This window comes from Diadema antillarum, unplaced genomic scaffold, assembly GCF_040938485.1.
Source record: "Diadema antillarum isolate AM-2024a unplaced genomic scaffold, OU_Dant_1.0 scf00000006, whole genome shotgun sequence".
Classification (NCBI taxonomy): Eukaryota; Metazoa; Echinodermata; class Echinoidea; order Diadematoida; family Diadematidae; genus Diadema; species Diadema antillarum.
This window is the reverse complement of record NW_027270895.1, coordinates 4688634-4750000: the sequence shown is the minus strand read 5'-3', so window position 1 is coordinate 4750000 and position 61367 is coordinate 4688634. Positions and strand designations below refer to the sequence as shown.

The window sequence follows — 61367 nt, the reverse complement described above, 5'->3', positions numbered from 1 at the left end:
ACCAACAAACTGGATGATTGCTATCTTTTATCTTCAGACTACGTGGAACATTTCATATCTTGTAGACTGGCTATGGAGCTAGACCAGATCAGGAAACCTGGTGGACTTTAATGTCTTGGATTAAGACCACTTATAGCGCTTCAGTCTTGCGGCATTGGTGAATACGGACCTACATTGTCATTATAGTAATGCCGTATACTTTGTTGGTCTCAGCTCATGGATTTGCATATATCACATCTCCAGCGTGCGCCACTTCCACTTGCAGAACAGCGACAACGATGAATGGTGGTTATTCTGACTCTGCGTGGTTAAAGCGATAACCAAAAACGAACAACAGAGCGCGCTATTTAGTGTAGGAGCGTGACTGCGGACCCCAGCCTATCCACGTGGTCCTTCGGGTGTCACACCTGCATAATAAAGTGAATTTGCTCAAGCCCCATCACTTTGTCGTATCATTGATACTAAAATAGAAAATGCTTCGCCGGTAAGGGGTCCCGGAACAGGGACGCCGATGGAGACATTTTCGATGACAGTGTCCCAAATGTCCCAAAATTTACTGATAAGCAAGTACCACTTCCGGGGTTAATTCCGGAGTTAATTTCGGTGACAAGGCAAAAGAAAAAAAAAAAGCTTAACATAAGACCCTACATTTTTCTGCTGCTACTTCCGAGGTTAACCGTCTGACAAGCAAGGAAAAAAAAAAGCTTACCATACATTTTTCCTCTTTCGGGGTTAGCGGGCCGGCTGACAAGTAAACAAACAAAACAAAAAACAAAACAAAACAAAAAGTCTTCACACTTTTGGATGCCACTTCACTACCAAAATTGGCTGACAAACTTCACAGTTTTGTATGCCGCTCCTCTAACAACAACGGCTACCAAAAGTCAAACCCTCATGTTTTCTGCAAAAATTGTGGGGGCCAAAGTGGTAAGACGCTATGTATTCCTATGTATTATGCGAAAAAGCGCCCCCCCCCCCCCCACCCCCGGTTGCGCCACCACAGGCCTGTGAAGATTAATCAAATGTAGTTGTTGAGGGTAAATACTGCTACAAACAATCATGACAAAATAAACCTTATATATTGAGTCTCCCCAGAAAGTTTTTATTTTAAATCGAGGGAGTACATAATTTTGTTCCAACGTAGATTCAGAAAGCCGGTGAAATCTATCTTTAAAGACCTCTAAGCTAAGTTTGATTAAACCCTTAACCCTTCATGCTCTTACACATTTTAGGACTGAAGTGAACTCTTTCGTGTATTTCACACAATGGTTCAGATATTTTATCTTAACATGTGTGTCTACGGTGAATTGTTTACAGATGTGAATCCTTCCGCGTGTCAATAAGTTGCGACTTTACCTTTTATGTTCAGTCGCAACAGAACATTTTTTTTTTCTTCAAGAGATAGGGAGTGCAGTTTGAAACTACATGACAATGTTTTGACATCAAGACAATGAAGACGTCATAATGAATGCATTCATTCGCTAATGCGTCACACCTTTTGTCTGTTCGTTTTTGTTTTTGTTTTTGTCATACATTTTAAAACAAAAAAGTAGTCTCTATGTCTTTATCTTCATCGTCTTTCTTCTTCCTTGTCCTTCTTCTTCTTCTTCTTCTTCTTCTCCTCCTTCTCCATTCTTCTCCTAGATTAAGTCTTCTCATCATCAGTTTGAAAGCATCTAAAAAATGTAGTTTTGGGGCCATCGAAATTCAGTCTTTATTTGCGGTCCCTCGCACGCCCCACTCTTTTTAGTTCAACGTTATTTGAACATTCGGCAGGACACAAAATGAAATACGAGTTTCATTGAAAAAAAAATCATGTTGGCCCCACAACAATGCAGGACTCTTGGGTAGAAATCATAATGATTAGGAAATAAATTCTTACCATAATCACGATTGTCTTGAATTATTCTATGGCTGACTCAATGTCTTCAGGGGCGGATCTAGCTTTTTATAAAGGGGGTGGGGGTTGGGGCGGTATGCGAGGGAGCGTAGCGAGCAAGGGGGGGGGGTGTGGGAGGGGGTGGCCCCCCTGCCACAGTAGGGAGAATTTTTGAAAATCTGTGTGTGAAAATGGCGTTTTCTTGCATCTAAAACACCAATATTTTTGGTATAGAGGTCATTGCCAAATTACCCCCCCCCATGAAAATTTGTAAAATTTAGTTGCATTTTCCTGCAATGTAAGGCCAGTTGACAACACAGATACAAAGAATTGGGGACCTTGGAATAAGCACTGTCAGCCTAAAAAAAGAAAGAAATGATAATAATAATAATAAAAAAATAATTAAATAAATACATAAATAGAAAAAAATGAAATTACAAGTTTTAAAAAAAACAAGATAAAAAAAATGGTCCCCGGATATATAATTATATATATATATATTTTTTTTTTTGGGGGGGGGGGGTTGCAAAGAAAGAAAGAAAGTGCACAGACACACAAGAACACAAATACTTTCGAGGCCACTTTTGTCTATCATTGAGTACAAGTACAGTGTGTGTTACACCGACGAAGGTGTAACCTTAGAAAAAGGCCAAGAAGATACGAAAGTAGATATTGCACAGAATGTACACTATCTAAAATTCGATTCTCATGTTTTCGATCTTCAAATCTGACTCAGCCATCATAAATAGAAACGCAAAGATAAGAAGGACTGTATCAGCACGTGTGGTTTCCAGGGAAAACATTTTAAAGGGATCGTATAGTTTTGATTGAGACCTAATTTCAGGTTTCTAACATTTTTTGGTGAGATAATGAGAAACCTCTTATGAAATATGAAAGAGCATGTAATTCTATGATGAATTCAACGTTTATTTGATGAAAACTGGTTTTGAAATGGCTGAGATATCGAAAAAAGAGCGATTCTAATGAAGTGTGGGACCCACACTTTATTGCGATCGCTTTGTTTTACTTTGTTTTTGGATGTTTCAGTCATTCCAAATCCGATTTTCATCGAATAAACTTTGAATTCCTCTTATAGAATGGTATGCTCTGTACTATATCATAAGTGTTTTCTTGGTATCTCGCAAAAAGTTAAAAGCCCAATTCTCATCTCCACCAATACTGTACTATCCCTTTAAATTCTTTCATTCATGTTCTGCCCTTTCTTTCTTTTTTTCTTTTTCGTTTCCTGTCACTGAGTCAAAGTTGTCGATCAACAGATTGTTTTTCCACATTCTTTCTGTTATAGATTTTTGTCATTGTAGCTTTTTTTTCCAATGTCATCAAGCCACATGGCCATTCTGGCAAACGTTCATAAACTTTCACCGTTAGGCGGGAATGCTTCTAATGTCTGTAGATCAAGTCAGATCAAAACTCCAGCGATGACGTACAAAAAATGAAATTGAGTCACAACCGAAAATACGTTGAAAGTGAATTGCTGTATTTCAAAACACCCGGGGCCCGTTTCATAAAACTTGTCATCAGTGAAAAGTTGTCATAGATGTGACAAGCTACTGAAATCCTTGCATCTGATTGGCTGAGAGATAATTTGTCATAGAAATGTGGCAGTTGTCACTGATAACAAGTTTTATGGGTCTAGACTTCTCCACTTTTAGGGTTGTTCGACTATTTATCTATCATTTGCGAAATATGCTCTTCCTTCCCCCCCCCCTCTCTCTCCCTCTCTCTCTCTCACTGTCAGTCTCTCTCCACTCTGTGCGTTTATGTATTCATTTGTGTGTGTATATACATATTTTGTATATATATATATACATATATATATATATATATATATACATATAATATGTATACACACTCACACATATATATATATATAATATATATATATATATATATATATATATATATATATAAGACCAGAGTATGTATGTTTGTATGTATGTGTGTATGTGTGCATGTATGCATGTATGTATTTATGTATGTGCTTATGTGCCTGCATGATTGTATGTATCCATGCATTTATCTGTCAATCTGAAACCGTTATCTCGTATTTTAACTTTGCATATAATTTTGTTTATCTTTATATCTTTTACTCGCATTAGAGAATTGTAATATAGACCCGATCTCTTCCCACAGGTTAATGAAAGTAAAGGTACGATAGAAACAAATAGTACATTGTAGTGCAGTTTTGACATAAAGTAATCATATCTTATGATTGGTAAGTGAAGGTCAGAGTAGCGGGATCCTGTAACTTGTATATTCAGGTAAATCTTAACTTCAAAATTCCAAAACAGCAGCTGTGACCGGATGATATTGCCATGATTGCGTTAGATGGTTGTAATCAATTCGACGAAACTTGGCTACTGGCCAGTTTCGAACAATCATTTCCTTTTCTGCAGCTGTTATTATTGTTATTGATGATATTATGGAGATGGTCTATTTGCTAAGTACTTATTCTATCCTGTATGTCTGTCTATTATTCCTAAAAAGTAGCAGAATTTTGACACGAGCTGCGTTTTTTTTATCGAAAAAGTCATCGATTTAACTACCGATAATTACCTACATAAAAAAAAAGAATATATAATATATAATATATATATATATATATATATATATATATATATATATATATATTATATATATAGTGCATGAGGCTGAATGCACTATAACAATATAAGCACCGACAAATTCTGAATTTGCCCCGAAGGCCAGTTATATTCAATGAGGCCGCAGGCCGAATTGAATATAATTGCCTGAGGGCAAATTCAGAATTTGGAGGTGTTTGGTACTTGTTATAGTGCAATAAGATGTCATGCACTATGTGATATATAAAATAGCATACATACCCAGGCAAGATAAGCCTAGATCATTAATTTCTAACAGTTACACGTGTCTACACAAGCAATAATACCAGTTTCTTTGAACCTGTGTTAACAAAATCCTGAAGATCCAAATTCAACTATAGAGTCTAGGGTCTACGTGGTTATATCTAACGTTTTCTAGGCCCTACGATAGGTTAGGTCTAGGGGCCCTGGCCTAACGTTTTTATACTAGATCTACGTGCACTGTACTGTACGTCACTTACGAGCGACAGAGCTAGTTAACACTTGACCCTACAATAGGTCTACCATGGATCTAACAGTAACACTAACAGTAACACGTTAGACGCCCTACTTACTGCACTGTGGGTCCAGGACCAGGACGAGATGATGTTTTGTAGGATTAGGGATCTACTGGATTTAAACACAAGGCTCGTGCCAGGCCCCATTGCTGCACATGCGGATTCCGAGAGTGTGTTGTGAATGTCGTAGTAAAGTTCATAGCGTAGCGTGATCAAAGAGCGCTTAGCGTACTCGTATACTGTACACACCACACGCTGCCCATTTCCACGGCGCACTTCCGCGTAGAATGTACGGAGAAAGCGGCACAAATCTTGGGTTGACTTGCTCAGTATTGAATTGAATTGAATTGAACAGGTTTTATTAAAAATCATGTCTGGCAGCCAAAGGCTGAATTGCACATGTTTTACAATCATAGTTATAAAAACAGACAGATTATTTCGGTGCTCTGTACAAACAATGATATAACGACATGACATAAAAAAGAACAAATATTACAGTGGTCACATGTGGTAAATCACAAGAAGTGATCAATCTATGAGGGTACCAGCCCAATCAATTCTGAAATTGCTTTTACAAAAACGAAAAGAAAAAGGAGATAAAAAATATCCTGTCAACATGGCAACACTGCTCAACACTGAATAAAAACAATCATTACTATTACAACTGATAATGAAATCAGTGAGGGTACCAGCCCATCAATACTCGGATTACTTTTCAAAAAGAAAAGAAAAACGAAAAAAGAAAAATGAGGAAAAGGGGAAAAAATTTCACTGTCAACATATCATTACACAACTAGTCATTAAAAAAATTCCATTACTATTTCATCTACATATATTAATTTTGATTTTAAAAAAATCACACCTACACATCACATTAATCCCGTGTGCCAAATTTCAATAAAATAAACAATATTTCTTTCTTTTCTTTTAAACAATTATCATCATAACAGCTCATCCTTCAGCATAAATAAAACACATCTTTTAGGCCTACATATCAAAAAACTACATCCATCAGAAAAAAGAAACTATATCTCAAATCAAAACCTGAAATGAAAAAGAGATCAACTCAATCCACACTCATTGTTTTTCTTTATTGAAAAAAAAAAATGCGGTTACCATAACAAAACAATATTCGAAATTAAAAAAAAGGAAAAACGAAATCTACCCGTCTCTGCTATAACAATCATAAAAATTATGGCTCAAAAACTGATAAAATCAGTTAAATCCTCACTATTACTTCATATGTACCAAATATGCGGTCATTTACTCAAATCCGCAATATATTTTTCTATTACAAATAATACCATATCAAAAACAACACAGGCAAATAGACTGATGAACAAACAGCCGGAAAACATCATACTTGAAATGCTACTTATACAAATGCATAAAAACTTCTAATCTTTATTATTCAGTAGATTAATGAAATATGGAATTGCACTGTCCTGAAACCGTTTTGTTTTACATTTGTATTGCTGGTACCTTGTGTTCGAACGCAATGTGTATTGATGCCCTTGGTGTTTAGCAGGTAGCCAGTGGGATACGAGCGGGTTTTTAACCATCCGACAAGCAAATTCTAGACTCAGCTGTCTTCTCCTTTCAGCTAAAGTGTCCAACTTGCAGGTTTCAAGAGCTGTAATGTACGATGTGTAATTTTTGCCTAATATTATTCTGCAGGCTCTTTTCTGAATCATTTCCAACTGACTTTCAAGTTTCTTTGTGAGGGAGCCACTGAACACTGGGCAGCCATACTCAAGAACAGGACGTATGTATCCTGAGTATACAGTAACTAAATCAGCTGTGGGGAGGTGGAAACGTTTGAGGGAGCGAAGCATGTATAACTTTTTGTTGCACTTTTTTAGGACCTCCGTAACATGACCATCCCATTTCAAGTTTGATTGAATCACAACGCCTAATATCCTTGTCTGGGTGACAGTACCTAGTTCAACGTCTGCAATGAACAAAGCATTATGCAGAGGAGGGTTTTTACAGAAAGTTATTGTCATTGATACACACTTTGAGGGGTTCAATTTCATATTGTTGTGTCTGGTCCACTGGTTAATTTCATCCAAAGCATGCTGCATGTTGGATGGTTGAGTCATTTTCCTACTCTCAATCAAAGTCATATCATCCACATACTTTAAATGCTGGACTGGAACATTTGAACATACATCACTGGTCATTATCAGAAATAAAATTGGCCCAAGTTTAGTGCCCTGGGGGACACCTGCATTTATGTTTTTCCAGTCCGATAGCTTTCCATGGTACTTAACACACTGAGAACGAAATTCAAGAAAACTCACGATCCAAGAAACAAGGCAGGGTCTTACACTCATGTCAAGTAACTTCTGTACGAGGATGTTATGGTCTATGTTATCGAATGCTTTAGAAAAATCGGTCAAAACAATCGTTGATATCGCCTTTGAGTTTTCAGCATTTGTCAGTATTTGGTGAAGCAACTGGATGAGGTAGTGATTTGTTGACAGGCCTTTCCGATTTCCGTACTGGTTGGGATCAATATGCTGAGCTATGTCTTCAACTAACCATTTAGCAATGAACGATTCCGCAGTTTTTGCAAAGTAACTCGTGAGAGCTATCGGGCGCAAATCCTGTACGGTGGGGGATACACACTTGGGGATCGGAACTATTTCAGCATATTTCCACTGATGTGGTACTACACCCTTTCGGAAAGAAGCATTCAAAATATCAGCAAGGGGAGAAGCTAATTCACAAGCGAATTCTCTCAGGATCCGTACAGGTAGGTCTCCTGTAATGCTCGCCTTTCCCTGGTTTAATGTGCTCAAGATTTTATACACCTCCCAAGGCCGTACTATAGGACACTGCTGTTGGGCTGGAAGGAAGGCTGGTAACCTGCTTCTGTCCAGTGAAGGTAAGTCAGCTGCTATCGAACAGAAATATTCATTGATATAATTGGCAATTGACACGTCATCAGCTGTATCATTGTCTGGAATGTGGATGGTAGTATCATCTTGTGCACCATGTGTGATGAGTTTTATTTGTCTATACCATGATGCAGGATCTCTTGCCTTCAGATCGCGAATTCTGGTGTTGTAATAACGATTTTTTGCTTTTGTTATTTCTCGTAGTGTTTTGTTTCTTAGATAGCGCCACAGAGATAATTGTTTACTAGCAAAAGCTATCTGCCTGCGACGTATAAGAGTTTTGACTTTAACGGTAACCCATGGTTTATCTGATTTGTGCAGCCGGATGGTCTTTGTTGGAAGGTAAGTGTCAAGACGAGAGCGAATGTTTTCCAAGAGCACATCACACTTTTTGGAAGGATCATCGATCTGCGCAAGTTCTTCCCAAGTATGGTGAGTAATCCAATCTCCAAAAGACCTCAATCCACTATCTTTTAGGGGACGTACGACTCTTTTCTTTGTTGTATTTTGTGGACGTGATCGGTTGGCTGGGATCCAAAGAACACAATTATGATCGCTGGCAGCAATAGGAGAGATAACTTGAACATGAGAGTAAAAATTGGCATGATTAGTCACTATCTTATCCAAAACATTGTTTCCTCTGGTGGGTTCCATCACTATTTGGGTAAATTTGTTATTAGCGAGAATCATTTCAAGATTCAAATCGTTGAAATCCCCCATGAATGATATTCCCGCTTCAGGATACTGTAACATCAGTGCATCACTTGTAGATGTCAAATGATCAATATATTGTTCAGCATATGGGTGGCGAGGGGGGTAGTACACGACACAGACGATGAGACTAGATAACTGCCGAGGTAAACGTGGCGGTCTCAGATGTAACCAAAGAGTTTCAATGTTATCTGGTATTTTGACAGACAGAAGAGTTGGTTTAAGATGGTGCTTAGCGTACATTGCTACTCCACCTCCAGGTCGTCCACTCCGGTGATTAGAGAAGAGAGAGCAGTCAGGTAAGGAATATTGCTCCAGAGGTGTCAGTGGGTCAAACCATGTCTCTGTCAGGGCGATAACATCTGCATTATTATATGTGGCCACAATCGTGAGATCATCAAACTTATTATGTAGAGACCGCACATTTGACAGTAACACTGTAGGCAGATCATATCCTTTTACACAAAACTGATGATGAGAGTGGTGAGTATCAATGTTAGTGAGGAATTGTTTCCTTTTGCGGTATTGTTGAGGGGGATAGCTCTTTCCTCCTCTCGGTCTATGGATCACTGGAATCTTTTGGCCAACATCGAGACTTGTGCACGAGATTTCAGGGGAGGAGGACATTTTTGTTGATTTACCACCACGCTTCCCCCTGTGTGATTTAGGTTTAGAATTGATTCCTAGATCTGTTATGACCTTCCATGTTTGAGGCGATACCTTCATATCTCTACATTGATCTCGTTTGCTACGTAGGTACTCACATGAATATTTCAGTCTATCCTTGGATGTTTCAGGCAAAGGACCGGGGTTGGGATTAACATCGCCACACTGGAGAAGTAATGAGCGGAAAGTGGCGGTAGAGTTGGCGGTGTAGAGGACCCTTTTCCCCACATATTTGCTGGGAACAAGTATACATGTCCGTTTGTGTAGTAATGCATCCAAGGGTTTGTAGAGAGTCACAGAAATCCTTGTTGTATTCACACAAATTCCTATGGAGAGAAGGGGCAACAGGAACAATAGCGCTGCTTTCATTGTTGGGTAAGTTTCTCATTCAAGTTGACACTGAAAATCCTCACTCACGATTGTGGGCTCCAACAGGTGCAAACGGGATTCAAAAGGGGGTGCTTGATGAGTCCCCGGGCTCATTGACCTTCTTCTGAGCTGCTCTCGGTTGATTGAACATGCCGGTATACAGCAAGATGTCTGCCAGTCCTTCTGCAGTTACAAGAGTGAGGAAATTTCCTCCACATTTACAGATACGTTACTGGAGTTGATGCTTTCAAAATTGTCCAGCAAATGCTCCAAACATTCTTCTGATGGATTGTAACAAATGCAGACTGTAACCAACAGCTAGTATGGAGAAAATGACATAGAAATCAGAGCACCAAAATGAGTGTGTCAGCCGTGGAGGCGAGCACAAAATCCGTCGGATTGATTCCTTTTTCAGAACAGCAGGAGTCCAAAATTCGTAAGGCGTATTTGATGGCATCCTTTGTGTCCTTATTGTCTAAGATACTGTTTATATAGATCAGTCTCTCTAAAAGTAGCGAACCTGTTCATTTCAGCTTCCATGTTTAAATCTACCGCTGAAAGTCTAATCCCACACAGATAAGTTGCTGGCATAGCAAGCTTGCGAGAATTGAGAATAACGATAATATCGAGCAAAGCATATCGCGGTTGTGGCGCAATCGCGTTGATAAGGTGCGGGATTCAAGTACTCGATGATTAAAATGAGGGAGCAAAAACCGATATCAAATCGATAGTGGGTTATCGTCTGCAATCGTTATATTTTACGTGCACTATAACTTTTGTCATGCACTGCCGGCCTGTATCATAAGTATGTATGCTATTATATATATATATATATATATATATATATATATATATATATATATAATATATATATGTATATATATATATATAATGATGGATAGGCGAATGCAATAGATACGAAAAAGTGATGCCATGCTGCGTATAAGTGAATTTCAATGAATGGAGCAATGTTGTACGATCATGAAAATAGAGGTTTCATTGAAATTTGATATAGGCAGATAGGTCTATAAGTCTATCAAGTCTATAGAATGCTATGGCAGACGCGGAAAGGTGTAGAATTTTCAACTTATCTCGTTAGTTCTCAAAACAGAAAAATCGGACACAATCGCATGATTTAAATGAATGGGACTACAGATCTTCCATTCCTTTCGAAAACCTGAAATTGGGGGATATTTTGTTTGCAGGTGATTTCTACCGAAACCAGTGAGTGGTAAAAACATGCGGAAACTTAAATGCGTTGACTTCCTATTATATATCATTACCCAAATCTAAATGGAATTTCTAGGACTCTCTTTGTTTGCTTGAACTTTTTACGTAAACAAGTCACCTTGAAAACCAGGTGATGATTCAGTCATACATTTATTTAACAACAATAAAGCAAACAGTAGCAGTTGTGGAGAAAGTGAAAAGGTTAACCTGACGGAAGGTGAGCTATGGTGAAGGTTAAATTGTTGCCTCCATTCATTCTCTGACTCGCAATTTGCAGCTGTGTGTGAGTATGATACTGTGTATTTTAGCATGTGTGTGTGTGTGTGTGTGTGCGGAGTGTGTTGTAAAATTGTGCATTTTGTTTGTCTATGTGTGCGTGTGCGCGTGTGTGATTATCATGCACGATAAGGTAACCTGGAATTTCTTTTGTCACCATAGGAAAGTATGCATTGTTTCTTTTCATTCTTTCATATATTTTGTATTAAACTTATGATTTGTATTTCTTACAAATTGTTCATAATATGATTTATTGAATGCACACTTTTTACGTGTCTTTGTAGTACCGTTTGTTGGATGGAAATAAAGCACAATTGAATTGAATTGACTTCAGTTGAATTGAATTGACTTGAATTGAATTGAATTGAATTGAATTGAATTGAATTGAATTGAATTGAATGAATTAAATCAAATATAAAGTGATAGCTTGAGACAGTATTATTACTCACATCAATCATATGGGTTTTATTTGTCGCAGTTCGTGAATTGGAATTATGAGTAATACATTTTTTTTTCTCAGAATTATTTCAGGATTATTGCCAATGCAAGCAGGAGATGGTCCTTAATTCAAAAGACTATACCACTAAGGCTTTCCCGGTAGAGGCAATATTCTTCGAGAAGACAGGCAGAAGAGTGTGGTCATCGCTTTGGCAATGAAATGGACAAATAGATAGATGTCAACACTTTGATGCTATTCGCATCCCAAATGATGTTCACAAGCTGGCTTGGTGGATGTGGTAACAATAATCTGCGCGAACAGCAAGCTATCGTAGAACCAGCTTCCCGCGCCGGAAATCTGGCCCAACAATGACACATAACAGTACTATTGGCATGACAGACTGCGGGTGAGACAGGGGCGGAACCGGTTCCCTCGTTTACCAAGGGGTGCAGGTGTATATCGCATATGCAGAATATGAAAATAGTTGACACGAGCGGTATGATCTATTCTTAACTGCAAAACCATCTGTTCTATGACGGGAAGATACAAATGTGTACTTTCTAGCGAACCTTACCTCCAATGAAATATTCGCGACAAAATATTCAACGCAGATTACTGAACTCATGGGAGGACTTTTCAACCCCCTGTCATCCCAGTTTGCAAGTTTGCACCGTTGACTCAGTGATGGTAATCATTACATCGGGTTTGAAAAACTATTCTGTCAGTAACAGCTCAAACACCACACAACCACTTCGGCCGGAATACTTGAACGAGAAGAGTTGAATGTTCAACCGTGGTGGTAATTGTCCAAGGCTGCACTATTCTCAGACAAGACCCCAGAGCGCCCATCGACTATAAGACGTACTAAGGGAGGAATCACACTAGATGCTTGGCATCTTGGAATAAGGCAACCTGTGCATTATTATTTACGTTTTTTTCATACTTGCTGGAATTACCGACGAAAGATGCGGTGGTACATCATCTTGCATGTTTTGGTCCTGCACCTCTGGCGATGCAGCAGTGAGAACGTTGGAGGTAAAGAAGTGAAATTCATTCCCACAATCCTGACTCCTTTAGTTATTAAGGTCTAATGCCTATAGAGTTAGAGTACTGGATTAATTTCTCTGTCCGCTCACTCATAATCATTCTGCAGAAAAATTTTGAGTCTTCGTTGATTCATTGGTTTTTGCCGCATGATTAAGAAAAAAAAAAGGTAGATTATCGCTGTCACCGTTGGTAACAAAAAACAGATATGAATACGTTTTATGTAATGGGTCAAGGCACGTAAGCCTTTCAGGACCAGCGAAATCCTATTTGCGCATGTGCAAGCACAATACCTGGACGTAGAGCATTTTTGTCAATTCCAAACAGATTATCTATTGTCTATAGTTACGTAAGAAAAAATATCAATTCCGACCGAAGAAAAGAAGGTCATATGATTAAAGGAAATAGTAAATACCACTGCCAAAAAAGGACTAACACTTGGACTTGTATCTTTTAAAATCATTCTTCATGTTCAATGTAGATTGTTTGAATGTTGTCAGCAGTTTGTGATGTTGATGAGCCCACAGCTGTCTACTCGGAAACGAAAGAGGTCCTATATTCACGAGTACAGATCAAACAATGGTGTCGGAACTTTCAAAATCTCGTGCAAAAAAATAAGAATATGAAGTAGACGCAAAGCAAATAGAAAGCAAGACCTCTTCAGCTGGTTTTTATGACAGAGTAACAACCATTGATACGTAGATTGATGGCCGGTAGATGGCACTCCATGGACTAACTGTAGGGATTTTTTTTTTTTAAATCTTTTCAGCGTACATAATAACTCAATATAGTTAAAAAATGAAATGTTATTTCCAATAGCACACTTGTCGATACAAGTTCAAGAAAAACAAAACGTTTGGATACCGTTTTCCAGGTCTCTAAACTCTGCTCAGCAAAGATGATTCAATATTCTCTTTTTGAGGCATTTGATGAATACCTGTAGAACCATTTAGATGTTTATTTGTTTTCACATTCCACGTTTCAACAAATAAACCATAAACATAACCAAAAAAAAAAGAGAGAAACGCATGAGTGAATTGTCAAGTACAGCATTTAAGACATATATATACATGTGAAATATTAGGAATCTTCATAGAAGCATTGCTTGTATGCTGATATGAGATAAATTCTTACTTGATATTTATAATTGAAAGGAATGACAATTTATGAATTAGGGAAATATATACGTCGAAGAATTTAAAAAAAAAGAAGAAGAAAAGAAAAAAAGAAAACAAGGTCCGCGGCACAAAACTTCTATAGAGATGGTGTTAAAGATCCTAATTTTCAGTTTGTATATGCCTCGATCCCTGAAAAAAAAAACAATCGAGAGGGATTGAAAATCTGTTTTTATAGAATATTAGAATCACAGACACTTTTTGGAGTGGCTAAGCCCTTTTCTACATTTACTGATGAAAATAATGATAATTATAACATGAATTGGATTAGCAATTGTAGAATCTATTACCTTGAGCTGACACTAAACTAAAAACCATGCCACCCACCCCCGCCCCCTTGAAATTGTCAGGATTTGAAGTAAAATTTCATTATCTTTTTCCACTTTGACACTACCATTTCAAAATCGACGGATTTTTAAAATTGCCGGTTTTTTTTTTATATGATCGCTTTGATTGCATTGCACGACGACAATCATAATGCATAACTTTTGATATTTTAATTATAGCAGCCTGCGCACTCCAAAATAATAAACAAGCAATGCTCCATCAGATTAGAACAAAGAAAAAGGAAAGCCGCATAATCGTCAAGAAAACGTGTATATCCTCAAAATATTCGTATTTTCAAATATCTTGTATCGTGTAAAAGTGTACACATTGTCAGCTGATTGTGTGGGACCATTTTGTTTACCGAGTAATAATAATGTTCTCACCTTGCTTCTGATAAACTGTTAAACTATATCTGCTTTCCAGGTTCCAGCATTTACACGTTTATCACTGTAATTGTGGATAAAACTGGATAACAAACCAATCGAGAAACAGGTATCTACCGGCAGAGCATGCCACGGAACAGATATGCTTTTTGTACAGTGTGGGAAAACAAGGGAAATCAAGCGACAATTTAATCATTCAAATCTGATCAATTATATTTTTGGATTGTAGATTAGATATTTAGATTTAGGCCTAGATTAAATATTTGGATGTAGATAGGATTTCAGACGTGTATCAGATTTTGAACTGTATATGAAACTTTTAGATGTACATTGTATGTTTGATTTTTATATGTAAATACCACCTTTAGATGTTCAACTGGTTTTAAAAAAGGAAGAAAATAAAACTCTCGTCCTGCTTGCAGCTAATCCGATGTGTATCATGACATCACATCATTGCACTAATTCCAGTATTAATAACAAGTTCACCTTGTTCATTTGTGAGAATATATATCACGTATGTCATTTGCTTCCTCCTACCAAAGGAAGTTAGAGATCATAAAGAAAGACAAATAAACAAAAAACTGATTATCGTGACCGATTAACCCTAGAATGACATCATAAACACAGCCAATGTGTCATGCTTCTGAAACCAGAATCGGCCTAACTCACCGAGAACGAGAGGAAGGGAGTAGAGAGATTTAAAAAAAAAATGAGAGAGAGAGGGAAGAGATGGAGGGAGAAAAAGAAGGCCCAGAATCACTGTGATATACTACTATAGTACCATATACCAACTCGGCCACTGGTGCCTTGGTGTACATCAAAAGAGAGAAGAAAGGTTTTTACTTTCGAATCGAATCAGCCAACACGGATCACAACCTAGAACGTGGAGGACAAGGTCCAACCGGAAGACCGCAATACGTCATCCCTGCTTAGGACGGGATGATTATTATGTGCTCTCTTTTTTCTTTCCCTTTCTTAGTGCGGGCAAAGTATGATTATTTTGATATGATGACTCACTTTTTGAGCGATTCATGCTGAAACAACAGTGGAGTAGGTCAATAATCGTAGTGGTAGTAATAATGATGATAATAATATTGATGCTAATGCTAAAGGTATAGTGATCACTGGTGATAAAAATGATAATCATTATCATCAGCATGTTAATCAAATAGTGGTTGTACTTATATTTTGTCTCATATTATAACATTAGAGACAGGAAACTGGGTACTCATCCCGGTCGAAGAAAATGAAAGCGTCTCTTCGTCGCCTCTTATGTGTGTTCATAGCTCATTCGTTCACAGCTCAATCTGTCTATGAGTATGTGATACTGCTCAGACCGAATGGTCCCAGTAGAAGTGGCCACTTCAATCTTTCGAATCTAGTTCGTGGATCATACAAAATTCGATTGCGAAAATGGGCGTGACACATTATGCTATACCGTTATTTCATTCATTAGTTCATTCATTTTCCATTTTCAACAGAAACATAGAAATATTCTACAGAAATTGAATACATAGATTTCATCATGATACAAAATAAAGGATAAGTTTACAATATATTGGAAGTATACTAACCAGAAACAAACACCCTGAACAAATCCCTACACCAAGTCGCTGTCATCATTGGTCATGGCTGCGACTTAGTGTAGGGATACTCACTGAATGCCATCGATGATTTCGCAGACATCGATGGCATGCAGTTATGAACGCACGCAAACACTCTCTTGTGCAATGTACGCCCATTTGCATGTTTTTTTTATTAGTCCATGGATAAAAGTCATACCGTGACGTTGACTTAAACTATCTATGTGCGTGTGGACCCAATGTAAAGCATTTTTCTTTAGCTTGTTGTGCATATCGTAAATTGTGTATCAACGTTCGTGTGACCATTTTGCGACCCCCAAAATTAGATTCATTTCATAAACTGGTAACATAATGAATTGTAGAGGTAAGTAATTCAGACCTTTCCTCAGAATAGTAGAACTGGGAACTTCTTTGTGATGGAGGTCGAAACAATACTTAAAGGGTGTGTACAGTTCTGGTTGAGGTGAGGAGTTAGATTTTAACATTTTGTGATATATTCAGAAACCACTCTACGAGACGTCAAGGAACATGCAATTCTGAGGGATATCAAAAGTTTATTCTCTGAAAATCGGTTTTGAAATGGCTGAGATATCTAAAAACAAGGTGAAATAAAGAGATTCTAATAAAAGGCGTGGCCTGTCACCTTTTATTATTATCACTTTTTTGATATCTCAGCCATATGAAAACCAATTTTCATCAAATAAACTTTGAATCCTTCTTATGATTACGGGGTCATCCCACTAGACCGACACCCATCACGAGTCATACAGCCCACGAGTTCGACATTGAAAACAGGTTCATGAGTCATACAACTCACGAGAAGTCATACAGCCCATGAGTTCGACACTGTATAGGCAAATAAAGCCCATGAGTTCGACACTAGGTAAAAACAGCCCACGAGTTCGACAGATACAACACGGCCTTGTTGGCTTAGTGTCGAACTCATGGGCTGTATGACTTGTAAGCTGTATGACTCGTGGGTGTCGGTCTCGTGACGTGCACCCAAAATTACATGCTCTTTCATATTTCATACGAGGTTTCTCATTATCTCACTTAGCAATGTTCAAAACATGAGTCCCCACCTCAACCAGTAGGGCCTACTGCACAGTCTCCTTAAGATTTTCAATGACTTTATTCGGACCCCGAAAAAACTCCAATAGTCATGACCATAATTTTCGCTGCAAAAGGAGCATTCTGTTTTTTATTCTCCAGTGACAGGGAGTTAGATTTCCAAAAAAAAAAAAGTCTGGCAGTGTCTGAGGTGTATTGTTATAAGATTTTATACACGATGTTGCGACTAGCATTCTTCAACCATGTAAAATTTCGTGACGTTTGCAGGAAGGATTATGCCCTTTAAAGTCCCGGTGTTGTTATTGTTGTTTTTTTCTATTAAAAAATAATGAAACCAGACAGACTCCAGGAGTACCTAAAAAAAAATAAGGAGTTGACCTACACGTTTCAAAAAGCGAAGTGTCTCTTTAGCTCGTAATGGACACTTTATATAATGTATTGACTTTAGTGGCTCTTTTTTAAATCCGAATACGAAGTCACTCACAGGTCTTAATTTGCAAGTTAAAAAAAAAAGAGTATGACAAGGAAGACTGTATGCAGAACTCCATCAGGATATGACACATAGTGGTCCAAGTACTTCCGGTGAGACTCAATCGGAAGAAGTTCTATGAAAGACAGAAGAAGGACATGAATTGCCCAAACCTCTCATTGCAACCGCTGTACGAAATTAGGACAGAGTTGTAATTTGCAATCCTTGGAAGGTAATTTCGTCAGTATGATTTTGCGAGGGCGTTCGAGTCAAGTTTTCTGTTTTATCAAATTAATCTCTTCTGCTCTCCCGTCTTTCATGAGTAAAGTAAGGACGAGACTAAACAACCAATGTCTCGTCAGCTGGTCGTTGTACCGTAATGATCGCTAAATCTAAACGCCGACGCTTGCGTTCAGCATTGTCTTTCCGAATGTTGGGCGATGAATGTAATTCGTATGGGAATTTATTAACTGTCACATGTACAGTTGTATGTATTTCCCCGTAGTTTGCAGTACATGTAGGTAGAACGTTGATATCGTTGTTATTTCTTTTATACCATGATTGTCTTCTTAATTCATGACTAAATACGGTCACATATTGCGATTCCCTTTTTATATTTTTACGCATGGCCCTGTCCTGGATGGTCTCGATGACGCTGTAAGACGCACCAAAGAATCCATAGAAGGGGACATTCTTTGGTTTCTTAAGTTCGTGTATTGAGGTTCAGCTCCCTGTGCACTCAAATACCCTGATTCCTCCTGACGGTCATGTAGTGCGTACATTACTCAATTTTGACTCTTGCGGAGCTCAAGATTCCACACGTGCACTGATATACGTCTATTTTCTCCACGCGGCCGGTACTAAGGACACTTATCATTCTATTTCCATCATGTCCATAGCAAAGAAAACATAGATGTCTGAATGGCTTCCCCTTGTTGGTCATTTCATCACTCAAGCTACATGCATTTCTATGTGATTGTGTCGACAATGTTGTGTACGCCCCTGAAGAGAAATAGGCATATTTATTTTATCCTTTTTCAAAATTTGTTATCGTCATTAGATATCAAGCATTATTTCACTCATCATTTTCGTCAAGATTGTACATTGTACTACTACTAGGCTTAATGCTAGTACTACCAAAGTTGACTACTACTTCTACTACTACTACGACTAGTTAATACCGCTACTACTGCTACTACCACCACTACCATTACCACTGACACTACTACTGCTATCATTTTTACTACTTCTTTTTCCACTTCTACAACTTAAAGTAATGAAATGATTATGTTAGTTTAAAGTGATAAAAGAAGCGGTAGTTTTACAAGAGCGATGAAATGCGATAATTATACCTTCTGTGAAGGGAGGGGGGATCTTCTGTTCGGCCTACGATTTCCTTTTGTCTCTATTTCATCCCACTGCTTTTGACTCCAAAAAGTCTATGACGTCAATAATGAATTAAATAACAAAAGGCCAGACTAAAATTGTGCAAGAATTTACAACAACAACATAAATAAATAAATAAAAATCATAAATTTCTGGCATAGCAGTATTCAAATCTTACCTTGCTGTCTTTCCTCTTCTCCCACAGACATACGGCTGCTGAATGGCGACCACATCTACGAAGGCCGCGTGGAGGTATTCCTGGGCTCCCGCGGGTGGTACGGGACGTGCGACGAGGCTTGGAGCATGGACGAGGCTACCGTGGTGTGCCGCCAATTGGGCTATCCCGGCGCCATCATGGGCGTCCAGAACGCCGGCCGCACCCGGGGTATCCCCCTGGCAAGGACGTGGCACTGTACAGGGGGTAAGCTTCCAGTCATAGTTTTTATCACTGGCAATAGACAAATTTTGTGAGGCTTTGAAAGTTCCTGGGTTTTTCCGTTACAAATCTTACCAATGGCAATCTCGAAAGTGTTTTTTTTTTTCAAAGCCTTGCCCAACCCAAAGTAAAACTAATGTTTTTATCTGTTTCATTTCCATCTGAGAAGATGGCTGGATAGCCAATATTATTGCAAAAGCTGGTCTTACATGGAGTCCAGTTGGAACTACTTCACAGGGTTAAATACCCTGCTCTTGCAACATGCATTACAGTATATTTAAACAAAGGATTCTTCTTGCAACTGTATGTAAAGTAACACGCACCAGTAAAAAAGTAGTTATTCACTGTTGTTAGCTTATGTGCCATGCACGACGAAACATGGGTGCATTTCCATGCGTTGTCAAACTATTAAGACCGCCTCCTAGAAAAGACCACCTCCTCAGAAAGACCGGCTCTTAGTACCACCGACATTATAAACAATTTCCTTTCTGGTCCTACGTTTCAATGTTTGGATCTGATGGCTTTTGTTTATCTGGTTTTTGTATCAGTCTTTTCTATGTCGGACAAATCTCGGGCAAGATCATGTTTGAAAAGAAAGACTTGTGTTTCAAAAGTATGAATGAACATAATTGAATTAACTGAATGCTTACTGATTGTTAAAAAAAAGAGAATAATTCATTTTATCTCAACGAGCGTTTACATACATGACATTGCCACAATCATAACTAGCAGGTGTTGTTCTACAACTAATAATACTGTTGTTGCTTCTGTAGGTTTTACTGTTGTTATTGTTGTTACCTTTACCCTTCTCTTGATCATTGAACTGTATTCTTAGACGAGGAGACACTGCTGGGATGTCCATTTGTGCCCACGTACATCTGTCTACAGGCTGCTGGGGTTATTTGTCACGGTAAGAACCAGTGATTAATCAAAGTGAAAACGGCTGAAATGAGAATATTAGATGTCTCATTGCGTGCATGCAACACTGGTGTTATAATCCGATTCACTAACAAAAAAGAAGAAACACACACACACGCTGTAAATATGCATTAAAGATATGACATCGTCTCATGAGTTGACATGAGTTCAGTTCGATTCAATTCCATTTAAATCTATTATCCCTTTTCGACAAAAAGAAACTGTTTGTCAGCTGTTTGTAGAATGTAAACGTAAATGCATGGAATATAGTTTGAAAAAAAAAGAATAAAACAGAGTATACCAAAAAAAAAACAGCGAAGAGGTTTCCATAACTGCTTTATTCTGTTTGAACGTATACATTGTACCGTACCGCCCGATATTCTAAACACACACACGCTGTAAATATGCATTAAAGATATGACATCGTCTCATGAGTGGACATGAGTTCAGTTCGATTCAATTCAATTTAAATCTATTATCCCTTTTCGACAAAAAGAAACTGTTTGTCAGCTGTTTGTAGAATGTAAAGGTAAATGCATGGAATATAGTTTGAAAAAAAAAAGAATAAAACAGAGTATACAAAAAAACAGCGAAGAGGTTTCCATAACTGCTTTATTCTGTTTGAACGTTTACATTGTACCGTACCGCCCGATATTCTAAACGCATGCTTATCGAATGGATATGAATTCTTCATGGCTTTAGGTCCAGGATATCTGGGCTGCTACCATGACGAATTCGGTCCCCTGACGTCGACGCTGTCGGAGAACTACGTCATCGAACCCGATATGACCGTGGAGCGATGCCGGTCATTCTGCATGAGTCGACATCTCCGCATCGTCGGGTTGAAAAACGGAAATGTGCGTTCCACTGCCTCTCCTTACCATAGTTCTGATCTAGATCTTAATCATCTTTATTGTTTGTCTCCACAATCCATAGGAATATCATAGTCATCTCGCTTTCTTATAAAATTAAAGCGTAGAGTATGATTATCATGGTATAGTACAAAAAAAACACAGTCATCTAGCTTTCTTTCAAAAACAAAATGTTTCTTTCAATGACATAGTTATCATGGTACATTAGACATGGTAGAGAGCAATGAATTATCCGGAGATCTGCGTGTATATAAAAACACACAGCATTTCTGTATCCTGATCTGTATCTGCAGTATGTGTATACAAATACACAAGGCTTGACACAAACTTTTTTTTTTTTTATTCTCTCTCTCGTGGCTGGCCCGTTCGTACCACTAAAATCTTTGAACTTTAAATTTTGGTGGCCCAAAATAAAAGGAAATATTACAATTTATTTTGCATTTTTGCTGCCTGGTCGGGCCACCGCGCCACTGTTAATGTGGAGCCCTAATATCTTTATTGTCTGCATTTCTTTATCTACTTCTCTTTGTTATCTATTTATCCAGCTGTGAGACTCTGACTTTTTATCTATCAAAATAGTATTGCTATGTATTTTGTAAAATTACGATTCTCAGGTTCAATATGTCTAGGCGTGCATGTGTGTATTCATATATCTCTGTGTGAAATATTGGAAGATTTTGGTGCAGAAGTTTCTTGAAGGGAACCAAAGAAATTGAATCGCATAATTATCTATCTATCTATTTAGTTATTTGAATATACATACATACATACATACATACTCACATACACATATTCATACATACATACATATCTATGCATATATACATAGATACATACGTACGTGCATACATACATACATACATATACATACATACATACATTATACATACATACATACATACATATATACAAATATACATACAAGTACATTCGTTTACTAGTATATGGATACTGATATATTCGTATGCAGGAATGTTACTGCGGCCTGTCAGAGTCTGAGCTGGCAAACCACGCCCGGCTGTCGGACGCCGAGTGTCAGGCTGTGTGTCCTGGCAACAACAAGGAGGTGTGCGGCGGGGTCCGGAACGGAACGGACAAACTCTCCGTTTTTGATGGTGAGACTTGGAAACAATGAAAATATGTAAAACCGCCACCAAAATGGTAACCAAAAATCTTGAATATCTCAAAAACCGTCAAGGATGCACGAGTTGCACCAACCAGACTCGGACTGAATATCAATCGAATATCATGTTAACCATCTGTAAGGAAATGATAATATCGGAATTTTTTATCGGAAGTTTTTGGTTACCATCTTTAATATCTCATAATCATGAAGGATGCAAGAGATGTATCATCCAGATTCGGATTCAGCATCTTCGAAAGAGGTGAAAACATGACTTTCTTGTTTCAATTTTCTCCATTTTATACAAAAATATAATTATCATGATGTCATATTTGTAGGCCATACTGGCTGGCATTTTGAATATTTCAAAACCCTCAATGATGTAAGAGCTGCATCATCCAGATTTTGATTCAGCACGTTCGAAATGAGGTAATACCATCAAAAAATCTTTGGCTGAACGATGAAATAATTTCGATTCAAAATCTAACTTTGACATCCCTACTATGAGTCTGTTATCACGTCGTGTATACAGTATGTGAGAATCACACCATTCCCATTCATCTTGAAGATTAACATACAAGTAATGCATAGCTGGTGAGACTGAGTTGATGGGGATCGATGCAGACCATTGCAGAGTATAATAATGGAGCAACGTGCACGGGAAGCAGCCATATTTCATGAGACCCCCCCCCCCCCCCCCCACTTCCTTTTCTTTCACCAGTGAACCTCGGCGAATGCGTGAACCCGGGCGTGCCCGAACACGGCAGACAGCTGGAGAGTAGCTACAAGTTCGGCGACATCGTGCTCTTCGAATGTCACCCCGGCTACGAACTCGTGGGCGTACCCGCCATCCAGTGCGTACTCGCTTCCGGCGGAGACGGTCAAGAGGTCATGTGGAGCACTTCTATCCCATCATGCTCTAGTGAGTTTCAAACGATTTTTAAATTATATATGCCACGTTCGCATGTCCAACTCAGTCGACGGCGTGCCAACTTCGCATATTCTGCTCAAATCCTCAAAGTCCGCTCAAAGCCACCCTAACCGATCGATAAATTGCCAAATGCCGCATTGCAGTAAAAACTTTTCTCGAGCTTCCATTCGTCTGACGTATAACTTGCATATGATGTGGTTAATGACTATCAAGCGGTGTTGCCTAATTGATTTGCATGGAAATTCTACGTTTCTGTCTCTGTTATGTGTGCAAAAGTTATTCCTTTACAGTAATTTCCAACAGTAGGTTGTAGATCATTTTTTATGTTAATTACAGATGAGTACCTTCAAAACTACAAACACTGCATTGCGCACACGCTCACTTTACTACAGTCATGTAGTATCAAATACTTCAAATGACAAATCATTTTGCTCCATTTAGCATTTGCAAAATATATCTTGATATTCTATGAGATTAAACTATGAGATTAAACTAAAATGTGAAAAGTTTATATGACAGTTCCGTTTTCATGAAACGTGGAACTATTACGATTTCTTTTAATAAATCATATGTTTTAATCCAAAGATGGAGATTGAATGTGAACAAGTCAAAATTGTTCGTAATCACCTACTATGAATTTGCAGAGCTTCCATCAACTTCAGCACGACCGATGACTACGCAGAGCACAACTTTGCCTATGGAGACGACGACGCCAAGTACGACCTCGAAATCGACGACGGAGAGGATGACGACGACGAGACCAACAACTGAAGCCACCACGACCAGGAAACCCACTACAGAAAAAATGACAACGACCATAGAGACAACGACCGAAGAGATGACGACGACGGAGACGACAACGACTATGCCCAAGGCGACAACCAAGGAAGACCTGTCGTCCACGCCCTCGACCAATGAAACGATGTCCTCCGCTCAGATGCAGGAGACGACTGCCGTCATGATGACCACCGGTGAAAGGGAGGCTTCCACCACTGAGACGCAAGAAAATAATACTGCGGAAAAATCTTCCACGCCGACACGGAAGACTACGACGATCACATCGGAGACGATGACGATGGCAAGGGAAAGGGACACTGATTTTTTTACAGATAACATGATAGACGAAGGTAAATGTAAGTGTGAAGTTTGATATGAATTTGACAACCCATAACGCGTTGCCTCAAACTTAACCAAAACGTTCATTCAGGGATAAACGCTAAATGCTTGTAACCAAGTAAATTAAAGGACAAGTTCACCTTCATAGACATGTGGGTTGAGTGAATGCAGCAATATCATTAGAACACATCAGTGAGAGTTTGAGGAAAATCGGACAATCTGTTCAAAAGTTATGATTTTTTGAAGTTTCTGCTCAGTCACGGCTGGATGAAAAGACTAAGTAAGCTTGTGATGTCACATGAGTACAGCCATATAAACAAAGAATAAAGAAAATTCAACATATTTCCATTTTTCTCGGATAACAAAATAACACTCGACTTCTCTCTTTCAGAAGGCAGGGGGAATAATATTACCCTTAACATATGTCAGTAGCAAGTCGAAGAAATGTGCACTTTATTCAAAAAGTAAAGTTTTGTGAAATTCTCTTTTTATTTTCCTTATATAGTTGTACGCATGTGACATCATACACTGTAGTAGTCTTCTCATCCAGCAGTGACTGCGCAGATACTTAAAATATTCATAACTTTTGAACTGATTGTCCGATTTTCCTCAAACTTTCACTGATGTGTTCTGCTAATATTGCTGCATTCTCTCAATCCTAATGTATATGAAGGTGGACTTGTCCTTTAACCTTACCCCCGAAAGAAACTTAAAACAACGAATGAAACAAAAACTCTAACAAACAGGTAAGAGAAAAAATACATCTTATAAATGATCATGACTTTAAGAAGAAAATAAGTATTGGACGGCAATCTGTCTAGATTTATGTATTATGATATGGAAGATGTTCATAATCGCGTCATTGTTGAAGGAATAAGAATTTATCAGTTGTCACACCTAGCGATGTAAATACAAAACGTCGTAAATCTTTTTAGTATTTATCGCACTTTGTGTGACAACCGATAATTCTTAGATTAATAAATTCTTCACAAGGTCAGGCAAAAAAGTACGCAAACAAAGAAAAACCAAATCCGAAGTTATTTTTCATATAAATTGTCAATTTGAAAATCAGTTACAAATAGGAAGGAAATACACTTTTTATACTTCTGCAATGTTAAGAAGTTTAGTGATTATATCCGAACAATAAAGACTCAACTGAATGAGATGTTTTACTATTCATTTATTATAACACTGCCACTGACAAATGAAGTCTGCTATGTTAATGTTTAAGGATAAAGCACCAAGACTCAGGTATGTGGTTTCATGAGTTTGAAATCTAAGAAAAATGATAATGATAATTTTAAAAAAAAAAAAAGTTCTCTGGTCTCGATTTGTTGATTTGAAAGTCCTAACACTATATAGTGGTTAGATTTTTTTTTCCTGTGAGTACATTAGTGAATAATTCGCGAATAAATCTTGCAAATCCTCACGCACTAACAAAAATTCTTCCGCTGATTGATCTTTCTTTCCAATAGTCACAGAAGAGCCTGGAAACAAGACTAGCATCAACGAAGCGCAGACAGGTGAATTTAGTAAGTGCTGTTTGACTATCTCTACTATGGGCTTCCAGATTTTTTTTTCTGTTCTTCAACTTATTTCTTTATCGTTATTCTTTTCCAGACGAGCACCCATCCTACAAGCATTGTTTTTGGTTTTTTTTTTCACTGGGTCCCTCAAAAAAAAAAAAATCATCTTTTCTGTGGCAATTTTAATCTTCCACGCATTAGACTTTGAATAAAGAAAGATACGTTTTGAAAATGGTTTTCATCATCGGTGAAAGATTTGTATAGATATTGCCTGTCTCAGTTCAGAGTACCTGGTGACTGGTTCGATTTAGATGAGTTTTTTTAAAAGAATAAATAACATCTCAGATTCCTGTGGGAAAGAGAAATATTGAGGATGCGAGCAAGCAGTCACATAACACTTTTTAGACTGTGTTCTGCTTTGCAACGATTCGTCGAGGACCATTTATCTAGATTCATCCATGCAGTCAGGACTTGTTCCACGTGGACATTAATCCACCTTATGGCTACAACCTTACCACTTGGTAGGCCCTATTATATGAGGTAATGATCTTAATCAGAACAAAACAAATTAAGCAAATGAATAGGAATCACTGTGTCGTCACTGTATTGAAAAACGAAATGATGCTGATGACTTTTTTGTATTTTTCCACTTACATCACTGACAGGCTTTTTCGATATGATCTCGGAGAATCTGATCCTCATATCTATTGGAGGAACATTCCTGATCATTCTGGTACCCGTCATCTTTATCGTCATCTTCAAAAAGGCTTGTAAGAGGAGAAGGTAATCTGATCTGATACCTCTATTCAGCTTTTCTTTGGTATTTTTTTCATGATTAAGTCGCCGTAGGACAGAAAGGAAGAACCACTGTTTGTTTGTTTGTTTGTTTGTTTGTTTGTTGTTTTGTATGTACCCTGAACATTAGATGCCGACCTCAATAAACCAACAATTTGTTTGCATTTACAGGTAATAACTATAGCAATACGAGAGTCACAATATGTTTCCTTAATCACCTTACCAACCACGTAACTCTACCGTTTTCATTTATTTCTAGCCTACCTATGATAAAAAGGAGAAATATCATAAGAACATGAAATATTATCTCATTAGGACACATTCTATGTTATAAGTGAAGTAAATTGCTGAAGGGGGTAGAAGATATCGATTACGCCTTCTTACCGAATTAGACAGAAAGGAATCGGATGTGAGATAATGACAATTGACGACAATATGGGAATGTCTTTCTATTTTCATTGTATTTTCTTTACTACTAACACCAAAAAAAAAAAGCGAAATTATGAATTGCAACATGTATCATTCACACTTTTCATTTCAATGTTGTTGCTCTTGGTACGCAACTGCAGGAGACCCAATAGGAAAGTGCAGATCGAGCGATCGATCGATTATCAACTCGGAAGTGAGGTGACGGGTTTCACGTACGAGCCCCTAGCCACGCCGCGACCTCGTTACCAGTCGTTCAGGAAAGGGTTCAAGCGATTCTCCAAGCGACCGTGGTCGGACCGCGAAGAGGAGAGCAGTGACGAGGAGCTGTGATGACGTCATTGATATCGTTGTGTTTCCATGTTTACAAGCACAAAGTGTTTGAACTCATTACTCATAATTATAAGACTGTGTTGATGATTAGTTTAGTGGGAGTTTTTCCTTTGTCTGCAATGTAACTGACCTACAATGATAAACCCATCAGGGGCGATTACATGCAGGGTACCACGAACTCGAAGTTCTCCGCGAACTGTATTAATCTATCAAAACAGACAAAGTTACACTTATTAATGATTATGTTTTCTCATGAGTGTGTTATGTTTTTTCAATAAAGCAAACTATGCGTCCATACAAACATTCCGTGTACGCATTGGCAGGAAAGAATATATGGATATACTGGTATAAGTTATCATGACTGCTATTATGAGAAGAAATAGACGTTTGCTATAGCGAAACTGTTAAATTATTCTTTTCTTTTTCTAGTCGTTCTGGGAAAAACGTGCAAAAAAAAAATGTTATGTAAGATCTTTCACTGTAAATAGAGTTAGTTTTCCCATTTTTTCTCGCGCTCGTCGTTTGAAGAAAAAAAATCAATGCTATTATCTGTGTATTAATCATACTTCCAAGAACAATAACCTAGATCAACGTGCATGTACAAGTATGTAGTTGTTTGCATTCGAAGAGAAAAATCGGCACTGACTGAAGTTTTTGAGAGAAACAAGATTGTTTGTCAGCTCTCATTTTGTTTTGAATCTGCGAAGCTACAAATTGGACTTAAATTGACGGTTTTCGGTTTATTGTAGGTGTTGTCTTCTTGATTCTATTCGATCCAATACAAGGAAATCAACTGACCTTGAAAAGACGCGATATTTTTTTTTCTTAAAGATTGACGCTTGTCAAATGCTCCTCGTAGAAACAGCAATGAAATAGAATCAAGCAAACAAAGAGAGGAAAAAAGAAAATCACAGTAGCATGTTTATCATAGTGAGCGTACATGTATATTGAAAGAGTCTCTGTAATTGAGATGTGTTTACAGTAGTCTATGGCGGGTATGTATTCCGTGTAAAATGTAAGCATGTGGTTTGGTCATAATCATTGAAGGCATTATTTGCCATTTGCAGATGAAACAGAAACCCATCTTTAGTGCTTCAAAATAGATCTAGAATATGGGTTAGGGATAGAAACAACTAACACAAAAACTTGAATCAGTATAATCAATGTTAAGTATTGCTAAATATACACAAATGTGCACAATAGTTATAATGAACATGTTTCTAGACTAAACCGTGTACATTTGTGGTTTAGTCGGGAAAATATTGATATCTCCTTGTACTTTAGGCTTTATCAGAAAATGTTGATATTACGATAGGATGTTTTGTGATACAACTGACCTACACATTATGCATCAAATGTAATATCTCGTACATTTTTTTTAATCGCTGACCCAATGGTAAACAGTACCTTTAAATTACTGAAGAATTCGGTTGTGCTTTCACACCATGAACACTCTGTATTGATCATGGTTTAATGTAGATAGTATTCCACGTTCTATGTTAGCGGATTGTTACTTTCTAATAACTATCCCCTTCTCATATCCTCTTTTATATGTGTGTTTGTCTGTGTCAGTGTGTGTGTTTGTGTGTGTGTGTTCAATGATGATGACAAAGGTATACATTTATGGGTATTATGATATTATCAATACCAAACTGAATAGCTGTTTCTGCGGGTATCATTTGAATGAACGTGAAAATAATTATATTGTATGAGAAGAAAGATAAACTGGGAAAGAAAAAGTCATCTCGCCTGGGTTCGAGCCTCTGTAATTGATATCAACCGTTGGCATGATATATCTTGCGTTTGTTAGTTTGTTTGTTTGTAGAACGATATTACCCAATCCGGTTAAGTCCTACGTAAGGAGTATTCAACGCAGGGTATACAGAAATGACTCGTACTATATACTTAGTGAAATGTTTCCATTATCCGGCGAGAAATTTAGAAATCGTACTTACTTTGTACGTACATGGTAGATGGCAATATATTTTGCAGTCAGGATGGTTGATGTAAATAATGATATTATGTGACACTTTTTCCCAAAATATATGAAAGATGCAGTGATAAATAAATGTTTACGAACATAATATAAATGCAGGTAACATTCACCCGTTTATGTCAAATTCTGTCTTGAATCATTTGAGTTATAAACAGATGCGGGACATATTGTGCAAAATGTATTACTGAACTGATGCTTCCAGATATAGATAGATAGATAGATAGTAGATAGATAGATAGATAGATAGATAGATAGATAGATGGATAGAGATAGATAGAATGTTTATCTGTTAAGATAATTCTTAATATTTTCTTCTAAATCAAGAAAATGTCGAATACCCAAATAGAAAACTGATTGATATGCAATCACAGTGAATAGCAATTATTAACCACGTCTAATGTGTTTGTGTGTGAAAATATAAATACATGTATTATGTTAATGTTTTACTAACAGATAGGTACTGTGTGTGTGTGTGTGTGTGTGTGTGTACGTACGTGTATGTACGTGTGTGTGTAAAGAAGAGACAGACACAATACCTCACTTCAGACGTTCATTATATCAGTGCAACATATCATTCTCATCTGAGATGAAAGGAAGGTGAAGCAACAGCATTCTGTTGCACAGGAATACTTGAAAAAGATAATTTAGAAAAAAAAAGTCAATGACACGAAAAAATTGTGATACCTGACAAAAGAATACAGATCATTCGTAAATTATTTGATTTTGTCAATCGTGAATGCGATTTCATTCTGCTCCTTTAATCATGTGAAATGCTGCTTGAAATAATGCTTGACATTTTAAAAGAACTCTCAAAATAAGATTACACAAATGTAGAAATAAAACTATTTCTTACCTGATGGATTTGGCATTGCACCCGGGTGCCAAGTGTATTGCATGTCGCTAGGGGAAAAGAAACTACGGATTCGTGACCACAGTGACCAGGGAACGGCATTCGGGCCTATCTCGAAAGTTAATGTTAATCTATCAGTGTTTATCTTTATCTACACTAAACTAATGTGAATTGCCGGTTTACTTTGACACCTGTATCTGGTTGTATCTATGAATTTGCCAATGTGATTTAACTGTTTAGACTATTCAGTAAATGACACTCTAGAAATGGGTGAACGTACGAATTAAAGAATCAGAATGAAAACTTCATAGATTCAACATGAGCAGCAGTAACAGTAACATTATTTGAACTTTCGAGAAGTAGTGATAGCACTGAAACATCGGCATGCCCATTTACAGTCTAGCATAATTTTGCCCTAATGATTTTGTGGCCAATGGTTAATAAAGGAATGTGAAACTATTTTACCATTTTATAGAAAAATATGCATTATAGCTCTCTCCCCTCTCCCCCTCTCTTTCACTCTCTTACTCTCTCTCCCTCTCCCTCTCTCCTGCTCTCCCTCCCGTACATCCACAAACAATCACACCCAATAGAAAATACAACTTTCAGAATCACCCTTGTTTTCCGCTTATATGAATCGGAATGCAGCTACTTTTCTCAAAGTTACCATATTTCAATTTTTGTTTTACAGTATCCTTATTTCAAGGGGTGATGTTGATGGTTGAATGACATTATCTGTATTAATATAGAGGGAAAATCGTTACTGTAAGTCAATGTCACATGTCCTTGATGGAAAAATCCGTAACCATACACGTAAGCCTATGCGTACATACAGATAGGCCTACAAACTAAAAAATAAAGGTTCAAATTTGCACCCTATTAGTCCCTGTAGCAGCACCGTGGGGTGCACAATTGCATCTTTTATTATGCAAGTAGAAAATTAAATCTCTTAATATTTGTATTCGTACCTACAAAGATGCAGACATATCCATCAGAGTGTAAGTTTCATCTTACGAGTAAAACCTTGATATTCGTGGTTCAAATTTTCAATTCACAATATTAATGCTTATGGTGCATATTTGCACCTTTGATTTACATAAAAATGAGGGTGCAAATTCGCACCCCCGCAGATTCAAATTCAACGTATTGCACCTCTAAGGGTGCAAATTGCTTATTCGGGTGCAAAGTTGCACCCCATAGGGTGGTTGTATAGCGACATTTTGGGGGTTCAAATTTGAAACCGTATTTCTTAGTGTGATATACACTATACATAATCATTATAAAACATGAAACAGCTATTCAAATTCATGAAAATTCTTCCGTCGAGATGCTCCCAAGATGAAACAGCTATGTCGTAAATGAAAATAGTTCTAATGCACTAATTGACTGCTGTCATCAAAACTGGTCAGCGTCGTCAAAGACTAAGTCGGGATTGTCCTGTCCCGAACCGCCCGTATGCAGGTCCGTCCGACGCACGGGGTTGAAGGTCAAGAGTCCCTTTTCGGCCAGCCTCTCCTCGAATGTGGACGGGAAACGCATCACCTGGAGCCGCCGCCGGTCCTTGTTAACACTGGCGTAGAGAGACTCGCGTTCGTCCGCGTCCGCTATCAGTGTCGCCGAATCGGTGGCGACGCCCCATTCTTCCTGGCTGCTGTTACCTGGGTCGGACGCGTTGAAGGTCGTTCCCGCGCTGTGGACGGAGACCTGCGGCATGAGAGTCTTGTACTCGAGGATTGCCGTGCGCAATTCGTCGTCTGCGAAGATGGACTCGGACCGAGTGTGGGGGACTTTGGCGGAACCGGCCCCGCCCTCGAATATCACGTAGTCGTTTGCGTTCATATCGTCCGGCGATTTCGGGATGGAGGCGAAATCCGTCATCGGCAGTGTCTCGCTCCTAATCGAGAAGGTGGAATATTGAGACGAATTATTGGAACTATCATGTTTAGTTTGAGTTTGAGTTTATTTTATTTCGACAGAGTCACTCACTTCAGCTCAAGGCTGTTCTTCAGTGAGTCCGTGAAGCGGTATAAACAAAATAACATAATACGACATTTTATACAAAGATATACATAGCATTCATAGCACAAGAAAAACAAACAAGCATAATAATCCTAATTGTACAAGAGCATATACGAGGTATGGAGATACACAACAAGAAGGAATGAGGAAACACGACGCAAATGTTGGAAGAGACAGAATGATACTAATTTGAGAGAAAAGAGGAGCAATCAAATTAGAAAGAGTGTAAGATATGGGGAGTAGCGAAGTAACCAATATATATAAAAGAGAATCGGAGACATGCGTAAAATCGAGAGAAAAAAATAGACACGAGATGACTTACTTTTTATTGCCGGTAGAGAAGCAGAGAGCACAAATGAGAAGAATGATGATGATGAGGAGGACTATCCCGAGGGCAGCTGAGAGAGACGCTAAAATATTGGAGGAAACCATAGTTGAGTTTTTATTATCTGTCCTTCAGTCTGTGGACTATTAAGATCATCAAACTAATCATCTTCCAATCACTAAATTGGCACCCCTTAATTCTACTGCATATTTTATATCAGATTAGATGGAACTGCCCCCCACACATACACACACAAATACCCAAAAAGAGAGAGAAACATGAATTGTCTTGTATTTCCAATGTATTTCCAATTAAGGAATCAGTTCTACATTCAGCAATAGTCAGCTGATAGTAAAATAACGTTGAAAATTTGCAAGCAAAGCAACTTATGGAATGACAGCGTGGAGATAGATTGGAATGAAACAAAAATATGAGGCTTCAAACAAGGAAGTTATTGCACTTTAGAGCATTACATGGTTTTATCTAAATAAGAAGATTGGATAAAAGTTAGGTGAAATGATGATGTTATCACCTCACAACACTCCCATTGGTTTGTGGTAATGATATTACAGAAATCATGCATTTTATGACGATATTTTATCATCTACAAATCATCCCCTCCTAAATGCCATCATGGCCAGGCTCGTGCAACTCAACAAACTAACCATAATGGAAGTGTGTGTAGGTTAGTTGGAGACTTGGGAGGCCATGACATCAGCACCTCATCTTGTTTTAATACGTAATGATTAATTTGATCAAGAAACAACTTTAAGTTTTTTTGTCTCCCATGTCTGATTGTGATGACACTTCTTCTGTTTTCTGTTGGGTTGATATTACTGTATTTTTACAGGATCTTACACATGAGGACTCTTAAGAGATTAATGGTAAGACGGCTTACCAATGAGTATGATCGGAAACGGGTCTTCTGCGCTGTTAGCCGTGGTGGTCTGTATAATCTTCGCAGTCGACTCGAACGTCGGTAAATCGCCATCGGTGTGGTCAGGGATTCCGCTGGTTGAATCGACTGTTGACAAGAGACTAGGAGTTGTCGCAGCTGACTCCGTTGTCGACGCACTTGTGGTACCTGACGTCGACATCGCTGACGAGACGGTGTTGCTGCTTGACGTGAAAGTTGTCATCCGAGACGATTCTGAGTCGGACGTTGCTGTCCCTATTGGGGTATGACCTGTCGTGTACGAAACGCTGTTTGTGATGTCACCGACAGTTGATGTCCTTGAGCTACCCGAAGTTCGGACAGTCGTTTGTGTCTCCTTGGAATGGGCAAAAGTTGTAGGACTATTAGTCGCCTTGTGGTATGTTGTGGTCGCACCTGACGTCGACATCGCTGACGAGATGGTGTTGTTGCTTAACGTTGTCGTGAAAGTTGTCATCCGGGACGTTTCTGGGTTAGACGTTGCTGTCCCTGTTGGGGCATGACCTGTCGTGTACGAAACGCTGTTTGTGATGTCACCCACAGTTGATGTCCTTGAGCTACCCGAACTTCCGACAGTAGTTCGTGTCTGCTTGGAATAGTCAGTACTTGTAGGACTATCAGTCGCCTCGCGGTTTGTTGTTGTTAATGAATTATTGAGTGTCGCCGTTGTTAGTGAGGTAGATCCCGCGGAGACAGTGCCAGTGGCCGTTGTATCCTCCCGTGAGGTTGTTGTGGCAACATCATCGAACCATGTGGTCATTGCACTCGTCTCAGCGACAACAGCTGTCGATTGTACAGTGGGAGTGTTTCCATGGAAGGTGGTAGAATAATCTTGCGGGGTTGCAGAAGTAAATTGAGAAACATATGGTAGGCTCGATGTGGTGGACGATGCAGCGCTTGATTCAGAAGTTACTAACAAAGTGGATGTTGCGCCAGCAGTACTGATTCTAACGGTAGTCTCTTGCCTGATCGTGGCATCGGTCGCTGAGGACACCCTGGTAGAGCTTGCTAAATCGATTGTAGGTGCAGCGGTTTGAAGGTCTGGTGGTGTGTAATCGGTAGTCTTTGGCTCCCTGGATGAGATGGGGAAAGCGCTGCTCAGCGTTCCATCTTGATAAGAAGTTGTAGGGCCACTCCCATTGGAGGTCACGTCCGTTGTCTGAGCTGGAAAATCTGTAGCAACGGTCGAACCTTCAGAGGAACTGGTCCGTGTTGCGATGTCGGTCGCTACCTCCTCCACGGTAGACTGATGGATTGTCACATCTTGTGATGTCGAAGGGAGGAAAGTACTCGGGAGTGATGGATCAGAAGTTGAAACAGTCGTCTGTAGAGGATCGACTGTAGGTGTAGTGCTCTCCGGCTGCGTCTCAGTGGCATATACCAGAGTTGTGCTGTCCAACCCTTCCGTACTACCAAAGACAGTGGCAACCTCCAGTTCTGTCAGAGAGTTTCACAACTGTCAGTAACTTGTTTGTTTGATATAATTCACTCTTTTTTATTCTACAGGACGTGAACAGAGGACAAAGCAAATCTTTAAAAGAGGAGACCAATTAGATAAAACACTTTACACATAATAGTATTCTTATTAATTAAACTGCGCATGGTACATATCCTTTGAGGAAGCAATTTCGGTGGTTACATCCTAGATCAGTTGTATGTAAAATGTGAAAAAAATACCCCCTAACATTACTACACATGAGAACAAAACGATATTATGAAGACATTGAAGACACTGATTTTGCTGATCGAGATAACTTAAAAATATCTTAGTAATGCGCTTATTTGCCAATCGTTGTTTTTGAATTGTTTTGAAAATGTTTGTATTGATTACAGTCGAAGTAACGTAACATTCCCAAAATAATACAGTTTGCTACTCTCTAGCTCCTGAACTTTATCATGACGAGGAACGTTACGTAAGCTTGCGCGCAAGAGAAAACAACGGATACCTATGCATACGAAGTCAGGCGACGTCCAATTACCGTCCGCTTGACAACGAACCGTCGGACGGCCTTCGAGAATGAAGTCGTTGACGCACTCGTAAACGGCAACACCACGGTATGAAGTCGATGACGTGAATACGACGGTGGCGTTGTCTACAGTCGGCGAGGGACCGCAGTCGACGGCTAGAGAGAATGACATAGAGTGCTCAGTACTCAGAATTCTCCCACGCCTGTTCTAAAGACTCACCTGTTTAACCCTTACACTATCAACTTCAGAATCGTGAGGCTATTTACGTACATAAATAGTAGAGATACTGCATAAGTACGTAATCTGTAAGCATAATTATCATTATATGATATGTTTCAGCTTTGAAAGATCAGTTCCATCGTTGCCCTCTCAATTCCATTCAATTCAATTCAAATCCGATATTTTCATTCATTTTTTTTTCTTCCAACAAAATATAACACAGAATAAATCAGGAATTATATCATTTAGAGATTTAGAGATTTTTACTTTTGAAGATTTTTTTCCCTTTGTCAAACTGCAATTGTGACCGACCGCGAAATTCCTCCGGGATGTGCATGAGGTTTTCAGTTGTATTCCTGTTTGACACAGGGGATTTGCAGTCATATTTTAGTACAGCTACTTTCAGATCACTTCAGCTATTCATGTAGGACTTAATGCAAAATACAATGACAGAATTGCTAACCATAACAGCTAGGTGTAGGGACACTCCATATTCCATCCTGTAGACATTGAGTAGAAGATTCCCCGGTGAGGGCGTATCCGGAGTCGCAAGTGAAATTTATCACAGCGGTTGGACTGAACGGGGCCGACTCGTTCCCGCGAGAGCCGTGGTAGGGTGCGCCCGGATCCCCGCAGAGAGCGGAAGTGTTCGATGACCCTTAAAGTTAATATGAATATGATGACTCTGAGTGCAAAAGTCGCATTCTACAGCATTTAAAAACAAATTTCTATGGAATTAAACAGAGGGAAAAAAATCAGTTAGAAAGGACAATGATTATAACATACGGGGGTGCATTTATGTGACGGTGTGGGATACCCCTCTCCCACGGTAGGAACTTTATGTAAAAACAGAGTATAACCATGGACCTACAACAGGTCCATGGTATAACAGTCGAATTTACAGAGTATTTTAAATCAAATTTCTAGGGAATTAAACATAATTTTTAAAAAAAAACCACTGCGAAGGACTATGATATAACATACGGGGCACGTTAATGTGACGGTGTGAGATCCTCGGCGAGGGAGTGGGAGGGGGATATAAAAATCGCTTTTATAGGGCATTTTAAATCAAATTTCTAGGGAATTAAAAAAAAATCACTGCGAAGACTTTGATCATCATTAATGAAACTATTTTTTTTTTTACTATAAGTACGGGCAGAGCGAACGAGCCAGTGTCACTTTGCCATTCGTCTGAATTATATTCATTAAAAGCTTAAACGTGATAGCATATTGTTCGAGGAATAACAATTATTCTCATGTTGCTAGAAGGCATAGAAGAAAAGGACAAATGTGACCCTGCACCTCAAAACAAACAAAAAGTCGCCAGACATGAATTTTTAGTTAAGACCATATTCTGAAATAGCAGACTTTAAGCTTTAAAATGATGTATAACTCCAATAAAATGGACTCTCCTAACCTATCTAAATACTGGAAAGAAAGCACAAACTCAGGAAAAGTGTAAACTGAGAAAAGAGGCTCTGAAGTACAGTGTCTATTCAAGCGCTTAATCTTTACCAAACCGTGCTGGCTGTGCGATGAATGGGACAAAAAACAGGAAGAAAACCACCAGAGTAACAACAATGAAGGGATTATCAGATTAAATTGAAATTAAGCATGCCTCATTAACACATTCTGTCAATAATTAATGCCAACTTTCAAAGCAGTAGCACTATCCTTTCAAAAGTTATTAGAGTTGAAAGTGAAGAGTGTGGACATGGTTTTTCAGAAATGAAAAAGGGATTCTAAGGACTCACCTAATCACACTATTCTACCAAAAATGTTCGAGATAAACTGCTAAAAAAACACACTTTCCTGCCCGTGTTATGATACCAAATTTCAGCATAATGTAAAAGAAGACCCGCTCTTTCAGAAAATATGAAAAAGTCAAGTTCGGCTAGGTTGACAAATTTCACTTATTTTCAGTCCTCACGCAAAATCAGTGTGTGCGACTTTATGTTCGTTTTGAGGTGCACGGTCACAAATGAAAGGTTAACTAAAGGTATGTTCCACGGCGCACACTGGAGGACGCGAGGCTACCATGTATACACTAGATTTACTCATAAGTAAATATAAGTGTATAGATATGATAATGTATAATGTATATTATTAGTGTATTATGATTTTCAGTTACAGGGGGCACGGGGGCGGGGGGGGGGGGAACACTCGTTTTGCCCCCCCCCCCCCCCCCCCCCCCCGCTTCCGGCGCCATTGACTGTGGCCTGTACAGACGAGCATAATAGGAAAGGTTTATTGACACCTTCGGGAAAAATGGACTACATTGAAACTGATAACATGAACGTTTTATACGTCTTGTTTGTTGTTTATTGCTATATTATTTGTTTACTTTTGCGGGATGTGAGATCATTGTGTGTAAGTCTGTCTTTAAATTGATGCATTGCCATTATGTCGTTAGTGTTGGGCGTTGTCAGCATGCAGTATCATCAAGAATTATGATTAGATTGTTGTTGCGTTGTGTTGTTTGGATACACTGCTGATTGGACCTTATTTAACATTTATTGAGATGAAAACAAAGAATACATGAACGCAAAAAAATAATCTTAGAACACTTATTAAACAATCATAATTACACTATATGCCAGCCTTCATGGGTTGTGTATGCCCTTTCTCCTTTCTTTAAAAAAAGTCTACTCCATTTTCCTAGCTTTAAATTGATTGCACGAAGTACAGTGTAGGAACTCGATCGCCTGAAAATGAAATTGAATGCTCCAAACAAAGTCATCTGGACTATTACATGACTATCGCGTGAATTTGAATGCACGAGTAGGAAATGCAATGCTCGCAATTTACGAAAACAAAGTAGAACTGCCATAAATGAAATTGGCCACTCGGATTCTGAATTTGAATGCCCGAATATTTTGGCATGCGTGCGCTGTGTGAATTTAGTTACACATTCATAAATTGGAATGACATAAGTATGAATTTGACCGGGAAAACCTATAATACCATTAGTACAATTGCTATTGATCATTAAGGCAAACAAACAAGCTAGAAACATGTACATGTATGTCACGTCATCCAAATACTATTTTTGCTATGATTACTAAATACTACAAAAACTGACAGTGAGATTTATAATACTAAGCCTACCACATCCATTACCAGACCCTACTCCTCCCCCTGGTAATCTTGGGACCGGTTGATCAGCTTCAAGTATTTATGCCTGACGAGTCATACAATTGGAAAAATTCACTTACCAAATTGGCAAATGTAGGGAATCTCGTTTCCGCAACTCTCGTCATTCATGAGATAATTATTTCTAGCTGGGAATTTCAAGAGGTCAATGCAGCCCTCATCCCCACTGTTTGGTTCACTGGGACCCCACCAGAAGGTTTCCACGTATGTACCTGGAATTGTAAAGATGCATATAAAAAGGAATGAACCAGTGTTATTGATTTATACGCCTATGCAATAAATGATCAGATGGTACATTTGCTTTGCTAGCTGACCCAAGTATGTTGGTAATACAACAACAACAACAACAACAACAATAACAACAACAACAACAACAATAATAACAACAACAACAACAACAACAACAACAATAACAACAACAACAACAACAACAACACACCCTCGGATTTGGGGAAAGCTGCGAGAGGGACATGGCACATTCCAGTCAGTGGCGTATCGGGGGGGGGGGGGGGGGGGGGGCAAGGGGGGCAAGTGCCCCGGGCGTCACTCCTTGGGGGCGCCAAAAACGGAAAAAAAAAAGCGAAAAAACGAGAAAAAAAAAGAAGAAGGAAAAAAACGAAGAAAAAAAAAAACCTCTCCCGGACCGGGGGGGGGGGGGGGGGGGGTGAGTGGCAGTAAACCAAATCAATTGTGTTCACACAAGAATTCTATTTTGTAAGCTGAAATACCAACATTGTCTGCTCAGTCTGTTCGTAAAAATCGTTATTCAATAAAGGCCGTCACTTTATCTTGACTAGAATTGTAAGATTTAATAAGCCAAAAAAGACAAGAATTCCATGCTTTATAAGCTGATATACAAACCTTTTCGCTCGCTCGCCAAAATTTATCCAAAAATGAAAATAAGAACAAAACGTGATGATGACGCGGAAATATACAAATTTGGGCTCACTCGCTCGTACTAATTTAGAGTATTTTATCAAGTCCTCAGTTTGTTGGTATAAATCGTTATCTATAAGGCCGCCACTATATCTTGATTAGAATTGTACGATTCAATAATCAAAAAAAGACAAGAATTCCATGTTTTGTAAGCTGAAATACAGAAATTTTCACCTCGCTCGCTGCTCTCGCTCGCCAAAACTTATATATAAAAGAAGATAAGATATAAAAAAGAAGAAAAGTTAACCAAAAAATGACAAGAATTCCATGATTTGAAAGCTGAAATACAAAAATTTTCGGCTCGCTCGCTGCGCTCGCTCGCCAAAACTTATCAAAAAAAGAAGAATATAAGAACAAAACGTGATGATGACGCGGAAATATACAAATTTGGGCTCACTCGCTAGTACTAATATAGAGTATTATTTATCAAGTCCTCAGTTTGTTGGTATAAGTCGTTATCTATAAGGCCGTCACTATATCTTGATTAGAATTGTAAGATGTAATAACCAAAAAAAGACAAGAATTCCATGTTTTGTAAGCTGAAATACAGAAATTTTCACCTCGCTCGCTGCTCTCGCTCGCCAAAACTTATATATAAAAGAAGATAAGGTATAAAAAAGAAGAAAAGTTAACCAAAAAATGACAAGAATTCCGTGATTTGTGAGCTGAAATACAAACATTTTCGGTTCGCTTGCTGCGCTCGCTCGCCAAAAGTTATCAAAAAAAAAGAACAAAAATAAGAACAAAACGTGATGATGACGCGGAAATATACAAATTTCGGCTCACTCGCTCGTACTGATTTAGAACATTTTTTCAAGTCCTCAGTTTGTTGGTATAAATCGTTATCTATAAGGCCGTCACTTTATCTTGAATATAGAATAAAAAAGATTTAATAACCAAAAAATGACAAGAATTCCATGTTTTGTAAGCTGAAATACATAAATTTCCACCTCGCTCGCTGCTCTCGCTCGCCAAAACTTATATTTAAAAAAAGATATAAAATAAAGAAGATAACCAAAAAATGACAAGAATTCCATGCTTTGTAAGCTGAAATACAAAGATTTTCGGCTCACTCGCTGTGCTCGCTGGCCAAAACTTATCAAAAAAATAAAAATAAGAACAAACCGTGATGATGACGCGGAAGTAGGCCTATACAAATTTCGGCTCACTTTCTCGTACTGTTTTGTAAGCTGAAATATAACAATTTTCGGCTCGCTCGCTGCGCTCGCTTGCCAAAATTTATAAAAATTTATTACATTTACATCACCCTCAAAAGACCCCTTTTAAGTGCTAGAAAAAGCATATCATATGTGGACTCTTTTCAAAGGTCCCTACCGGGATGGGGTTGGGGTTGAACACTTTTTCAGAAATTAGGAGCGCAATTTTCGCGTTTGCCCCGGGCGCCGTTTTCCCTAGATACGCCACTGATTCCAGTACATCTGACACGTGGTGCTGAACCCGTTCTCCAGCCAATTTCAACTTGCATTATCAATGCTCCAACTGTATAAGTACAGTCTACAGATCTTGGCTTAGCTGTCAAGACAAAAGATATCATCAAATCTAATGCTCCAAACGCAAATGCTGTCGCCTTATCTTCCATGCTCATAATGGATAACATTATTATAGTCAATACGCTAAACTCCGAGGGATTGTGTTCGTTGTTGCTTTAGGCCGAATATTCATGGACGTTATCAAAGAAAGCCTATGTTATTATTACCTTTTCTTCGTGGTTGATTGCGCCTCTTCTTCATCCACATTATCCCAAAATATCATTCATAAGCACTTGGCTATTCATTTATGGTTTGCGAATATCAAACAGACATCTGAAATATACTAATGCGTATAATCAAAGCTTGACAAACCATGTGTTTTACCATCAACCCACAGCCAAGTACGATCCTGGTTATTGGTCTCATCTCTTTCAGCCCCAATCCAATAATTCCTGTTGTTAAAGGAGCTATGGTAGCTTCGAAGTCTTCCAGAGATTGTCGTCTGCGTTTGCTGGTCACGAATCTCAGCGAGGAAGCCGCCCTTTTGAGAACATGCCACGTCACTTTCATCCCATTTCAACTGGCTGGATGTTTCGACGTAGTAGCAGAAGTCCACGATTTCATTTATGATGAATCCACTGCCACCATTGCCAATTCCAGCTACTGTACAACTCGAGTCTGTAGGATTTGTACAAGAATAAATCATTTCAATGTAAACATCATCATCTCTTCACTATATACTCCTGCCCTCAATTTCTGCGTTTTATACGTTTTTAAAAAGACGCTTGCTGGTCCCCACCAGTGAAAAAGAAAGGGAAAGCATAATGTGACATTACAGATTACATGCAAAAATGTTATAGAAATCGACCAGTCACCATACTGAAATGATGAGGTCGACGAGAGCAACTTAGCTTGTAGATGGTATAATTATAATTACGCATTTTCTGTCGAAACCCTATACACAGAATCGATGAGCATCAAAAGCTAGCCAGAAGATTTTGCGAAAAATCAGTCTTACGAAGTTTGGATGCACATACAATAAGTATGCAGGATATTATACATTTACACAAACTAATAAATTCAAGACACTCCAGTTTAGTGACGTGCGCTAGAAACACCATAATCAAAAGGTATAGAACTCGAAAATTCAGAGACTTTGTAGTCCAGACTTCGAACTTTCCATTTTCTGGAAAGTATCACAGTATCACAATAGTATATTATGCCAAAGATACAAAGGACTTACTGAACTGACAAATGTAGCCGACGCGATATCCATCAAGGTCATTGCGATCTTTTTCGAAGTCTGCCCAATTGAAATCATGACCTTTATTCGTCATCCCGCTCAGAACGATGCGAGTTTCTGTGGCACCATTCGTCGGCTCATCGGACTCCCAGGGGAAAAATGTGACGTCATCTCCACCTGTAATATTCGGGAGATCATTAATTTTGCGGGGCTCTATTGAAAGTCACGAATAATTATTCATAACTGCATTACCGGCAGAACATACTCATATGCTTTAATTCGTCTTTGGAGTCTAACATATCATTTGATTTTCAGTAATCTTCATTTGATTTCATTTAATGATTAATGCTATGATTCATTTCAGTGTCTATAAAACAAGCAAAGAGGAATGTCAATATAATCATTATTGATTTCAAGACAAATGTACATTAATCATGATAAAAAGGATTGTTTCTAAACAATAGAATTTGAAATCAAAATCGAATCTATTCTTCCCCTTCAAACCCGTCCGCACTACCCTCCCCTACCCACAATCAAATACATATTTTGAAGTAATCTCATATTTGATATTATTAAATACTTATTGACATGACAAATCATAATTATCTACCTAAATGTGTACAAAACAGGAAAAGAACGTTTCAGCAAAATCATTAGATATTTGAAAACTAGTGTACATACCTCATAAAACAAGGATCAATTCCAAAGTGTGAAATCAGTAATTAAAAAGATATATAGTCTGCGGTCCTTCCCGCCAACAAGGAGACAAACACACACACACACACGCGCGCGCGCGCGCACACACACTCATTTATGTATACATATTTACATGCTTCCTTCTTGCTAATTATCATCATTCCATTTCTCTTGTTGTTTCTCTTCCATCTTCTTATCATCCTTATTGTCACTTTTGTTTTGTTGTTGTTGTTGTTGTTGTTGTTGTTGTTGTTGTTGCTGTTGCTGTTTTTGTCTTTGCGTCTGTACCCCACAACATATAATTATCAAGGCAAAAGAAGAAAAGAAAATCATTTTATGACATTCACCGGTATTCCATTTCCAAGAATATCCCGTCTTTTCTTCGTACGCTCCGATCCAAAAGCCGTCTGTTTTGTTGAGATACTTGATGCCGTCTTGGAGAAATCCCAGTGTGTCGTTGCTCTTGATGACGGCGAGGGAACCATTCGACGAAACGCAGGTCGAATTTGCCGTCGACCACGAGGCTAGTGACTCGGTTACGAAGTCAAAACACACCTCATCGGAATAAAATCTCTGATTTGCCGAGCCCTCCACCCCAGGGCAGGTCACTGTTAAAGGACCAAGCAAACCTTGTTACACTTATCAGTAGCTCTAAAATTTTGTAATGACCATCACCTTCATCTGTAGCATGAAGATATATAATATTTTGAGTGACCAAACACATCATTTGATATGATTTGACTCGAATTATTCACAAACTGCATAATATAGGTAAGCTACTGAAAGCTTGACTGGGACGTCCAGTAGATATGACTTACACATAATTATGTGCAGAAACATTATAAAAAAAAATGTATTATGCATGTTCAGCAGATTTCATAGGTTAATAGCGAGATGACAGAAGGAGAGAGGATCATTGAAACTATATTCTGATATAACCTATATAGTATCATTAATACTATATTGCGATATAACCAATAATTTCAAATTATTTTTTATAAAAATGCGTGAGTGTGTTTTTGTGTGTGTATGTTCCCTTTGAAGACGGACTGATTTTGCTACAACACGCATTTCCCATAGACACTTGCCCGAGTATACTCGGGACTCGTCCTCAACGGGTTAAGACTGACCCTAAGGACATTTGAAGTACATAATACATTGTAATATGACAGGAAAATATCACGTTATAATGAGATGATAGTGCACATTAAAGAAATTCAGGAATACTACGTCAAACATCGCGGAACAAAAAAAAATCTTTAACCAGTCTTAGGTACATATACTGAAATTGGAAAAAAGGCACTCGATAATAATAACTGGTGTTTACACTTGCCTCTGCAGTTGGGTGAGGACGAACTCCACGAGCCGTCGGCGGTGCAAGTCGCCGAAGCTTCCCCTCTGAGTTCGTAGCCATCCTGGCAGGAAAAGTTACCCGTTTCCCCGTACTCGCGAGCATCGCTAAACTCACCACGGGCTGGAGTCGGGGGTGAAGGGCAAAATATGGCTACAAAAAAAGGGAAAAATGAAACAGATGAGATCTCATGGAATTCCGAAAAAAAAAGAAGTTAAAACTTATTTCGTAGCTGCTGTTTTTTGTTTTGTCTGGTTTTGCTCAGATTCAGCGCTTCATACACCATTTTGTCAGTGTTTCTCTCTTCATTTTACATATAGATCCTGTGTATTTCATAACATAATTATGTAACTTTCATGTTTTACGTCCACTTTTAAAGAAACCTCTTGCATTCTATCTTCTAGCAGGCGTGCACTATAAGTCTAGACCAGTTTTCATGGGATGTGGTGATGCACTTTGAATCTGGCTCTGACGAAGCGAAAATTGTCACTGAAGACATCATTCTCTCCAAAATCAATCAAACAATCTATAGTATTTTTAATCCCCTCATTCACAATCTTTCTGAAGGCAGAGGTCAAATTAGTGGAGTTGCTGTGATGTTACTAAGTTAGGGGGGAAATTTACTCACCGACACAAATGGGGGTAGCCGCTAACTCCCATTCACCCGTCGATGAGTTACAGGTGGCTACCAAAATCTCCTCGTCCCCGTCCAGGTCGTAGCCGTCTTCGCAGGAGTACACGGCGTAGCCGGGAAGGACCGTTACGTTCACGATGACGTTGTCGTATGATAGAGTATCACCGCACGTTGCAGTGCCAAAGAAATCTTCTGGTTGTGATACATACAGTACATTATTGTATACAATAGAAAAGTTTTATTGATAGATTTCACATTATGTGCCCAGTGAAGCGGGTCAGGCTTAACTTTAGGGTAAGATATGGTTAAAAGATCTTTGAGCACAACGATCAACTTTGAGAAAAGTTTTACGCACATAGAATAATGTGATAAACTTGAAAATCCGTGTGCTTATAGTTTCACACACAGAAAGATATAATCAGATATATAGATAGATTGATAGATAGATAGATAGAGAGATAGATAGATAGATAGATAGATAGATAGATAGACAGACAGATAGATAGATAGATAGATAGAACGGACAGATATTTGTGACAGATGTAATTACACATATTGCTCATCTTTCTCTGCCTGAATACGGGAAACTTTGCATTGTGTAGCTGTAAGAGCTATGTCCACATATATTACACGGCTTATCGAAAGGATGAGTAACGTTGGAATTGTGTAGCCATAACGAAATTATAAATATGACCCTATACAGCACGACATATAAATGTCTGTTCCGAAGCAGGTAGGTCATGTTAGATTACTTACCATTCATTGTGAATCCTTCGCACGTTTCTGGATTCATAGTCGTCACGTAGAAACAAAACAACGCGACCCATCGCCAGTTCGCCATCTCGGAGGTTTAGCACTCCTTCCCTTTTCCAGTCTGTAAACGCGCCGAATGCCTGTCTAGACCTTTCCAGGATCGTATGATTTATAATCAATGCTCTTACGGTCGGTTGACAATCGCAATGGGCTCTGGATCGAGCAGGCAGAACAAAGTGAATAAAGCATCAGTTTAGCCTATGATCGCCCCGAATCTCTGCGTGTGACAGATCACCGTCTGTCTACCGATGTGACTTCAGCTGAATAGTGGTGCAAGTCAAAACCGTGGACTTCTGAAGTTGCGTTTTTTACATACTAGAAAACTTTCCCACACCGTGTTAGCAGTCACTTCAGCACCACATGCAGGAACAGCAACCAAACACAAGAAAACACAACCGACTGGGAACTGGAGATCAGAACGACCAATCTGGGTGTGCCGAACCATTCTCTTCTCTGTTCTTGACCCGTGGCGAACAAACATAAGAACAAACAGACAAGTAAAAACATTCGAAGTGATATAACAACGTCCACATTAAGCTATTTTGCTCGAATATTAGCATGTGAGAGCGGAAGATGGATTTGGCGTCTTCAAAAGACGATTAATAAGGGGGGACTGTTCCCTCAATGCATAAAATGAAATAGCCATTATGTAACTTATCTCTAGCCGTCTCCACCTCCCCCCCCCCCCTTCCTCTCCCTCTCTTCATTGTTTTTATCTATCATCTGAACAACTGACCGAAAAGATCTAGCCACAAACGAACAATGTTATCTTGACTTACATTTCTTCAGGATAGATTTCGTGTCTGTAGTCTACATTATTCAGACCTTCGGCCACCCCAAAGTTGCTGGAGATGATGACAGAAAAACAAGACTATTCTCTTCTATGCTTCTTTATATGATTTTCCACTCTTTCGGTTTTGTGAAAGGACTGTTTGTTCTGAAAAAAAAAGAGAGAAAATGATATCAAGTATACCTTCTAACATCATTGCTAGAACTGCGTACCATGTATGGTGGAGTGGTCTCCAGTTACCTAAAAGGCGTTCTAGTACAGCAGAAGGTCTGTTTCTCAGAGGAGGCTCTGATCGTAAAGTTTCCCCAGCTTTTTGAGGGGGTCCGTTTGTATACCAGGTGAACAAGGGCAATATGATGATGATAATGATGATGATGATGATGATGATGATGATGATGATGATGGTGATGATGATGATGATGATGACAATACACATGATATTGGATGTTGAAGTCCCCGGGTGGGGTACCTTCTATCTCGCGCTTGAATTCCGAAATCCTTGTCTGTTCTTATAAAACATCGCCCCCACAATTATGCCCTCACTGACTGGTGTTAAGCTTCTACATTCCCGACAGCAGGTACCTGAAGCAAAGACTAAAGGAAAGGGGTGTAAACTTCGTTAATTGTCGATACAAGCGATACGTACACACTGCTTGACGTTGTTCCTCTAACAAACCGAGAGAGAATTACCAGTGTCATCTCAAAAGATTATCAAAAAGATTTTGTATGTGGCTGCCTTTTTTATCGTTGTTATTGCTATTCTATTCAGGGAGTACTTGATACACTTTAGTCACCTATTATTTTTTTTTTGTATCATGGCTTTAGAGGTTAAGAATACTTCCATGTCTTTCTTTCACTCTTTTTGTGCAAATTAGTTATTATTTATGCATCGAGTTGTCTTTATTGTAACTGATTAATCTCTTTTTGTTTTGGCTGCATGAAATGATTCTGACGACAAAGAGGAATGAAGATAAAGTACCTGATAAATCATATTTGTTTAAATGTATTCTCTTCTCTTCGTCTTAATCAATATAGATGATAAGATTCTGAGCTTTCACTGTCAAGGGGGAGAATCGGAGACCTGATGATTTGATTGATGAGCCGTACCATTTTCATCACGATACATATTTACAAATTCCATGCGTAATGATGTACTAACTAATAATTTTGACAATACCATCGTCGAAAAATGAACAAGATTGACAACGGCACATGGCACGTGGTGAAATATCAGAGGTATTGTCGCATGAGAGTATAATTCGCTCTTGCATTAGGAATTATTAGAATGACCACAAATTCGTGTTTGAGAAGCGACAGATGTGTATTCTATTTCTCATGGATCTGTCTACAGATTTCCAAGCGAAATGAGCATTCGAACTCATAAAGAAGCCTGGACTGGTGAAAGAGAAATAATTAACATGACAATATTAATCGGCATGTGAACAGCAAGAGGTAAAACATTATTTCAGCATAACATTTCCGACAAAATGGCAAAGGGTCGTGTGACAACGCGTTGTTATATTGAACAAGATCCCAGAAAAAGTAAACAGTAAGCCATAATTTTGAATGTCTTTACTTACTGCAGTCACCTTAAGGGACAGAACACCACCCCTATCTGATGAGGTGTATACCCAAGTCAAGCAGCTTTTATCGCACTTTACGATAATCATTCTGTGTTTCAGATGGGACAATTAGCTCATTAGCGTCTGCTTGCAGATTGTCGTAAGTCAATATGGGGACTAGGTGATATACGAGATTTCCTGACCCCAAACGAAGGTCTAAAATGACCAATTTGTTTTCTTTAGTAGGAAAATGAATGATATCACAAAGAACAGATATCATGTTGTCTAACAGTGGACGGCTTTAGATGGGGAACTAAATGTATTTTCCTTTAAAGGTGGCAGAACATTGTCATTATTTTTCCTGAGGGGACTGCAATGTACCAGCTAAGCTTTTAGCGGCCCCTCAATTTTTAACAGCCTATCTAATAACCCATTTCTTAATACAGAGTGTAAAACGTAAATTTAATTCATATGCCTCCTTTTTGTAACTTTGATACCTTTATCATATGTGCGTCAAATGTAAGCAATTGGAAATGTTTGTATTAAGATGATGATGTTGCGTTTACGATTGTTTAGAGTCATTTTTTTTGGGGGGGGGGTGAAAGGAAAATGAAATGAAATAATGATATAAAATGAATGAACTAAATGAAATAAAATGGAATGAAATAAATGAAATCAATATATTAAAACTCCCATCTCTGTAGGAAATATAACCGAGGACAAAAACTCGACAACTCCTGTAACGAGAGGTGTAGATTAAACATGTTAAACACGCAAACAAGTGGGCGTAACCGTTTACGTCTGTGCAGTCGCAAAGTAGGATTATTCCTAAGCTGTTTTAGGTACGCAAAACATCCAATTAGAAACAATTCTTATTAGCCTCGACTCCATGGGGTTGCTTATAAGATCTTACAACTCTTTTTCTTCAGTAATCCCTGGCGCAAACATATTCCCGAAACTGAGGTTGTTTTTGGTACCCTATCCAAATAATGTTACACTGATACGTCCTATTTGACCTTTACGCAGCGTCTGCACATACATTAGATACACATATTATTCCTCATCATTTCTTGTGTTCAAATACAAGTATTCATTACATGACTTCATTTTTTATTCCGACTTCTATTATGTTGAAATGGTTGTTATAGAAAAATACATGTATATTGTTGTAGTTTATTTTTTTTTCAATAGTGCTTTCATTAATTTCTGCAATTGTTTATTGTTAATACTAATGTTGTGATATCAAGTGAAGACAAAATGTGTTAATGTAATTGGTATGTTGAATGTTGTATGTTGAAATTACGTCTGTTGGTTAACCTATTTTGTTCTTCAATCTCTCCCCTTTTTACTCTATCTTTTGTTAAGATTTATTTTCTTTCGCCATTCATCCCCCTCTCTCTAAATAGCTCTCCGATATATTGATGTTGTTGTATTTCAACAGCCACGAATGATACTGTATGCACTTATGCAAATTTTACTCAATGACTCGCTCTCACTCTTTCTTGATAATAATGATAATAGCGGCCTCTTATAATGCGCTGAAATCCATCAAGAATGATGCTCATGGCGCTCTTACATAACCAGCATGAACAGTACATAATACCACCATACAATATTCAAATAAGAGCTTATCAGACCAAATGAAATACAAACAAAAACCAAATTCTTTACTATACATAGCAAAATTAATCTCAGAACATAAGAAATCCCCATCATATACGAAATATGCAGTAATGTATACAAAACAACTCAAATTAAAGCAATCACACTTCATTCCCAATTGAGAATTAAACAGATATGTTTTAAGGAGTTGCTTAAAGGAATTGGTTGAGGAAGCCTGACGGAGAAAAAGGGGAAGATTGTTCCAGAGAGGAGGACCGGCGTGGGAAAAGCTGTGGTCTCCCCAAGAGTGAGAGGATCGAGGAACCTGGAGAAATAAAATACATGTACCAGCTGAACGGAGTCCTCTCTCCCTGACGGATTTTTCTCTCGCTTAATTCTCCCGCCCTCAAACTATGATTACATAGTTGGTTTTTTTTCTTAGAAATTATATCAACATTGGCAATAGTGTGAACGTTTTCGCACCTATTATGAAAAGACGAAAAAAAAATATTACGAAAATGCATAATGATTTTGATCTTCATTTTTATACGTATGAAATTATTCCTATGGATTTTCATATTGATATCTTGTACCAGATATGCTATAAAATAGCACTACCACATTTTGCATATTGATATTTTATTTTCTCTTTTTACTTAGTGCATTGTTTATTGATAAATCATGATAACCTTGAGTTATAGGAGTTAATGTATTTTAGTGTTATAACCAGAAATCGAGATTTGTCATTAAGTTTGTGTTTGTTTTTATTTTCAATTGTAGTTTTTTTTTCCATTTTTCATCCCTCTCTCTCTCTGTCTTATCGCGCTTTCATTCACCACTCCTTCTTAATCTGTCAATCATTTTTCTATTCTTTTTCTCTTTCTCACTTCTCTCTCCTCTCTATTCCTCTCACACTTCCATTTTCTATTCTTTTATTCTGCATCCATCGTTCTCATGTTATTTGATATTTCCTTGTTGTTACACAACTAATTCAGAATAGGAAGTATCAGAATTAAGTAAATAAGACTTTTTGGTCCATACATATTATAATCAGAATGAATATATATATATATATATTCATATATTTATTTATTTTTTTTTTTTTATTTGGGAGATGTTGTTATACATCAATAGAAGATTAGAAACCACATCCATGTCCATGAACATCCATGCTCTGGTTTTATATCTTAATATTTTTACATACTAATTAAATTCCTAGTTTGTGCATACGGTTAAGTCCATAATCAATTGTTTTATATTTGTATCTCAGAGTTTTCAGTGTGTAATTCAATGTAATTTTGAATCATGATAAAGTATAAACAGCAATTCAGCCTATTGGCTGCTACCTTTTACTGTATAATGTGTTTTTTCAATAAACCACTTCAATTCCATTCAATTCAATTCAATTTTGATTGTGTAAAGCATTAATCTCGTGGTACACCGTTTCTCTTGACGTAACAGCAACACTATACAACTAAAATAGTAATATCAAAATACTCTCCCGACAACATTACAAATCAATTGCATTATTGGAAACAAAAGAAAAATTGATCGATCTCTTCCGTATCCAAGCTCAATATGATACTATGTACAGCCCTTTTTTTCTCTCTCTCTCTCTTCCCCAATCTAAATCTCTTTTTCTCTGTCTTTGATTCTCTCTCTCTTTCTCTCTTTCTTTCTGTCTCTGTTCCTACTCACCCTCGACAGAGTCCATCCACCCCACTCCCATCTCATCCAACTTGCTTACCTGCTAGCAATCAAGGTAATGAAAAAAAAAGATAAGATAATAAAGGGAGTCAATACTTTCAGATGAAGTTTCTCCCAATCAAATGCTTGACATACTTGATTTATTCATTGCAAATTTTGAGCTAAATCGAACAAGGAATAACGAAACTACGGCTCTTTGAATAAATGAACCGTAAAGGGCGATAAATTATAACTCGAGTGGAACTTAGGGACAACTCTTGATTCATTTTCTACACAAAATTTCAGTATTTGAATGTGTTCTCTTGGTTCACATTATGTTAGCATGGTTCAACTTCAAAATATACCCTTGCAAAATGCATTCCTTCGTGCCATATTTAGATTTCAGAGGAGTTGCGCTCATTGTTGAGGAAAGCTGAAAATGTGAATTTTATGAGTACATGTAAATTTTGGAGACATGTCCGTTCACAAATGCGTCACAAGCAATCTGCTGCCCTCTACCTCTTGTTAAACTTTGCAAAGCTGGGATTTCCTAAATATTCCTTGGCAAATTTGGCTCAAACTTGCAGTGATTAAATCGAATATATCAAGCAGTTTGAATAAGAATGACTTCACATGAAGGTATTGGTTCCCTTTAAGAGAATATCTCCCAAATACCAATTTTTTTGTAACATTGATTTAAAACACGACCTGTATTACACCCCTAGGACTACAGAAAGCTGACAGACAGTAGAATTCAACTTATTTTGACAGAAAGGCCACGTATTGTTTCTGACAAAAGTCAAGATTTACTACAAATTACAAATTACAAATTGCACTATGAACAAACATAAAAAAGGAATTCTTCATGTTTTCCTACATGCGAAGTACCTCTCGGTCTTAAAAATATTTGTTTTACTTCTTCCTACCCGAACAAAAGGAATTATGGTCATTTTACCTGAAACTAGTTATTGGGACAGGGCATTAAGAATTTCAAGAGGCACAAGCAAACTACAAACGACACATGGCCGAGCCATGAAATCAACGCATGCTAATCATCGCACATCATGAGTGTTTGTGGGAAAGTACGTGGTCCGGTGCACGTCAGGAGTCCGACACTCGCGAGTCATACATTCCACGATTCATACAGCTCACTAGTGACAGCCCACGAGTCACACATCCCACGAGTTATGCAGCCCACGAGCATTATACTAGGCAAATATAGCCCACGAGTGCGACACTCCCTGCTAAATTAAATTAAACGGGGCTTAAGGCATGCAGTGTTTCATGTGGCTTTTTTGCCTCCTGTCGAACTCATGAGCCTATTTTTTGCCAATTATTTGCCTAGTGTCGAGTTCATAAGCTGTATGACTCGTGGGCTGTTTGACTCGTAGGCTGTATGACTCATGGACTTGTTTCTAAAGCCCAGCTCGTGGGTCGTATCTGACTCGTGGGTGTCTGTCTCGCTGGATGACCCCCTGTGGTCGTAGTCTTCTAGCAGTACATCAATCTCAGTTTATTTTTATATCATAAAGATACACAAAACTTTTTGTCAACATCGCATATAGTGACTTGTGATCACCTTCCTTATGTGTGGCTCGGTGAAACTTGCTCTTTCAATTGAATCGAATTGAATTGAATTGTATGGCATTTAATTTCCTTATTTCTTTGGTGTATGTACTGACCGCCTCCAGAAAGGGCATACCAAGAGTTTAATTTCTTCTTAATAATAATAACCAATATTTATATAGCGCCTTTTCTATATAGACTCAGAGCGTTTCAACAATTACAACAGAATACTTAGAAATCAACAATATTTACTGAACAAAGTAAAAGAGAGAAAGGGCAAAACAAAACAAAGAAGCATTTACTTTAAACTTGTTGGATCATTGACGAGACATACAGTTGTAGAATTATTAAAGTTAGAACTATAAAGAAGTCTTACTTTCGGAACAACTGGGTTGTCAAAAGTTTTTTTAATTGATCTGTGTTAACTGCGGACTGGATTTTTTTCTTTCTTTTTTTTTTTTTGGGGGGGGGGGGGGAACTGCTCTAGGATTTTGATGTTGTAACAGTGAAGGCGAGACTTCCGGCTGCTGTTCGGGCTTTTGGAGTGGTAAGTATACCTTGCGTGTGGTAAACCGAAGGTTATAAGTTGAGTGGCGACACAGGCGGATGTGGAGGAGCTCAGACAGGTGCGTTCTTCTTCTCTTCTTCTTCTTCTTCTTCTTCTTCTTCTTCTTCTTCTTCTTCTTCTTCTTTGTAATCAAGTATACTCCGTTTGATTTGAAAGCCTGATTTTCTTGTCTGCATTTATCTTTTATCCCGAAGGGCGGTGAGTTGGCTCAGTCGGTAGCGCGTCTGCCCCACGATCACGCGGCCCGGGTTCGATCCCTAGTCTGGACTGAGCAATGTTGTGTGTAAGCATACCGTCCCCTCTAGCAAGAGGCAAAACACTCTGTCCCTCGGATAGGACATAAAATGGAGGTCCCGTGTATGAGATCCCGCTTCATTCATTCATCGCAAAGAGAAGGGTGTTTAACCCGGTGAAGTGGTCCCACCTCACATCCAACTGGACCCCATGGAAGACCAGCTTAACGTAGCTGAATATGGGCTATCCATCTTCTCAGATGGAAATGAACAAACAAACAAACAAATCCCTCTGCTAATGGTCCTACCAAAAGCTGTGCATGTCAGACGGACTGTTGCAAAAAAAAAATAAAATAAAAAAAATAACCTTGATAATAATATTCCGACATACTTTCGATGATTCTCATTGTCAACTGACGTATTCATATTAATCAGTTGTTTTTCTATGGTATTTACCGTATAAGTACTTATATACAGTAGAGTGCTAAATATTCTCCCTTTTTTGTAATGCTCAATTGAGTATTGTGGCTGCGCAATAGAAATGAATATCATTACTCTAAGTTGCGATTCCTTATAAGAACAAAACGCTTATAGATGTAGAAGACAATTATTGTAGTGCCGAGTTTTTACTTCACAATTTGTCTCTTACACCTAGGAAAAGAGTAGTATGGTTGTTGCAGCTGTTGCTGCTGTTGATTTTTTTTTTTAAATCTTCATCGTCCACTCATAGGAATCTCATATCCTTCGTCGTCAGTGTTGACAGTCACCGCTTGAGGGCGTGCTTCTTTAACAGGTAGAACGCCGACGGCACCATTGACGTACGTCCCATTCGGTTGGCTTTCCTTGCGACTTTCAATGATCGGCCGCAAGTCTTCGTACGGAGCCGGATCGGCCGTCAAGGTTGTGTTGGCCGGTTCCAGCTCCATGTAGGGGTCAGTCTCTCTCCCATCTCCATGCTCGGACTTCGAAGTGACCTTACCCTCTCGCCTATTGATGAGCGAGATAGAATGAGTCATCCACTTACTCATGAGAGTCTTCAAGTACAACTGTACCTCTGATCTGAATACATTAAGTTAATATTATTAATAAGGTTATGATCATTAATACAGTAATAATAATGATGATGATAATAATAATTGCAATTATACTTATATTCTAAGGGTCATAGGTTGAAAGGCCAAAGATTAAAACATTAAGTTTTTAATATTCAATACTGAAATTGCACTTTTTCTCTAAATCTTGGATATTACCGAATGCTTAAACTTATAAAAGGGTCAAAAGTCAAACTCCAAAAAATACCTGCTTTCACAGACAATTGTTATAGCCATTCATACAATTAAACCTAGTCTAAGGAAAGCGGACAATCAGCACATTTGTGACAAACATATAATTTTAATATTTTGCCAATAATGTATAACTGTTGTAACACATTGTCAAGATGTACTATATAGACCTATTGTGAGAGCCATGCATTATGGCGGAGGCATAGCAGTCGCCATAGCGACATTTCTAGTTTTTTTTTAATTTTGTACGAAGCGCGAATACATTACACAAGATATGATAAAATCTATGGTTAAAATTTGAAATACAAATGAGTATAATTTAAAAGACAGACTCATCGTAATCAATGGGCGATGTCAATTGTATTTTCTATTACGGAACGTTCGGTTGGGTTGCGAGGGTTGACACAAAATGTAAATTTTGAAAGTTTAACTCGTTAAGATCAAGCAGACATATTTCCGTGTGAAGGGAATGAAAGAATCCGTTTAGGAAAATTTATTCAAATCCTTACCTCGTGAAGACCAGGATAAGAGTGACTGTAACGGCGTAGCATGTCATCAAACCCAGCACTGCCGCTAACAATATCACAATACCTGAAAAGAAAGATCAGAATGTGCGAACCGGATACTACTTAGTATACCAAAGATCGCCATCAAGGTTTGGGGCGTACATTGCAAAATTGTATTTGATTAGCAAATCTTGCCTACTTGTTAATCTATCATTTAAAAGTTCCAAAGTTTGTCGATGACTTTTTCCCCTCTCATTGACATTTCATATTTAGTGTCAGTGATCTCAACCGACGGGGAGTGTTCATCGCCTGTAATTCCATAATGTGAACTGACCAGCTTTAAAAACTGTAGAGCAAAAATTAATCTGCTATTGACACGGGCACGTGAGATATAATTGTGCATGATGAATATTATACTTAGTACACTGCAATGATTTCATATACTTTAAAACCAGAAATATTCGCAGAATTATTGCAGTTATAAGCATTATTATTATTATTGTTATTGTTATTATTATTATTATTATTATTATTATTATTATTATTATTATTATTATTATTATCATCATTGTCATCATCATCATTATTATAATTATAATTAGTAGTAGTAGTAGAGGTAGTAGTATGAGTAGTATCATTATTATTCAGTGACAATTTATGTTGCTAAAATGTCACAGAAGTTTGTCTGTATACAGTGTAGATTATGTAAACATGATAATTATGCATGCACTTGGACCAATGCATCTCGTCCCAAAGTAAGAATTCCTCTAGTTTGAGTGACTATGCGAAATCTTACCCCGGAAAGTCGTTAATGAACAACAACATTTATGAGAAACATAATTATGAACCTTCTAAGGTATTTGAGGGCGATGAACATGGAGTGGCTGGGATTTCACTGGGGACCTGTGCCGCCGGAGACCCCGGGGTGATGGAAGCCGGGCTCCGAGGTGTCCAGGAGTACGAAGTAGCCGAGAGAAGTGGAGGATCAGATGTTAACCACAGCGGTGAGACGACATCAGACATGTTTCCCTTCGTCGTCATGGTGATACGTTCCGATGTAGTGCCCTCTCTTGACTGAGTTGTAGCCAAGGTAACGGGGACAACTTGTTTCGTGAAAACAAGGGAATGTATCCAATAAAAGCTTATTTTGATATGTGTCTTCACCATTTTTGTTTAATTGGTGCCTTACTACTTACAGCTTAATAGGAGAAAATCAGTCACAATTTTCTGCTAAGATAATATTTCTAGTTTGCTAACATTTACATGAGACGGCATCTGACCAAATGTGCACTATTTATACACGTAAAATGTGCGTGCGTGTGTGTATGTTTGCGATGATGTGTGTTGCTGTGTAACCCCATACTTGCACAACGGCGTAGCCAGGATTTGATCTTAGGGAGGGCGGTTAGTGTGCGAGGGAGCGAAGCGACCGAGCCCGAGCGAGCGGAGCGAGCGAGGGGGGGGGGGGAGGGTGTGGGAGGGGGGTGCCCCCCCTCCCACGTAAGAACTTTTAGCATTTTGATGTTGTAAATGGTGCAATTTGATGCATGTTTTTGCGCGTTTTATCGACGTGAAACAGTCCCACTTGTTTAAGCTTGCAGTATATTTTGATGTAGATTATCGTTGAACAATTTGCCTATAATATGGTATAATTTAAATACACTTCTTGTATTACTTCTTTTCACTGAATATCATGAACGCGACTGAACCCGAGCGAGCGGAGCGAGCGAGGGGGGAGGGGAGGGTGTGGGAGGGGGGAGGGGTGTGGGAGGGGGTGTCCCCCTCCCACGGTAAGAACTTTTTGCATTTTGATGTTGCAAATGGTGCAATTAGATGCATGTTTTTGCACGTTTTATCGACGTGAAACAGTCCCACTTGTTTAAGGTAGCAGTATATTTTAGTGTAGATTATTATTGAACAATTTGCCTATAAAATGGTATAAGTTTGATACACTTCTTGAATAAATTCTTTTCACTGAATATCATGAACGCGACTGAACCCGAGCGAGCGGAGCGAGCGAGGGGGGAGGGGAGGGGGTGTCCCCCCTCCCACGATGAGAACTTTTTGCATTTTGATGTTGCAAATGGTGCAATTTGATGCATGTTTTTGCGCGTTTTATCGACGTGAAACAGTCCCACTTGGTTAAGGTAGCAGTATATTTTGATGTAGATTATCATTGAACAATTTGCCTATAAAATGCTATCATTTAAATACACTTCTTGTATTAATCCTTTTCACTGAATATCATGAACGTGACTGAACCCGAGAGAGCGAAGAGAGCGAAGGGGGGAGGGGAGGGTGTGGGAGGGGGTGTCCCCCCTCCCACGGTGAGAACATTTTGCATTTTGATGTTGCAAATGGTGCAATTTGATGCATGTTTTTGCGTGTTTTAACGAGTTGAAACAGTCCCACTTGTTTAAAGTTGCAGTATATTTTAGTGTAGATTATTATTGAACAATTTGCCTATAAAATGGTATCATTTAAATAATCTTCTTGTATTACTTCTTACACTGAAGATCATGAACACTGTCTGTTCAGCAGTCAAACAGAAAAAGCATGCACACGAGGGTGTAGATAGGGGAATATCCCCTCCCACACGAAGGTGATTTTGCATTTTCAGACCTGAAATTCAGCGATCTGTTGCAAATTTTTGGTGCAATACTTTTTCATCGAAGTGATAAAATCACGGAATTTAGCTCTTATTCTGAATGTGCACCATCTGTGTGTACACTGTATGTATAAAGTCTAGTGAGGTAGAGCTTAGGGGAAGGGGGATTCCTCCTCTCCCTCGCGGAGCTTTTGCGTTTTTAGAATTGAAATAAAGCGATCTGGGTATATAGTCCATGGGCCAGGCCAGATATTGGTACCATCTGAGGTGGCAAAACCTTTTTGGTGTCATTTTGTTGGTCGGGCATAGATATGCTTATCAAGCTATGATAGCATTTCCAAATGAGTAGCTTAGTCATAATAAATGAATTTTTAACCAATTTGGTTTCGCTGTTATATCCCTATACTTCTGAATCGAGACTGACCACTATACAAAGAAGAGCTCTGTCTTCTGTATGTTCCAAAGAGATTTTTCTCCTCACTGGGAAAATCTCTTTGATATGTTCACAGGTGTTCTGTTGTAAACGCGTTGCGCTTAATCTTTATTCAAGGCAGCGAAGGGAATATCCAAAGGTTATGATGTTCACTGCGCTTAGTCTTTACTCAAGACGGCGAAGGCATATCCAAAGCTTATGATACAGTGTATACCCCTTTATCTAAAAACAACAACCACAACTAAAAGCAATTCCTCGTGAATTTTATTGTATTTTTCAATTATTTATCATTTTCCGGTGAATACAGCAGCAGCGTTGTCTACCGTTGGTGTAGGACCACAGTCGATGGCTATATGAAGAGAGAACATTTGAATATTAAGAGGTAAGGTTGTGTTTCACTCCCAACGATAAGGAAAAAAATCCCTCTTTTTGCACTTTCAGATGGAGCGGACAGAATGAAAAACATAAATTTTCTTATCTTGAATTATGCTTCGTGTTCTTAAATGGCTACCATTAACACAATGCATAATAGCGGTGGGATTTAGAACAGGAATTAGATATTTTTTTGTCCTTGAATCTAGGAAACTTTTTCCCCCTACTTTTTCCCTTTCTCTTCAGTTTCTCCTCTTTTTCGTCCAATATACTCTTACCCTTCCGCAAACAATAATAACAACGGTGTAACAAAAACACCGATACGTCAATGTTGTAAGCTAAACAATGACTGACGTATGATTTACTCTGCCGCTGCAAATCATGCAGACAATTAGAGAGAATTACCAAGTGAGGTACGATAATAATAATATCATACTCTATCCCCAACAATCTGGAACTGTCAGTCATTCATATCTGGTAATGTCCCTGACCGTTAACATTATGATTATGTAATGGGCAGGGACCAGTTATACCGATACAGACGGGTGAGGGGGCACTCCATGTTCCGTCTTCCAAGCACTCGACGGAGCCTACACCCACGAGAGCGTACCCGGGATTGCACGTGAAATTTACTGAAGCGCCTGGACTGAACGGGGCCGTTTCGTTCCCGCGGGAACCGTGATACGGCGTGCCGGGATCGCCACACTGCGTTGTGGAGTTTGACGAGCCTAATGGCAATAATGATGATGATAACGATGATAATGATAATAACAAAAGTAGCAATAATCATCATAATGATAACAATGATAAATAAAAATAAAAATTATTATAATGAAACAGTGAAAAACAGCAATGTATATTGTATAGTGTATGATGTAATAATATTCATAATGCGTAATGAATAATTTCAATGAGATTGATACTGCATTTCTAAGCGCTTTACGGCTGTTTGGTCTATCATCAGTGCGAACATCAACGCATGACGAGAAAGTGTGTAACATTATTCAGAGATCTACAGTTCTAAATTTTCATCATTTTCAGCAAAGTCTTTCAAGCAGTCTAACTGGGAAAATGTTTTTAATGCATGAAGGTTTCATAGTTTTGGAGCAATGGCAAACTGTATTATACTTTAAGTAGATCTTCTTTGTCACTGATATTCCCTTTTTTGTCTCAAGGACGAGTTATCTAGACTGCACTGCTATTGAGTAACTGTATGGTTTTCCATGTCCTCTCTCTTTATATATATATATATATATATATATATATATATATATATATATATATATACATATACATATATATCATTCTCTCCCAATTTAGATAAAGAAACTGTCTTATCGATAATAAAAGAGAATCACGTTCGAGTTCAAGTTCGACAGTTTTTCGACAGTAATATATTACAGGTCAACGTCTCACTTTCTTTAGTGATAGAAATAATGCATATGAATTTCTTAGAGTAAACAACAATAATCAAAACCTTACAGTAACGATACATTGTAATGGGTGCTGAATCAAATTGAAATAACAATATTATGCACTGTGTGAAAAATCGAGGGACCCACTGGAAAGACAATGCTTGTTGAGTGAACCTCTCTTGGAAACAAAACCCGATCGTTGAAAAAAATGATTGAAACAGCAACAACTGCAACAAAAGAAAGGTTAGACAGCCCACTGAGAGACAGACGGACAAACAGATACACACAAAAACAACAAACAAACAAACGAACAAACATGAAACGAGACTGGGACAGCCAAAAGACTACTGGTATGGAAAAGACTGCGAAATGACAAAATACACAGGAATATACAACAGAGACAACGATTCTACGAGGTAAGAAAAATATAAAGAAAACCACCCAATTCTCCCTTTATTCATCACATGTCAATCTAACCACGAACCGAATTGGCAGATGAAGTGCTGACTGTCGGCACAATCGCCATCGTTCATGAGATAGTCGTCCGAGGGCGCCCCATCGAAGAGATGGACGCATGTCTCCCCCGTTAA

General features: G+C 38.4%; 2 protein-coding genes across 2 annotated transcripts in view; one reads left to right on the top strand and one right to left on the bottom strand.

The window, feature by feature from the left end:
- The first annotated feature begins 12577 nt into the window (after positions 1–12577).
- On the top strand, positions 12578–27526 carry LOC139715990 (uncharacterized). Its single transcript, XM_071627547.1, has 10 exons — positions 12578–12647; positions 19256–19471; positions 20322–20396; positions 21107–21261; positions 22247–22391; positions 23121–23321; positions 23975–24463; positions 25922–25978; positions 26638–26755; positions 27337–27526. Exons 1-10 carry the CDS (start codon positions 12578–12580, stop codon positions 27524–27526), a joined length of 1716 nt encoding a protein of 571 aa, XP_071483648.1.
- Positions 27527–59277: 31751 nt separating this feature from the next.
- LOC139715981 (clotting factor C-like) overlaps positions 59278–61367 on the bottom strand; it is a 7937-nt gene continuing 5847 nt past the window's right edge. Inside the window, exons 7-9 of the mRNA XM_071627535.1 lie at positions 61262–61367; positions 59896–60090; positions 59278–59339 (exon numbers count right to left, since the gene is read on the bottom strand). The exon at positions 61262–61367 is cut by the window's right edge and continues 50 nt beyond it. Of these exons, the coding sequence (XP_071483636.1) occupies positions 59278–59339; positions 59896–60090; positions 61262–61367 (363 nt within the window). The remainder of the gene's footprint in view (positions 59340–59895; positions 60091–61261) is intronic.

Excerpts from the sequence above, each read along its gene's own strand:
- LOC139715990 (XM_071627547.1), top strand. The coding sequence starts at position 12,578 with ATGCGGTGGTACATCATCTTGCATGTTTTGGTCCTGCACCTCTGGCGA. Across the intron at positions 21,262-22,246 it reads TCGGGTTGAAAAACGGAAAT|GAATGTTACTGCGGCCTGTC; the intron begins GTGCGTTCCACT and ends ATTCGTATGCAG. Across the intron at positions 26,756-27,336 it reads AAGGCTTGTAAGAGGAGAAG|GAGACCCAATAGGAAAGTGC; the intron begins GTAATCTGATCT and ends ACGCAACTGCAG.